We start from the raw sequence: 72,089 nt of genomic DNA on the forward strand, positions 1-72,089 counted from the left end.
CAGGTTTTGATGTGGTGGTAGTTCGGCCATACCGGTATCCCCACCTCCAGATTGATGAAATTGAGCGACAGTGCTAGGCCATGTTGCAGTAGGGCCTTATTCTCAGCAGTTGTTCCCCCTTCTCTTCACTAGTCTTGCTCGTGAAGAAATATGACGGCACATGGATATTTTGTATCGATTATAGGGTGTTAAATGCCCTATACCGATAGTGGAGGAGCTCCTGGATGAATTACATGGTTCCTGGGTCTTCACTAAACTGGATTTACGCTTAGGATACCATCAGCTTCATATGCACTCCTCTGACATTGAGAAGACGGCCTTTCGCACACATCACGGCCATTTTGAGTTTTGGTCATGCCGTTTGGGTTATCAAACGCCCCATTAACTTTTCAGGCGCTGATGAATGAGGTATTTCGCAAATACCTCCTAAAATTTGTACTTTTTTTTTTTTATGATATACTCATATATAGCAAGTCCAAGGAAGAGCATTTAGCACATTTATGGATAGTTTTTGAATTGTTACGAGCCCACCAACTCTATTTGAAGAAATCCAAATGCTCTTTTGCGGAGTCACATGTCGCCTATTTCGGCCATATTATATCACATGGGGGGGTCACTGTTGATCCCTAGAAGATTCAGGTAATTCATGATTGGCCATAACCTATTATAATGTGGGACCCACCATGGTTGTCGAGCTGGTGGGACCCACCATGAGGACGTGGGACACCAATAAGAGTCCTCACCCAAGCTAGCACGAGTTAAGGAGTTAAGAAGCACAAGCTGAACTGAGTTAGAATACCTGAAGATCAAGTGGGACCCACAAATATCCCACGAGCTGGCAACCGTATCAAGATAAGTTGGAAGATCATGAGGGACTCACAAGGATAAGGCCATGAGCTGGCCTCCTCCCTTATATTCACGTGATTGAAGAAAGAGTTCTAGTTCAACTCATATTAGTATTCTAGTAGATTGTTTTGAATAGACTTATCTTAGAGAGTTAGAGTTGGAAAGTAATTAGGAGATTGAAAGGCTAATTATATAAAGACTCTATCTCTTCCTCTACTATAAAGAGAGGTGTTGTAATTCGGAATTAATCAAGTTACACATCTCCTTCTTGAGTTAATCTCTCCCTCTCTCTTTGCTTGGCGCATACTTCTTTTTCTCTTTTCTTTTTTCTTCTATCTACCCAAGAGCTCTTCTTGATTTTTCTTCTTTTTATTTCTTTTTTCTCTTGTTTGAAATATTGGAAAAGGGATCCTAAATTCAACAAGGTATCAAAGCATTCAATTTAGGATCCCTCATCAAAGGAATGCTCTAAAGAAGTGATGATCAACACAACTCAAAGAAGGCTCTTTTGCGAAGGAAGATCACAAGCTGTGAGATAAGTGCTTAAAATTTTTTTTTCTTCATGTTATTGGTTTCTGAATTTAGAAGATGATTTAAATATGATTATGTGAATGCTTTCATCTTATTATATTATGGATATGCATGACTCTCTATCTAGAAGAAGTTATCAAAACAGTTTTGTCTGTTCGGAAATTCTATTAACCGAGACCAATCCATAATCAAATTGTTGGAATTTATTTTCGTGGGAACAAGAGTCCCATGATATAGAAGATTGTTATTGAGTCTCTTATGAGTGGTATTAGGGGAAATAAATTAGAATAATAATTTAGCATCAATGCTAAAATTCCCCATACATCTAGTTGTTTGAAGAGTACTACTTGGTGTTATTATTAGAATTTTTTTGAAGAAGGGCTTATCATGGCTGAAGAGAATATGAATATCAAAAGTGAGATACTAAGAATTACCACTATACGCTTATGTGTGGTGGTCCACATCGGTTTGAAGGTTCCTTATAACAAAAGTCCTACTTGGTCACCTCACCACCCAAGGACCACCAATTGATGAAGATGATATTTTTATAACAAATGGTTGAAAAATGATACTTTGGTGATTAGTTGGCTAATCAATAGCATGGAAGAACATGTCTCCAACAATTTCATTCATCTTGACACTGCTAAACAAATTTTGGAGAAATGTGCTAAACTGTACTCTTGCCCGAATCCTCTACATAGACATATGACATTCTCCAAAGAATGTTAAATACTAAACAAGGAGAAAATATCCATGAGTACTTGACCCGCTTTAGAGGCTTTCTTCAAGAGTGGAAGTTAGCTCAGCCTTCAACCACAAATATTTCTATCCAAGACAAGCAGAAAGAAACCTTAATTATGGCTATTTTCCTTGCAAATGTTAAACTCCATCTTGAGATTGATAAGAGTCAACTTCTGATTGCTTCTATTGTCCCCAAGTTTGATGATGTATGTGCAACACTACTTCGTATTCCTCCACTACTAAAGTATCATCCGCTATGTATTCCATTCATAGAGGATCATCATCTGACTGCGGCCGTGGCCAAGGCTAAGGTTATAGAGGAGGCAGAGGAAGAGGTGGAAGGACTGGCGCTGGCAAAGTAGATGGGAAAAAATGTACTCATTGTAAGAAATTTGGCCACACTATTGATCAATGCGATTACAAGGATTCCAAGGCATGCAGTTACTGTAGACAATATGACCATTATAAAGAAATATACTATAAATCCAATAGATAGTTAGAATTGACAAGGACTAATCAAGCCTTTGTAAGTGATACAAAAGAAGAAGAACCCACAAAATCAGCAGAACAGAAATTTTTTATTGATGAAGAGTATGAGTTATTTCAGAAAATGAAGACAATGCTGGGTTCGTCTCCTAGTTCCTCTGCATCTACTGCTGCCACTACTACTTCAGGTTTTCTATCTACCTCATCTGCATCTTGGATAATTGACTCAGGAGCCACCGACCATCTTACAGGTAACAAAAATTTATTACATTCTCTATGTTGGAGTCTTTCACACAAGTTTGTTACCATAGCTGACGGTTCTCAAACCAAAGTCCAAGGGAAAGGTTCTACTTCTCTCACACCATCAATTCCGCTCACTCATATTCTTTTCGTTCCTACTTTCCCTTTGAATCTATTATATGTTAGTCAGCTGACAAAATATTTTAATTGCTTTGTTACCTTTTCACCCACTTCATGTGTCTTTCAAGATTTTATAACAAAGTAGGTGATTGGTGGAGGCCATGAACAAGGGGGGCTTTACTACTTGAATGTGCCAAAAATAAATATGGCTTCGACTACTAATAATGAGACATGGTTATGGCACAATCGGTTGGGACATCCATCTACACAATCTCTTCATTATATGTTTCCTTCTCTTAAAGTAAGGTCAGAATTTCATTATGAGGTTTGTCAATTGTGTAAACATCAAAAGAGTACATACTCTCCTCATCTAGAAGTCATTACTCCATTTTCTTTAATTCATACTGATGTTTGGGGGCCCTTGAGTGTCTCCAACATTTCTCAAGCAAAATACTTTATTATATTTATTGATGATTTCACTCGCACAACTTTGTTGTTTATTTTTAAGGAGCGTTCTGAGATACCATTTATTTTTAAGTCATTTCATGCTATGGTACTCACAAAATTTGTTCAAAAAATAAAAATTCTCCAGTCTAATAATGCCAAAGAATATGTTTCCAAAGACCTTGACCCTTTTTGTCAAGAAAATGGCATTATCCATCAAACATCATGCTTCTACACTCCCCCAACAAAATGGTATAGCCGAACGAAAAAATCATCATATTCTTGAGGTAGCTTGAGGTTTATTATATGTTATGAAAGTTCCATACTTTTATTAGCCTCATGCAGACCTTACGGCTTGCTTTCTTATAAATCGTCTACCATCTTCCGTTCTTGGTAATAAATCTCCTTACTCTAGATTATTACCAAATGATGATCCGTTTTCACTACCTTGAAAATCTTCGGATGTTAATGTTTTGTTCATAATTCATTTCCTAGACACAACAAACTTGATCCTAAATCTATCAAGTGTATCTTCTTGGGATACTCTTGCACACAAAAGGGTTATGTTTGTTATAGTCCCTCTCTTCAACGTTTATTTGTGTTTAGGGATGTAACATTTTTTGAAGACTCCTCGTTTTATACTAATAGTGCTCCTCCTGGTCTGTCCTCAGTACCAGGTTCCCCTCGACTGGTTGTGCCTCATGATATAGAGATTATTCAACCCCTAGAGTAAATGGTCGACACCACACTTATCAAGTTAACATATCCAACAGAGGTAAGTCCTTCATCACCAGTTATTTTTAACCCTCAATATGATGATACTTGTCCTATTGCTATAAGGAAAGAACCTAGATCATGCACTAGACCTTCTACTTCTCATCCCATTTCAAATTTTGTGTCTCATCATCACCTCTTACCTTCATGTTGTCAGTTTCTTTCTTCTATTTCCTCCATATTTGTTCCACAATCCTATCAGGAGGCTCTACAACATCCAAGGTGGAAAGTAGCAATGGATGAAGAAATGAAGGCACTTAATGACAATCATACATTGTTAATTAGATCCCTTGTTTTCTAATTAACTATGACTAAGGAGAGATAGGAAGATAGTTCCAATGGTGAATGCTTAAGTGTGAATTGATATATGCTTGCATCGATGATCAGTTGTGAAATTCCAATGGTGGATGTTGATTTAGACCAAGGTTTGTTCTTTTGATTGATTTCGATCCTTTAATTTGAATTGTTTCTTAGTTGTTTTTCTAAAAAGTGTTTTCGTTATACTCAACCCCCCCCCCCCCCCCCCCCCCCCCCCCCTTCATCACTGAGCATGAAACTAGACTAATCACTCTTCGTGAGAACGATCCTTACTCGCACTACTACATATATTTTTAGGAGTATATGTTTTATTTTTGGTTGCTTATGACAACACACCAATGGACATGGTGAAGAGTATGATTAGTAACTTCGTTCTCCCATTGTCTTTCTAGAGTGAAGCTCTAAAAATTGTAACCTATGTACTAAATAGGGTTCCAACTAAGGCAATTCATTATAGAAAGGTTGGCAACCTAGTTTAAGGCCACCCAACTGAAGTTAGAATCTATAATCCACATAAGACAAAGTTAGACTCTAAAACTGTTAGTGGAAATTTCATTGGCTATGCAAAAAAGTCTAAGAGATATAAATTTTTATTATCCATCTCGTGCGACAAGAATTGTGGAATCTAAGAATACCAGGTTCCTTGAGAATGATGAGATTAGTGGGAGTAGGCGACCTCGAAACTTAGTTTTTGAAGAGCATAGCAGTTCTCAACGTGCTCATATATACATAGATTGGTTGTGTTTCAAAATAATCATCAGGACTTGATTCATCAAGAACACCCAATATTCGGAGAACCATATTATCATAAGGATATTCCTATAAATCTAGTTACTCAGCATTCTCAACCTGAAAATGTTGAATACCATTAAGAAGATCTTCAAGAGTTAGGAAACCTGTAATTTCTCCAGAGTATGAAGTATACAAATAAGAATTTGACATGGACATTGCTGTTGAAGATAGTCCTATTACATTTTCACAAGTTGTGAGTGGAAATAAATCCACATTATGGAATGATGCTATGAAGGAAAAATATTCAATGGCTAAAAACCAAGTCTGGAATCTTGTTGAATTGCCTAAAAGGGGGAAAGCCATTGGTTGTAAGTGGGTTTGGGTTTTTAAAACCAAAAGAGACTCTTTAGGCAATATTGAAAGATATAAAGTAGACTTGTAGCCAAAAGATTCACTAAACAAGTAGGAATTGATTAATGATACCTTCTCTTCTGTTTCATAGAATGATTCATTTTGGATAATTATGGCATTAGTAGCTCATTTTGATATAGAGATACATCAAATGGATGTGAAAAATGACTTTACTCAATGGAGACCTTGAGGAAGAGGTTTACATGAAACAACCTGAAGAGTTCATTTCTGAGGGGAATGATCACTTGGTTTGTGGGCTTAAGAAATTTATATATAGGTTGAAACAAGCCTCCCATCAGTGGTATTTAAAATTCCATGATGTTATTTCTTCATTTTGTTTTATGGAGAATACCATGGATCAATATATATACCATAAGGTGAGTAGGAGAAAAATAATTTTCTTAATCCTATATGTAGATGATATTCTACTTTCTATGTTGAAGAGAATATATGGAAGGTTCTTACAAGACTCTCACAGTAAGAAGTCTCATGGAGCTAGAATTAATATGGTAGAGTTTTATAGGAGACTCACAGAAGGAGGTCTCACAAAAGAGTCTCAGTTTAAAGGTATTTTAGTTATGTTAGTCTTCTACTTATGTTGAGTTATTTAATTATGCTAGGACTTATATTTAAGTGTTAGAGTTTTGGTGTAATTGGGACAAGGGTATTTTAATTGTAATTGGATTTTACTACTTACCCCTATAATAAATAGGGGTTCATGTACTCATAGTACATAAGTCAATGGAGTTTTTCTCTTTTCCATAAATTCAACATGGTATCAGAGCAGGTTTTTTGAGTTGACTCGAAGAACCCACAGAGATAATGTGATCCTTCTCTGATCTATTATCTCTAGCAGTTTAGGTTCATATCTATCTTTTTTTTTCTCTTTTCAATCCCTATATCCGTTGTTTGCTTTGGTTTTTCACCTCTATAATGAGATTTTCATACTACATAGTATATATTGAAGGAAACATATTCGAGTATACTTTCCAACTCAAAATTAACTTTTGCAATCGAACTTTTCCACAAAGAGAAATTGATATTTTAAAAAGCAAAGGTTAGATTGCAAGAAAGGTTCGAGCAACAACAGAAAGTTTCATCTTTCGAGCCGACTTATGCCATCAAGAAGGAGACATTACAATGGGAATTATATATTAAAAGAAATATTTATAAGTCTATTTTCTTACTTATTCAACCAATTCTCAATATGACTTTTCTAGATGAAGATATTGATCTTGGAAACAGTCAATAGTCGCTGGCCAACCAAGAAAGAGTACTTAGTTCGACCAGATTATAGATTCCGAAATCTATCAGATTCATTTTCTCAAAATAAGTATACTTTATGACCAAAAATTATATTTGGATGAAAGGTATTGATGTCAAGTTTCAGAAGGAAAAAAATTCATGTCAATCTGATCATATTGAAGGAGATATTCGTAGTAGAGTCAGCAAGGGTCTTGATACAGAATAAAGAGAATCAAGAGATCATAAAAGATTCAAGAACGAATATTTTTATGTCGAATTTGATATCAAATTAAAGATATTCAAGACTAGTTTCTTCATCACTGAATTGTTTGTGATTCTGAGCTATATTTTTGGAGATAATGATATTAGAAGTATAAAAACTTCCTTATTCAGGGATGGACTCATAGTTGATTATTTCATGTGTCCTTATTAAGGACTTCCATTATTTGGTACGTGTTATTTGGGCATTGGCCCATATCCATTATTGCTATTGTCTCTCTGATTGATACATTATTATGGAAGAAAGGCTCCTCGGTTGCTGGCTATTGTTAGCATTGGTTATTCTGATGGAGATTTGAATAAAGAACATTGTCGTCCCATCATCTTGTCTTCCTTTGCTTCCCATTATCATGTTATTGTTATTTGGTAGACTTACTCCTACCGTCCTTTATTTGACTCTCATCAACCACTTTAGCCAAACCTTTTTGATGCATTGCTTTGGTTGATCCCTTTTATTTATATGGGTGTTTTAAGTCCAATGAGATTTTTTATTGGTACTCGTGGGCTTTTATCACCGTCTTGTGAATGACAGGCATTACCCACATTAGTGATTATTATCACTATATTTGTATGAAATCCTTTGAGTTTGGTTGTGACTTTTGTTTTATCACCCATTTCTTCCTTTGAGAGTTAGTGCCCGATGTTGGGACACCATCATGGAGGAGCTTATTACTACATCTATTTTATTTGGTTCAAGTCTGCCATTACCTCCCAGCTTGAGGGGTGTTAAGTTGTGGACCCTAATCAACACCCTACGTTGAGTGCGTGGATGAAGCCCGCTCCCGATCCATGATATATTAACTATTGTTTTATTAAGGGCAGTTTGGAAATTTTACTCTTGTAATGTTGTTGTCCTAATTTTCTCATTACAATTGAGGGGAGCCACTATTAGGGTTTTAATCATGACCGAGAAGGAGTTGGATTTGCAGCCCAAGAGAGGTTAGAGACACACCTGTAAGTGTGTGTGATTTCTCTATAAACCATTATAGTGGATTACTGCAATGGCAGAAGACAGGGCGTAGTCCCACCTTGAGGTGAAACTGTATAAATCTTGTTGCTTGTTTTCATGCATGTTTTTCCTTTCTTCCACAATTATTATTATTGCTCTTGTTAGTTTGGAATTAGCGCGTTTAATTTCTAATAAGGGGAGTGTTGAAGAGAAGATATGGAAGGCTCTTACAGGACTCTCACAATAAAAATTCTCACAAAACCAAAATTAATATAATGGAATTTTACTGAAATCTCACAGAAGAGTCTTAGTTTAAAGGTTTTTTAGTTATTAGTCGTCTACTTATGTTGAGTTATTTAATTATGCTAGGACTTATCTTTAAGTGTTAGATTTTGGGTGTAATTAGGACAAGGGTAATTTAATTGTAATTAGACTCTACTACTTTCCTCTATTATAAATAGGGGTTCATGTACTCAGATTACATAAAGTTAATGAAGTTTTTATCTCTTTTCCATAAATTCAACATGCTATAAGTGATTTAGGTTTACTTCATGAGGTTAAGCGAATTCTCTCATTGCAATTTGATATGAAAGATGTGGGTGATGCTTTTTTTGTCATAGGCATAAAGATTGAGAGAGACAGATCTAGAGGGATATTAGGGTTGTCTCAAGAAACTTATATCAATAAAATTTTGGAGAGATTTTGTATGAAGAATTATTCATCTAGTGTTGCACCTATTATCAATGGTGATAAATTAAGTTTGGAAAAGGCCCTATAAATTATTTGGAGAGGGAAAAAATGTAAAACATTCCACATGCTTCAGCAATTAGGAGTTTAATATATGCTCAAGTTTGCACAAGACCTGACATTACAAATGCAACTGGAATGTTGGGCAGATATCAAGATAACCTAGGTTTGGACCATTGGAGAAATGCAAAGAAAGTCATGTGATACCTTCAAGGGACTTAAGATTACAAGCTTACATATAGTCAATCTAATTATCTAGAGGTGATTGGATATTCAGACTCTGATTTTGTTGGTTGCCTTGACTCGAGAAAGTTAACATCAGAATATGTTTTCTTGGAGAAGTGCAAAAAAAATCTTTAATTTCTACTTCTACCACAGAAGATTTTGTAGCATGTTTTGAAGTAACATCCAAGTTATATGGTTGAGAAGTTTTATTTCTAGGCTTGAAATTGTTAACACAATTTCCAAGCCATTGAGGATCTATTGAGATAATTCCCCTGTAGTGTTCTTGGCCAAGAACAATAAAAGCGGAAGTCATAATAAACATATTGACATCAAGTATCTAGCTATTCGAGACCATGTCAAAGCAAACAAAGTAGTTGGGCAACATATCAGCAATGGATTAATGATTGTTGATCCGTTGACAAAAGGTCTTTCATCTATTGCTTATAAGTGATATGTTGAACACAAGCAACTCAGTTCTACCAGGTAATTTTATGTGATTGAGATTCCATTTATGTTTGTATCGCATTTGTCAATTGAAAAACTCCATTAATTTCATATTTTTCTTCTCTTATTTAGTTGTATACATGAAGTTTAGAGAATGACAATGTATATTTAAATTTTGATGATCCCGAGTGAACATTTGGAAATTCATTCATAAAGATATATGCCACATATGGTTCTCATTCAAAAGAAAATACTTGTGAATGTTAGTAGTTCCCTTAGATGTAGGGATAATGGGAAGTTGTAACCACATCCTCTATTGATTGGAAAATAGGAGTTTATGATATAGAGATCTGGTCTAGCAGTGGTAGTTTGTGACCTCTCCATCAAGGAGCTTCTAAATAGACGACGCTCTTCTGCAATTTTTGGAATTTGGTCACCATGGCTAGAGGTATGCTTTTATTCTTCTGTTTACATTATGATTATGAATTTCACGATGTTCTTACATTGCATGGACGGGCTCTTCTCGCCATCACTTTTCTCTTCCTTTGTTCCCTGCCACTATTGTTTCTAATTGTCTTGTCGCTCGATCCTATCGTTGCTCCCTTTTGCCACTACAACATTGTTAGTTTTATATTTTTTCAATATTATTTGTTGCTTTTTGTCCTATTGATTGTTTTTAAATATTTTATGTTGCATTCGAGCATGAAAGTTTATTTTTTTTAAACTTTTTATGCTGTTGTGGTTTGTCTGGATCTAAATTCTGGTCCGGATTTGCTTGGGACCCAAATTCAGGTTCAAGCATAAAGGGAGTTTCTTTGCTGCACTTTTTACCCCTTAAATAAGGGTGTCCTTGGAGGACTAGTAGTGGTCATGCCAAAATGTATTTCAAGGACCTAGGTTTTAGGGATTTGATTTGTAAAGTTTTTGTTTAGAAGATTCCTCTATTTTTTTAGTTTTTAACATTTAATTTCATATAGCAGAGACATTTCCATCTGAATGTCAAAAATGTTAGAAAACAAAAAGTTTGACATGCCTTGGGATCAAAGTCTTTTATGCGCATCCTAGAGGGGATAGTATGTATTTAAATTAAATTAATTTTTTATTTTATTATTAATGTAACAAATTTATATTTGTGTTTTGAAATTTGTAAGGTGAAAATTCTTTAAGATTGGGAAATTTAGGATTACCCATCAGTCACGATATGGGTGGATTTGAAGGGCCCCAAGTGCAATACATAAGTATAATAACTTGAAGCTTTTTATAATTTATATGTTCTATTCAATTTAAAATTTAGTATTATAACATTTTCCTATTATTGTTAATAGGAAGAGATGCAAGACATGGTGTACACAAGAGGTTAGTGAGTCAGTTGATGAGTGTGTCATAGTATAGACCGTACTGGGAGTAAGGTCGGGTACATAAAGGGGGATAGGTTCAACTTAGTTACCTATACCCAAGATACTTCCACCATATCTTTTTTACATGTTTGTTGAGGACAATCTGTGTGAGATTTAGATGACTTTGAGTTAGACTCAAGAGCAGTTGAGAGATGTATATCACGAGAATTAAGTCTCACCCATGCCAATGGAGACCATTTGAACTCTTTACAAGTCAAGTATGAGGACAAGATTAGATCTATTGAATCATCTTTTCAAGATGAGAGTGTCGGTTATTCTTGCATATGCAAACCCAAAGTTGATCTTCTTCAAAATGTAAAGCCACCAAAGAAATTTGGAACAAGTTGGAGGTGATCCATGAAGGAACTATACGGATTAAGGGCTCTAGGATTAGCTTACTCATAGCCCAGTGCAATGAATTCAAGATGAAAATGGTGAGTCCATTTCTTATATAAAGTCTAAGTTCACCCACACAATTAATGAACTAATCATACTTGGGGAGGAAATTACCCTATAAAGGAGAAATGACAAGCTCTTTAAGGCACTTCCCAAAACATGGGATATGAGGAAAACCACTTTTTTTTAGATGAAACCAAACGAAAAAGAAGAAGAGAAACCAAAAGCAAAAAATAATGCTCTCAAAGTCAAATATGGTGAAGGTTATAGTGAAGAAAGATTCGGTGTGGTAACTTTCATCACTAGACATCTTCAAAAGATGTATAGGAAGAAAAAGTTTCGGAGATGCAAATTCTAGGGCAATATTAAAAAATCTTTTGAGAAAATTGATGTTTGTTACGAGTGTGGTAAAGCAGGACATAGAAGAAACAATTGCTCAAATCTGGAAGGAAAACCCACATCCTCAAATAGGGTTCCTAACAATCACGAGAAGAAGGTATTTCTCTCAGCTTGGGATGTAGTTTAGAAAGAATCTATCCGTTCAGAAGAAGAAGAGAGTGATATATGACTCATGATATTCAAGGAGGTAAGTGATTTAGACTATGAGAATGAACTCAAACTTTTGTTTGAGAAGTCTATTCATTGTCTAAATAAATACAAGGAAAAATGAAATATTAAAAAAATTTAAGATTACCTAGCTCAAGAATGAGTTGGTTGCCTTGAAGGAAGCAACTAAAAGGCTCTTAAATAATGCTTCAAGGCAACAAAGTGTGATTGAAAAACTATCTTGTGAGATTAGATTTTGAAAGGAAATGTGTTGAATTAGAACAATTCAAAATTTCATCATATAAGAGCACACCTAGGACGAAACTTGGGAAGGACAAAAAGAAGTGAACACAAAAGGTATACTTCCATTCCTCATATCCGATACCACTATTGCATCAAATTGGGCCGTTATGCCCACATTTGTGAAATCAAAATACCAATGGCATCAAACAAAAATGGGTACCAAATTAACCGAAAGGGTTGTGGTAAACCCTTGGGCAAACAAACTTGGAAGCCCAAAACAACTAGTGGAACAAATGTTTTCCTAAAGGGATGATCTTTTCTTTTTGTAGATTTATCTTCGAGCCAAAGCTCCAAAGAACGTATGGATCTTGGATATTGGATGCTCAAGGCACATGACTAGTTATATGAAGAAATTTTTAGAACTTACATCAAAAGATGGAGGTCAGGTGACATTTGGATCCAATAGTAAAGGTACCATTAATGGAATTGGAAAATAGTTACCCTCAATTCTTTCATATCATGTGTCTATATATAGAAGGTATGATATATGATTTAATTAGCATTAGTCAATTTTGTGATAATGGCAATATGATATCATTTGAAAAGGACAAATACTTAGTAAAATATGTAAATAATGGAACTTTGTTAGAGAGCCACAAAGTAAAAATCTCTTTGTGGTATAATCATTTACTTACCCTCTACAAGTGCAATATGTTTAGGTGCAAACATAGACGAGCCTTGGTTATGGCATAAGAGATTAAGACATATTGGAATAAACTCCTTGAACATATTGGCAAGGAAAAACTTAGTGAGAGGACTACTAAGTCAAAAATTTATAAAGAAAAAACTTTGTGACGCTTGCCAACTTGGAAAACAATACAAAACATCCTTTCAATCCAAAAATATAGTCTCAATCTCTATACTTCTTCAACTAGTCCACATGGATTTAGTTTGACTTACCTATACCTTGAGCATAAATGGAAAGCGTCTCGCCTTAGTGGTTGTAGATGACTATTTTAGGTTCACACAGATAGGTTACCTAACAATAGGTTACCTAACAAACAATGAAGATATGTTTCTAGCCTTTTATTAAATTAGTGGTGCTTTCAGAGCCAATAGCCACCAGATCCTCCTCCCATAGATGGACTTTAGTTATGTATTATTTTTGTATAATTTATAATTTTTAAAATTTTTAAACAATTTTTATATTTTAAAAAAATGATATTTAATAATGCAATTATGTTTTATATATATTTTATTTTAATTTAATTTTTAAATTTTTATGAATCACTAAATAGGGATAAATAAAATATTTAAAAATAATAATTATTTTTTCCAATGAAATTAAAATTGACTAAAAAACGTTTGCCAAAATATTTCTTTTAGTGAAATTAAAATTTATTGCAATACATTTTACCAGAATTTTTTCCTAACGAAATTAAAATTCATAGAAAAAAATTTCTACCAGCAAAATTATAATTCACTGGAAAAAATTTTCTATGCCAAACTTTCTCCTAGCGAAAAAAATTGTTGGTATAGATAATTTCTACCCACAAATTTTAAAATTTTTTAATAGCTTGAAAATTAAATCTTTAAAAAATATTTCATTTCTCACTATCTCTCCCAACAAATTTTTATTTTTTTGAGATAGATCTCTTAAAAATATTAGCCTTGGAAAATTGCCAACAAAAATAGAAATAGTCAATTTTGTTAGAGTGAATGTTTATTATCATCATATCCTCATAGGTGGAAATCTTTAGATCAACACTTTTCTTCTCCTTCCCAGTTGTTGCCTCAAATCGTATTGAGGCCATTAGGTGTTGTTTCATTTGGAACGGAGCAACGCAAGTTTTTATGTCATTTGTCAATTGGAAGAGGTGTTTTAGTTGAAAGTCACTTGGTGGTTAGGTGTAAGGTCCATTTGCCTGACGAATAGATCTCTCCTTTCTAAGCGGCTTTGACACTTTTGGAATGGAAAAATTATTTTTTTGGAAACGACACCCCCACGTCCCAAGATATAATGAAGCACCAGTGAATTGTGAATTCACAGGAGGAGTCTTGATCTCTACTAGTGAATTTGAAAATTTGTTGGGGGATCCCTATTCCGAAAATGAATTAGAATTTGCTAGTAGAGCTTTTTTTCTTGTATAGGCCAATTTCTTGTAGTTTCTTCTAAAGAAATGATACAATCCTCAATAAGATCGAAAGCTTGCCAAAATTCTCTCCTTACGCTTCTTTGTTCTTTGAAAAGAATTTTGCATCAAGTTTTATTTTTGCTTTTTTGAAAGGGTTACAAGGACAAACTTTAGCACCAAGAACTCTCCTTAGGAAAAACCCCTTATGAATTGTGAAATGTCAAGAGCACCTAATATTAGATCTAGTGTTACATCTTGAACACAACGAACCACTTAAACAAGTTTGATTTTATATCTGATGAAAGAATCTTCATGGTCTATTTAATTAAGAGTAAGAGGCCTATAAAGTGTTCAATAAGACAACCTAATCCATGAATGAATCTATTCATGTTAAATTTGATGAAAATAATCCTAGGAAGTGATGTTCTAGGATGTACATTAAGTTCAAAATAAGTTTTATGAGATAAGAGTTAGATGGAAGGCAAGAGGCTACAGAAGAACCCCATGATCGGAGTCCTAAAATAGAAGTCCATCAAGACTTACCTAAAGCTCGAAAATACAAGTCTATCCATCCTCAAAAACAAATTGAAGGAGAAATTAGTTGACAAATGCTCACAAGAGATCAACTGCCTACAAAAATAAATCAGGATTGAAGGAAAATTTGCCGTCATGCTTTGCATTTCTCAAGATTGAAGGAAAGGAGGGAGAGTTGTTATAATAGACGTAAAAGAAGCAAATGATATAACAGACGATGTTCGTTGAGGACTAGATTGTATCCTCCTTTCTAATAGTATTTTATGTGATCTCTAAAAGTTTATATTTCTTTGACTTAAAGTTTAAAAAACTAGAATAGTAAGGATATTTGTCATTATGGTAGTTTTCTCATTGTTGTACCAAAGCACGAATGTTTAAGCTTAGCTTTATCTAAATACTTCGAGTTCGAACTCAAACTTAGCCTCGGGCTAAAATTAGAATCGAGTTCAAGCTAGGTTTAAGCTTTAACCTACATTTAAAATTTTTAAAATTATAAAAATTATAAAAATAAATAAAAAAATATTATAATGAACTTAATTCCATTGTAAACTATCACAGAGAAATCCAAGACTTTACAATTGAGCATACAAATATATAACAACCAACTTAATATGCCTAAAATAAAGAATAAATACCCCCATCAATATTGTTAATTTTATTAACAAATAATAAATAAAAAAATATTATGATGAACTTAATTCAATTGAATTGTAAACTATCACAGAGAAATCCAAGACTTTACAATTGAACATACAAATATATAACAACCAACTTAATATGCCTAAAATAAAGAATAAATACCCCCATCAATATTGTTAATTTTATTAACAAATAATAATATTAAATGTTAAGAAATCCAAAAAGGTTGAACTATCGATCGTCTTTAAAATTTGAAATAAATAAGAATAACTAGCAACCAACTGAAAAAGAAATTGACGAAAATAATTAAAGTAAAAGATATTTTCATAAAAAAAAAACATATGCTAACAAATCAAAACACAAACCAACAACAAAACTTGAAAAATCTCAAATTTAACTTGTTATACTTAGGAACCATATTTTAAATCTGAACTCAAACTAAACTAAATAAAAACTGAAATGAACAGTAACCGATTTGGCCTGGTGCTACCCTTAGATGTCCCGAAGGGGTATCTTGTTTTTATTGGGCATCTACTTTTGCAATTGTTCAATTTAGCAACACATAAAACATATATCCAGATTTTTAAAAATAAGATTAAAAAAAAAAAAAGGTAAAATACCATTGCTGTGCTAAGCATTTAAGCATTGGATACAGGAGCTATTTTGACGCTTCAGAAAAAGTAAGTCCTTTCTCCAAGAAATGGCTACTCGATGGGTGTAGCCAAACTCATTAATTCACAAGAGCTCCGATAGCCGAGCCCTGACTGCTATTTAATCGCTTGTGGACACCCACCTTCACCGCAGTCTCCCTCTTGGCCACGCTATTGTAAATTATGGTGTCTGAGAAATAAAAAGTTCTTCCCACCTATCTGACAGGCTCTCTGTCCAACATTTAATACTGAAATAAATATTGACTGTGTTTTTTAAACTTTGATCAGAGTTGGATCCTTCCTGCTCCTCGACCAAGGAGCGTGACTGTGAATCAGTCGTAGTAGCGTTGCTGAGTGTAACAATCCAAGTTGCAACCGTGAGACACACCCAACAAATCACAGTATCGCTTGTAGAACCCGATCCGGCCATCAACCCTTTCATCATACCCATGCCCGCACTCGCCCGGATTGATAATGTTGGTAAGTAACCCAAAGCCTGGGAGACGATTGTCCCTTAAATCCTCTTCTGAAGGAGACCACTTTCCTATCATCACATCATGACATGAGGGTTTTGGTGGCTGAGGGGTCATCCAGAACCAGATGGATGCCTTGAAGCAAATTACAGGATCTGTCGCTACAAGGTCCGGGTTACTGAGGAGGTCTACTCCTAGAGCTTCCCCTGCTTGCCCGTAGTTGAAGTTGCTGTCATCCAAGAGTGTAGCCGTTCAAAAGTCAGGCATATTGAAGATTATTCTGATCATTTCAATGGAGTCAAATCCAAAAAAAATCATATGTTAATGAGTTGGGATTTACTAGTCCCACAGAGCACCATGTGAGTCCTAAGATGACTTGGAGAGGATGATTGTCCAGGACCAGTCTCCCTGTGCAAATAAGATTCAAACAACCCTCACCATAGCGACTGGAGGACTCGGTGACAGACACCTATGCTGCTGTAAGAATAGCAAATCCCATTTCGGCCTACCATGAACAAACTATGGATTACTTACAATGTCAACTGGACTGGTCCCCGGCCATAGTATGCTTGTCCAGGTACACACGGCCACTTTTCACTTGGTCGACAATAATCTGATGGAGGTTTCCTTTGTCTAATCCAGCAATAACCCCATGAATATCGATCCGATGCATTCTTCCCGCCGCCTGCATGAACAGATTCTATGAAAATCCGCTAACAAATTTTGCAATATTTTCCGTTTCCCAGATAAGCATCCGATTCATGAGTAGAACTGGTTAATGTACCTGTGGTTTCGCGAGAAGTCTGGCCAAAAAAGGCCGCGAGCTCTCTCTTTCGAGTTTCTTCATCTCCCACCGTTCCGAAATCTGGAAACGAATTTGCAGCGGTGATGAAAGCGTCGTAAGTGTAGAATGCTCCCTCGCAAAGGCGGTTGCCTCTGTGTGGCAGCATTTTGTCATACAGTTCACGAGATATAATAGATGTCACTCCGGTAGCAGGAGACGATAGACTAGGGCATTGGCTTTGGTAATTCCCGGAGACGGACCTGTGGTTAAAGACAATCAAATTACTCAAGAGTTTAAACGAAAAGTAAATTAAGAGAGAAACGGAGGTGCTTGGGCATCTCTGCTTGTCTACTGCGCAGGATAGCTCCTTGCTTTACCCTTTTTTGCAGTTTCGATTAGCTAGGATCATCTTGATTACGGAAGTATCAAATAAAATGGCTCGCCCCAGCATAATGCCATGGATTGAAGTAGTAGAAACAAGTACTCAATCGTTAACATTGTGTAGACAGTAGACAATCACAGTTAAAGAAGGAATAATTTAAGGAAATACTTGATATTTCCAATTTCCAAATCATACCTCTCTTCGGGAATATCTTTCCCACCAGAAATCATAACCCGAAATGATCGAGAACGGCTCCGATCCGAACTCGGCTTCTGCGACGGGATCAGACAGGATTCCGACAGAGTACTCCACCGCGAGACACGCTTCCTATAATCCATTTGACAACGCAAAACGGATCTAGAAGACGGACTGTTGTTCCCGCCTGAAAATGAGAGTAATGCAACGTGAACATGGTCGGGGAAAGCTGATCTGGGAGATGGGAGAGCGGCGGAAGCTTGAATCGGACAGGAAGTAGTTCTCAGGGTCATCGCCTTCTCGTGGGTTACGAATAGAAATCAGTTCAGGAGACTGAAGCCGTCCGACCGCCAAGGAGCCAAAGACGATTACCGCGAGGTTGAGTCGTCCGTATTTCACCGTCTTAAAAAGGAATAGTCTATGAGCAATATTTACTGAATAAGGTTATAGTTAAATTAGATAATTTATTTCACTGATATATTTCACTTATAAAAACTTAAGTAATTGGTCATTAACCTATAAATGTTTCTTTATAATAACCATATCAATTTCTTATGCAAGTATTAAATAAAAATTTAACTAATCAATAACCTACTCGTATAGTGATGTTATGTTCCTAATTAATAAAAAAATAGGTTAAATAAATCATTTGTCTTGACTAATTAATTATATATCCATGAAACTATCATTATTTTTAATAATCATATGTTCCATAAATCAGTTTATATTTTTCAATTATATTTTTTATTTTTAAGTTTATAACTTGTTTAGTTTTTTAATTTTTTATTTTTACTTCTATATTTAAAATTTATCAACTATCTAAATTTTACACACAATCGTGATACACCTAAGAAATTTACAAATTCAAAATTAAAAAATAAAAAAATAAATTATTTGGTGGCAAAATTCAAATTTTACTGCTTTTTTGTCAGTAAGCTCGGGGAGTCAACCCCATCTGATTGAAAAACAATAAAAAGGAGTCGACCCCTATATGGTGCAAAAGCAAGAGTGGACCCTAGACATAGGAGATAACCCCATATGTGTATGAAGCAATAAAAAACAAAATCAGTGAAAATTTTTTGCCCCTAATATTTATTGGGTGTGAAAAATATTATGTAGTTGAATAGAGTTATATTATGTTGATCCAAATATTAATATTCGGTTGCAAAATTCAATTTTTCCGCTAAATATCTTTTTCCCGTATCGTGAGGGAGTCAATTGCATGGGAAGGAATCGACCCCATCTAAATGAGAAGCAATTGAAACATAATGTATTTATTTGCAAAATATTTTTTCCTCTAATATTGACTATTGGTGGCAAAAAAAAATATATATATTTTGTTGCTGAATATTATAACTATATTTATCTACATAAAAATATTGGACTACAGAGGTCAAGTTTTTCTATTAACTATCTTTTTTCCAGTGTTGGTGGGATATATTTTTCTAGCGAAAATTACTTTCCACCAAACATATATGTTTCCTAGATAATGGCAAAAAAGTATTTAAAGGTGGAAATCCTTTTTTGTTGAAAGTATTTCTTTCATGTGTTTCTGTCAGAAGGTTTTTTTGTGATATGAAATTTTCACTAAAAATCTTTATTTTATGTAAATTTTTTCATCAATAATAGTTCTTGTTTTTTAGAGAAATTGAATTTTGTTTATAAGTTGGTGTTGCTTCCAACTATTCCTGAGTCCCTTTCTAATTTGATCTTTCCTAGTTTTGTTGTGCACATATATCGACACTTGTTTGTTCTTTCTTGTATAATATTTAATAGCATCAATACAAGTTATTCATATACTCTTCACCGATTTCTCATAGAGGTTTTTTGCTCATAGTCTACTCTCATGTTGTAATATAGTTTATTTAATTCTCTTACTCAAATTCTGCAATATTTGGGTCTCGCTGCCAAGTGTTCTTTATACCTCTTCTGTTTCAATGATTTCTGATAGACTATTCTTATACACTAATACAAACTATTCTTGTTGTATAGTATTTCAAAACATCACTATAGGTTGTCCATAGACTAGTCTCATGTTGTAATGCAGATTTGTAATACAACTCTCTTATTGATAGTCTATTTGAGTGTTTTCTAGTTTTGCTTTGCACCTATTTGAACATTTATATTGTTGTTTTTTCCATGTAATATTTAGAAATTAATTTCAGAAGTTTAACAAACAACACCAAAAATTGGTTTATGTTTATTTGTTGGTTCTAGGTCCTAATAAATTGACTTCAAAAGTTTACCAAATAGCACCATAAATTGATTGTATTTATTTCTTGGTGTTATTCCTAAGTATTCTTTAGCCCCCCTCTTGACCCCCCAAAAAAGCTTAACTAACAAACCACCAACAAAGCAAGAAATTGAAAAAAAAATTAACAAACTTATGAAACACCCATACCAAGGAAAATAGAAGATGAAAAGAGGTAAATACTTTAGAAGGGAAAACAATGGAGAGTCTATGACTACATGATGAGAGAAGATATCACAAGTCACAACAAAGATGATGGAGAGAGTTAGTGAAAAGAGGGTTTCCATGAGAAAAACAAACAAAACACAAAAAAGGGCTACATACCTTTAGAAGAAAAAATGATGGAGAGTCTATGACTACCTTTTGAGAGAAGAGATGACAAGTCGCAACAAAGATGGTGGAGGGGTAGGAAAAAAAGTATTCCCTAAACAAAGAACCTACAAATGATAAAATTCTTCTTATATGTTCTAATTAAGGGACGGTGATGGCAAAAGACATTGGAAGATAACCTAATATTGTTGACCATAGGTTGACTCCCACATTGCTTTTGATGATAACAAAACTTATTTGAACTAATGACTTGAAAATCTAGAGTATTTCAAATACTTCACATACTTCACCTTCAACAACATCTCAAGGTCTAAAACATCAAAGCCAAAATGAAGACCTCAAGCACAATTGAAGGACATCTCTTGAAGAAGCACCTACAAGGAAGAAGACAACAAGAAGACTCAAGTTCAAGCATCATAGACAAACATTTAAACTCAATCAATTTTTGTAAGAAAGTAGTCTAACTCTTATTCATTAAGTATTTGTGAAATCAGAGCTTTATGGCATAAATTGCATATAGACATGTTTAGAATCATCAAACATGTCACTTAGAAACATGTTAAAGCACTTAGAGAGAAATTCTCCTCCTTTATGAAATATACATTTTTAATCTGGCATTGGAACGATCAATCAATAATTGATTGAAATCGATCATCTAGAACTGTGCAAGCCAGAAATATAAAGTATGATCGATCAACTATAGTCGATTGATTGATCATCTAAGACATGGAAATTTTATGCTATAACGCATGATCGATCATCCCTCAGAGATTGATCGATCATAGCTATCCAGGCAAGCAAAAGTTACATGGAATGATAAATCATCGCTCCAGATTGATCAATCATCCCTCTAGATTGATCGACAGTAAGAACCTTGCCAGTAAGGGACTTCAAACATGATCGATCAAATAAAAATACACTAATTGATCGTACTTGTATTGCATAGCCAAAGGAAATCTCAATTGATCGATCAATCTTTGGCAATGATCGATCAACTTAACTTTTCTTGACCAACGGTAACATATTGATCAATCAATCCATCAATCAACAAGTCTCTAACAGAAAAGTAGCCATTATGATCGATCAATCACTTACCCATGATAGATCAATCAGTGGTCTGATTTTTTAAAAAAGAAACAAATAATTGCTAGTTTGAGTTGGGAAAGTTATAAATAGCCCACCAAACCAAGAGTAAAGAAGTGAATGAGCATTTATTAGCATATCTTTAAGCCACAAACCTTTATCTTACAAATTTCTACCAAAAGTGTTTTAGAGAGAAAGAGATAGAGAGTTACACATTTGAAAAACCTTCAATCTCTTTCAATTATCCTTGCATACATCATAGTACAGACTCATTGATCTATTTACAACATGCTACAAAGGAGGAAGCAACTTGAATCTCTCAAGGAGAAACATCTCTCTATTACGGTCCCGGGTCATGGATCGAGTAACACGGCGTGGGATTTGAGAATCTAGCACTTGTATCGAGTTGTTGGACTCAATAAGGAGGGTTAAAGCTCCCTTCTTTGATTGATCTTTCACACGTGGTCAATTCCCCTTTTGATGTATCCACTCTAGTGCTAAAGTTATAGCTAGAATTGAATTAATTCACATGGAGAAAGGATTGGAAGAGATACCTTTTGCTGCTCACGGAAACCAGGGTTTCAACCCAGGTTTGGTTGCTGCTCGTGCTAGGATTGAAGGCCTAGCTTCTGTGTAGCTCTTGGCTCACCTTGGTGGATGTGGATGCTAGATTTCCGTGATGCTTCCAAGCTAGGAAGAGATGCACCAGACCTTCACGTGGAAGAACCAGAAAACCCTTCCTTTTTCTGCTCGTCAAGAGGTTTAGAACCCTTGCTGGCTATTGACGCTGAGAAGGAGGGAAGATCCTCTCTTTGGGCTCGGAAAAGGGGCAGGAAGCTCCTCTTCTAGCTATGGATGATGGAGGATGAAGGTGGATGAAGATGGATGGCAATGGAGGGTGAAGGATACGTTGGATTTTTGGAGTAAACCCTAAACTCGAGATCAAGAGGTGATCTCAGCCTGTTTACACTTGGTTATTCTAAAATCACAAAACTTGCGTCATTCATTCATTCTTTCCCTTTAAATAGATCACAACATGGAGTTTTAGGGTTAGGGTTACAATAATTCACATAATGCCCCTACATATAAAAGTAATTAGAAATAACTCCTACTTAAAACAACATAAGAAATAAATCCTACTCAAAGTAATATAAGAAATAAATCTTACTCAAAGTAATATAAGAAATAAATCCTACTCAAAGTAATATAAGAAATAAATCCTATTGAGTGAGTTGTTGTTGCCTCCTTCGTTGTGTGACTCAATGTGCTATTGAGTCCACAACATCTGCCTCCTCCTAGAGAAAGAGTTTGTCCTCAAGCTCAAAAGCTGGGTAGACTTGTTTCAAGATGTCCACACGTTCCCATGTTTTAGCATCGGGGTCAGTGTCCGTCCACTGAACGAGAATCTCCCAATGGTCATTGGTCAGTCGAGCGCGTAACACCGCAGCAGTGGTAAGAATAACCTCGCCATTATCAACTGGTGGTAGGAATGGAGTGGATGTAGGTTGTGCCCCGAAATGTGGCTTCAAAAGAGAGACGTGAAACACATCATGAAGTTTGGCCGTGTCTAGTAATTTGAGCTGATAGGTGACTGGTCCCATGCGTCGAAGAATAGGGAACGTAAAAAATATCTGGGAGAGAGCTTACCATCCCGCAAGAGACTGCTGAAGGTAGGGCTAGAGCCGTAGCCACACATAATCCCCAACCTCAAAAGAGACCTCACGGTGGCCTTTGTCGTAGACATTCTTCATCCGAACTTGGGCGTGTCGTAGCCGTTCTGTAATATTCTGTAGTAGCAGATCCCGGACCATGATTGCCTGATCAATTGTGTCCACGCGGGAGGACCGAGGGTTGTACGAGAGAAGGTGAGGTGGATCCCGGCCATATATAACCCGGAAAGGAGTGGATTGCAAGGCAGAGTGGAACGAAGTGTTGTAACATGATTCGGCCCACGAAAGCCATTGAACCTATTGCCACGGAAGATCACCCACCAAGCACTGTAGATACATCTCGATGGTGCGGTTCACCACCTCTGTCTACCCGTCTTAGAGTGGATGATAGGCGGAGGAGAACTTCAATTTAGTCCCACTCAAGCGAAAGAGTTCCCTCCAAAAGGTGCTCGTGAAAACTGTATCTCAGTCACTCACAATGGATTCTAGAACGCCATGTAAGCGGACTATCTGCTCCAGGAAAGTCTGAGCAACCCGTGTTGTTGTATAAGGATGATCTAGCGGTATAAAATGTCCGTACTTGGAGAATCTATCAACCACCACAAAAAGTACGGATTTTTCGGAGGACAAGGGTAGACCTTCCACAAAATCCATCGAAATATCGGCCCAAACCTACGTAGGAAGGGCCAGAGGCTGGAGAAGACCAGTTGGACTCAAGTGCTCAGCTTTGTTGCACTGGCAGACCTGACAGTCGCCCACATAAGTTGCAATAGAGGGCTTCATGGCTTGCCAGTAAAAATTAGCTCAAATTATGTGCAATGTCTTTTGTATCCCCTCGTACGTACTGTCATGGTAGGCCGAGAGAATAGCTGGAATCAACTCAGACTCTGGTGGAAGGAAAAGCCGTTGCTTGTAATAAATAAGTGAATCCTAGATGGACCACTTCGAATGCATTGTCCCTTCCGAAATCTTCTGATGCAGTTCCTACAGTGCAGGGTCAGTGGCATGTGCATCTCTCACCAAGTCCAGGATGAGAAATCTCGGCTGGCTGATCGAATAGACCTACTGCTGATCCTCAAAACACTACGACAAGGCGTCTAACGCCTTATTCAATCACCCTACAAGATATTCCATCGAGAAGTCAAACCCCAACAACTTATTGATCCAGTGTTGCTGTGGCAACGTCGTCAAACGCTGTTCTAGTAGGAATTTAAGGCTATAGTGATCCGTGCGTGTGAGAAAAGCCTGACCCCATAGATAAGGCCTCCAATTTTGGACCACCTTGGCCAACCCAATCAATTCGCGCTCATAGGCTGCCAGCTTGTGATGGCGGACTGCCAATTGTCTGCTAAAATAAGCAATAGGATGGCCCAGCTGCAGTAAAATGGCCTCAATGCTCACGCCCGAAGTGTCGCACTCTACCAAAAATAATTCGTCAAAGTTGGGAAGTTGTAATACTGGTGCGGATGCGAGAGTAGATTTTAGTGTTGCAAACGACTGGGTGGCCTCCTCATTCCAAATAAAGGAATTTTTCTTGAGCAGGCTGGTCAATGGTGCTGCCACCGACCCGTAGTTCTAAATAAATTTGCGGTAGTAGCCCGCAAGACCCAAAAACCCCCGTAATGCAGAACAAGACTGTGGCTTCGGCTACTCATGAATAACTCGGATCTTCTCGGGATCCACCGTAACCCCCTCATGTGAGATAATGTGTCCCAGCCGCAAAAAAACACTTGGAATGTTTTAAATAGAGCTGATGTGCTCGTAACAAGTCAAAAACAATCCTCAAGTGTGCCAAGTGCTCCTCAACCGACTTGCTATATATAAGAATATCATAAAAAAACACAAGAACAAATTTTCGAAGATAGAGGCTAAATACCTCGTTCATCAAAGCTTGAAAAGTGGAGGGTGCATTGGATAACCCGAACGGCATGACAACGAATTCAAAGTGGCCATGATGTGTGCAGAACGTCGTCTTCTTGATATCAGATGGGTGCATCCGGACCTGATGGTATCCCAAATGGAGGTCGAGTTTAGTGAATAACCATGACCCATGTAACTCATCCAAGAGCTCATCCACTACCGGAATCGGAAACTTGTCTTTCATTGTTTGCACGTTCAACTCCCAAAAATCCACACAGAATCTCCATGTCCCATCATGTTTCTTCACAAGTAAGACGGGCGAAGAGAACAGGAAGTGACTGGGATGAATAAGACCCTGTTTCAACATCTCCTGGCACTGACACTCTATCTCATCCTTTTGAAGGTGTGGGTAACGGTATGGTCGCACGACCACTACCTCAGATCCTGGTTTCAGACAGATCCTGTGGTCACAGTGCCTCAGGGGAGGCAATCCCGAAGGCTCTAGGAAGAGGTCAGAGAACTCCTCAACTAGACCATCACTAGTACTGTCAGGCTGTTCTTGTGTCTACAAAGTGTGCATGCAGTGGGCCTTGTCCACCTGACAGCACTTTAAGAGCACCCAACTCCCGGCCAAATCAAAGCTCATGGTTAAAGCCGAAAAGTCCCACAGAATGGGCCCCAACATTTGTAACCATTTAATGCCTAATACCATATCAAATCCAGTCAGAGGAATAACAAAAAATTAAGCATTAAACGAAGTAGCGCTAATGGAAAAAGTTACCCCCTTAGTAATCCCATAGCTAGGGGCCTTCTCACCATTGGCCTCTACAACGGTGGTTGTCGGATGAGGGTGTATCTAGAGCTGGAGGTGTTGTGCGGCTATCAAACTCAAAAAATAGTGTGTATTCCCCGAGTCGACTAGTCCCACCAATTCTCGGTCGATGACATGAGCTCGGACTTGCATTATGTTAGGCGATTTCTCCCCAGTAATAGCATGTAAGGATATCTCTGGTGGTTCCTCCTCGATAATATCCTCTGGCTCCTCTGGAACCTCTGAATCCGCCACCTCGAGCCAAAACAATCGTTTATATTGGTTCCCTACCCGATACTGCTCATCGTAGTGATAACATAAATTTTTGGACCGTCATTCTGCCATCTCTGCACTCGTTAATTTTTTGATAAAGTTCGGTAGGGGATTACCAGGGCGGGAATCGGCTACCCGAGTCGTAGTCAGAGTGCATCTGGAGGAGGGTGCTGCTAGAGATGCTCCCTAAGATGAAGTATAGCGGTGCCCTTGCCATGTGGAGGAAGTGTTCCTCTCACCCGACCAACCCGGCTTATGTTGCTGCAATTGTTGTCGTTGTTCGATTGCTCGGGCCATATTCATTGCATGAGCTAAATCCGTAGGCATAAGAAGTTCCACCTCTAGCCGTAAATACTCATTGAGACCCATTGTGAATAGGGAGATCTGTTGGTCAACCAATACGCTCTCACCAGCACGATCCAACTTTTCTTGGAACAATTTTTTATATTGTTCCACATAACCAGTTTGTCGCAATAGGACTAACTCCCCCAGAGGGTTGCTGTTGGTGGGAGGGCCAAATCTAACTATGCATAGATTTTTAAATTCTCCTCAATTCATCCCTGGTCTCTCTTTTTCTACTTGAGTAACCCATAACATGGCTTCATCTTTCATATGAAAAGAGGCTAGTTTCACCTTATCCCATTTAGTAGTCCCTTGGTTTAAAAAAAAAGTTTCACATCTATGTAACCAAATTAAGGGATCAACTGAACCATTGAAAGAGGGAAACTCTAACTTGGTGTACCTTGGAACTGTGCCTCCATGCTGGGGTCCTTGGACAGTAGTGCACCCAGGCCACTGTTCCCCTCTTCTGTGATATGGTTGAGCAATCTCTCTCGCCTTTGGGCTCTGATGTCTCTCTGTCCTCAGCTCAGTTAGCATGCTGATGACTCGACTCATCTCTTCTTCCAAATCACAAACCTTCCCCAACACCGGTTGTGCTGTTTCAAGGCTATCTTCTATCTTTTGTATCCTGATTTGGATTTCTTCATTGCTAAGAGTATCCCCCATGTTACCCTGCTCTGATACCACGTTGTTACGGTCCCAGGTCATGGATCGAGTAACACGACATGGGATTTGAGAATCTAGCTCTTGTACCGAGTTGCTGGACTCAATAAGAAGGGTTAAAGCTCCCTTCTTTGATTGATCTTCCACGCGTGATCAATTCCCCTTTTGATGTATCCACTCTAGTGCTAAAGTTATAGCTAGAATTGAATTAATTCACATGGAGAAAGGACAGGAAGAGATACCATTTGTTGCTCATAGAAACCAGGGTTTCAACCCAGGTTTGGTTGCTACTCGTGCTAGGATTGAAGGCCTAGCTTATGTGTAGCTCTTGGCTCACCTTGGTGGATGTGGATGCTAGATTTCCGTGATGCAACCAAGCTAGGAAGAGATACACCAGACCTTCATGTGGAAGAACCAGAAAACCCTTCCTTTGTCTACTTGTTAAGAGGGTTAGAACCCTTGCTGGCTGTTGACGCTGAGAAGGAGGGAAGACCCTCTCTTTAGGCTCAGAAAAGGGGCAGGAAGCTGCTCTTCCAGCTATGGATGATGGAGGATGAAGGTGGATGAAGATGGATGGCAATGGAGGGTGAAGGATACGTTGGATTTTTGGAGTAAACCCTAAACTCGAGATCAAGAGGTGATCTCAGCCTGTTTACACTAGGTTATTCTAAAATCTCAAAGCTTGCCTCATTCATTCATTCTTTCCCTTTAAATAGATCACGTCATGGAGTTTTAGGGTTAGGGTTACAATAATTCCCATAATACCCCTTCATATAAAAGTAATTAAAAATAACTCCTACTTAAAACAATATAAGAAATAAATCCTACTCAAAGTAATATAAGAAATAAATCCTATTGAGTGAGTTGTTGTTGTCTCCTTCGTTGTGTGACTCGGTGTGCTATTGAGTCCACAACACTCTCCAAGCAAGAATGTAATTTTTCCTTCTTTTTATGAAATTGTTAAAGGTTCATATAGAACCAGTTAATCTAGATAGAAAGGTCTAGCTAGAGCTAGAATCTAGTAACAATCTCTTGGGGAGATTGTCTTATGTAAAAATTATGTATTGAGCTATGCATGGCCAAAGAAAATCGGAATCACTTTGTAATTTTCCAGCTATTAGAGTGTAATAGGGGAATTTTCTCAAGCAAGTGTTATTAGGCGGTGACTACCACTAGGGGAACATCAATAAAAAAAAATCTTTTTGTCCCTATGGTGTATGCATGTTGCTATTTACATTGAATTGCTTTTATGCATGATATTTTAGTTAAATGCACAAATTGGTTTAATTTCTATACGTGCCTATAAATATTAAATATTATTTACACAACTTCACTATTTAATATAGATATATTTTTATAATTATTTATTACTATTAGTCTAAGATTTTCAGTTTTTTTATATAATAAAAATAATTGCAAATAAAAAAAGAAGAGCAAAATTGACAAGGTTATAGGGAACACATATAATTCCAAAATTCAACCAAAAACTTTCCTCACATTTTGGAACAAAATTTTCATGAGTAGAATTCTCAAAAAAATGCAATGCATCAACTAGCCAAGTTCAACAACATTCTACCTAGTTTGTTGACAAATTACAAAAAAACTACCAAATTGTTTGTATTAAAGTTCAATTTTTTTATGAAATTCATATTACTAAAAATTTTCAATTTTTAATGGTAGAAATAAATATTATTTTATTTTCATATGTTGATGAAGATGGACATGTTACAACATCAACAATAGTTGTTATCGACAACTAGAAAATTCAATTGCTAGATAAAACCTCAAATAAAATTGATCAACATTTGGTTAATGAACTTCAACAGTTCATTTGACCAAATAGAATAATAATAGCTAAAAGACATAAGAGTGATTTAATTACCAATAGAAAAAATAGTAGTTAAGAATTTCTTTAAATTTTAATATCTAATATCTCTATTGTCTTATCATAGGATTTATATTCCAGAACTAGGACTTTGGAAACCTTTATTGTGGTGCTACTATTTGGTACAAAGAAAGAATTATAAAATCTACAACCTTTAAAACCGAACATTTTCACTTGGTTGTTATAATGGAAAAACTAGTGTTTAACTATAGTAACAAACACCCATTTTCCTTGCAGTTCTTTGTGAGTATAATGGAGGACAAAGATCAAGAAAGTGTTGGGAAAACAATAGAGTTTATAACTCTATATTCAGTTTTACATCGATGAAGGAACAAATTAAAATGAAATCAATGATAAACAAAATCCATATGTTTTAAAGATACATAGACAAAATTATTTGGATCACCACTATCTCTAGTTCGACAAAAAGCCCAATTTGTTCACTTATTATACATATGATATAGAACATGAGGTGTCTAATAGAGTTTATCTATTTGTGGCTAACGTAGACATTGATAAAAAGATTGTAATATAATAATAAAGGATAAACTAACTAGAACTTTTGGAATGACATAATATCCTTTTCAACAAAATCAGACACTTACATTTAGACTAAGGTTAATTAGAGTAAGAAATGAAGTTGATGGTCAATAGAAGTTGTTGATCTTATAAATATTGAAAATAAATATAAAAATTTGGATGGAAGAGATATAATAGTTGAAAAAATGGGAACAAGTTTATAAAGAATTAGATAAAGTCATCTCAGTTAATGACAATGCAACACCCATTATTACTTCTTTGGAGAGAATACACATAAAACAAATATATTGCATAAAAATAGTCAAGACAGATGTCAGCGACAACATGAAGGAAAAACATTATTTAAGGGAGGAAGATTATTTCAAGAATTTGTGGTTGATGTTTATGCATGTATGAAAGAATGCCATTTTAATTTGATACAACATAATCAAAAGAAAATCAAAGCTAAAATATATAAAATAATGAAGATATAGTTACTGTTGGAGATACTACTCTTGGAATAATAGACAAATGATTAATCTTATCATCCTCATTTACTGGGAGCACAAGATATATAGTTCCAAACTATTAAGATGCCAATGCAATTTGTAGATGAGCTGGATTACATGATTTCTTCATCACGTGCACATCAAATAAGAATTGATCGAAGATTAGTTCCAATGATTGTATCACGAGTTTTGAACATTAAATTGAATGAATTTATGAATGATCTAAGAGAAAAACATGACTTTCGCTAGTGTTAGGTAAAATCTATAAATTAAAAACTATTATTTTATTTTTTTCTATATTTTTGTTATAACAAATACATTCTATTGTCTTTTTTCGTTATTTAGGTTATTGAATATCAAAAAGAAGGAATCAATATGCACATATTTTACTCCCTTTGGACAAAGCCAAACTATTTGATCTAGCTAGCATTGGTGGTCTTATGTCAATAGAAACACTAGATAGAAAAACTAGTCTAGTTGCTTATGAGGTTGCCAACGAATTCTGGTTGCTTATGACTTCTCAACTAGGTTCCTTATTTTTCATGTAGTAGTTATTTTGTTCATACTCATATACCCATGTCAGTTTTCCAACAAGGTTATTACTTCTTATATAGTAGTTAATCTGCTCACATACACATCTCCTTATTGGTTTCCAAATAAGACCCTTATTCGTCAAGTAGTGGTTGTTCTGCACACAACATACCCATATTGGTTTCTGTTATGGTCCTGGGTTAAGTACCTATGTCTTCCGCTCCTAACAGGCCGGTCTTTTGGGTAGTATTGGCTAGGTGCTTAACATTTGGTATCAGAGCAGGCGCTACGTCCTGACTTCGAGTCCCAGCGGCCGCGTGCGCAGGTGGACCGCAAGCCCCTGGCGTGACCCCTGACCCGGTCGCGTTGCTGTGTTAATGCCGTCGTGGTCGTCGGCTCGGGTGGGCGGGGTGTGATGTTATGGTCCTGGGTTAAGTACCTATGTCTTCCGCTCCTAACAGGCCGGTCTTTTGGGTAGTATTGGCTAGGTGCTTAACAGTTTCCCAATAAAGTTTTTATCTATGGTGTAGTAGTTGTTCCACTTACACACACATACCCTTATTGGCTTTCCAATATGGTCCTTATTCCTCATGTCGCGGTTGTTCTACACACACCCACAGATACCCTTATTGGTTTTCCCAATAAGGTATTTATCTCTCATGTAGTATTTGTTCTACTCACACACACATACCCTTATTGGTTTCTCAATAAGGTCTCTATTCCTCCCTACAAATGAGGCATAATATTTTTCCAAAGCTGGAATCAATAAGTCCACAAACATAATACTAGTCAGTCCACATGTTATGGTCCCGGATCTGACACATGGATTCGTAGGGAGGAAGAAGAGAAAGATGAAAATCAAGCCGAAGGGAAGCTTGAAAACCCTAGGTTCATTGAGGAAAATGCACACCCCTGAGCTCGTTGAGGAGAACTCAAAACCTTGTTTATGCTAAATCAATGTTTGCCTTTCTCATTACTCTTACCCCTTAAAAAAGGTTCACCCTTACAAGGTTTAATATAAAATATTATAAAAATACCCCTATAAATAAAATAATCCAAAAATGCCCATATGGCCTATTAATTTTTTAACTGAAATAAAATAAAGTATATTAAGGTAAAAAAATTTAAAATAATAATGTTATTGTATGCATAACATTACACCTCCTCTAGGAGAAAGAGTTTGTCCTCAAGCTCGAAGGTAGGGTCTGCTTGCCCGTGCCGACGTCTCCACCTGTTCCCAAGTATCAACTGCGGTATCTATGTCAGTCATCTAGACAACAAAACTAGAGCATCAAACCAGATAAAAAAAAATTGACACGGCTAGCATCACTTGTTGTAGCATATCCCAATACAGACAAGCAACCGAATAACAAGTTGAACTATCACCTGCGCCTAACTGGTAACTTCTGCCTCGACATTAACAGCCTTTGTGTGATTTGCCTCAACGGTTGCCTCATTGGCAAAATGCAACATGTCCCCGATAACCTCAGTCTTTGGACCCAGTCCATGTTCAACAAACTGCCTAGCATTCTCGACGAAAGTACCATGGCCATAAGCACTGAGTATACGTAGGGGAGGTTAGTCAACTTGACATGGGAGATGAACTTCAGCCACATTAATTAGTTCATCTCCTCAGGTCGTTAGTGGAGCACTAGAATTCAAGTCATCTAGATGACTAAGATGATTTCAAAAATCATCTCCACGGCTTATGCGATGGAATTCTGTTTTTGCACCATATTGCGTGTCATCCAGATAACTCTGGCGCCGTGATTCGAAACCTCGTCAATTTTTTTTTTCAGTCTCTCTCCTACACCCTCGGTCGCCTCCTTCTATCTTCTTCCTTCGAAATTTTTTTCTCCCTTCTCCCTCTCGTTTTTCCCTTCTCCCACTTGCCGCTGATGCCCCTTCGCAGCCGCCGCACCTAATCCTTCCCCCTGCACATCACCTTCTCTGCCTCTCATCGCCGTCGTCGTCGACTCCCATAGCGTCGAGCCCAGCCAGAGCAGCTGCTCTGAACCCTCTCCCATCGTCGTCACCCCCTACCACCGCCTGCTTCCACCATCAGATCAACCGGCCATCGCTCTTGCCGGCACAGCACAGAACCCCCTTGATACCAGTTCGGATACCTAAGTTGAGGGTGAAAATTATTTTCCCACCTCGACACCCCGTCCCGCATAGCGTGCGAACTCGCACGTGCAATATTTTTATAAAAAAAAAACTTGCAAATCCTATTCTCAACCTGTTTTTCCTCTGGACAACGCAATTTCCTCCCCCCTCCCCCCCCCCCCCCCCCCCCCCTGCTTTTCCTCTGGACGATGTAATAATACGTAAAAATATAGTGTGTTAAAGTTAGCATTTGATCAAATTTTCCTGTTTATTTATTTATTTTTTATAATTAATCATGGGCACAATTAATTGGCTCACGTAATTATTGTATTAATGTACAATAAATTGCAATCATTAAATAATATAATATATAATTTAATTAATTAGTATATTAATTTATTTTAATTATACATTAAATTAATTATTCGTGTTGTAATCATGTTTGTTTTACCTAATTTGGAGTATAAGTATTATGTTTTAATTAAGTATACTATTATAAGTTACTCATTTTCTTGTTTTTGATATTTTTTCATTTTGGGGCACTAACACTGGAAACTGTTTTCCAGTGTATATGAACTCATCCACACTAGCACTAAGTTTGAAATTGAATTTCATATAGATGAACGACATCAATTTGAAGCATGAGATGAAGATGAACTTCAAATTTTAAGCTTGTAGACTAACTTCCTCCACACCCCACCCTGTAGGTAAGTGACCTCATCTAGTCCAACGTCATGAGGTTCCATTGTACCAACAAGTTCTAGGGATACTATGCATAACCCATGTGCTGCAGAACTAGCAACTTCATCTATGGATCCCTTACGATCCATTACAATGGATTCATTCACATGCATGAGGCTTAACTTAATAAAATTGTGCCCAAAGCTTCCTTACCTGATGAAGTGCGCACAAACAATAACATACTTCTGTTGTTGAAGTCTTTATTGCAGCCGCAAACCAATATGGTGTAGGCTTGTGTTGGTAGCAGTTTGTGGGTGACCACGGAAGACTCCCTAATATCACAATCTGCCCGCTATGTGCTGTTTTCTACAACCTTGTATTGAAGCTCACCAGAAATAGTGTCCCCACCCCTTGACTCCTTTTTGTTGTCACCTAGAATAGTATCCAAAACTGAAGCACCTATATGCTATCCAGGCGCCCAGAATTTAAATTTTTTCCCTTCAACAGTTATAAAAATCATTCTCCACTGTAGATTCTCCACCATGTCCAAAAAACCAAAACTGCTAAGCATAAAAATCACTGATTTCAGTAGTGGTTGCTGGCTGTCTAGCAGCAAACTTTTCTGCACTGCCACAACAGCACTGTGTCCTTGGCTGTCTAGCAGCACTATGTTCTGCACTGGGACAACAACATTGTGTCCTTGGCTGGATAGCAGCAATGTATTCTGGACTGCCACAACAATATTGTTTGCTCAGCTGGCTGGCAGCACTGGTTTCAGTAGTGTCATTGGTGGCAGCACTGGTTGCTGCATTGCCACAACAAGAGCACAAAAAAAATGTTGAAGAACCCATGCGCGTCTGCACCAGCTATCTATCTTGATAAGTGCAAACGTTCTTTAGCCCCATCGGTTATGTCCTTAGGTGTATCAGTGCCTTGAACTTCTGTAACACCACTCTCCACAGGTTCCAGCACAATTTTTGACCAAGATGAAGCAAAACCTTTCAACTGCAAAGGCTTAATCGAAATGCTAGGAATAACAAATGGAAGCATCAGAATTGCCTCTCCCCAAAATGCATATCGCCCAGTAAGATGACCTCCCACCAATCCTTCATAAACATAACCCAATGCCTCCGTTGACATTAAGTCAGTTGTGCCAAAAAGAAGAAGAACACCTGCTGCAGCAAAATCCTTTCTCTCAGTGCTTCTATCCATCCATATAGGTGACTCTTCGGTGTGAAAAACATCGTTCAACTGGGTTAAGAGAGCCTTTGATGGGTTTAAAGAAATCAATGGAATGGAACTTCCTATCTGCCAATAAACACTGCCATGCTGATTGCCTAAATATGGACCTCTCAGTTTTCTTTTTTCCAACTTGTGTTCATAGATCTGCAGAGCAGTAATCACTGCAGCATGTCCCTGATTCTCATGTGCTATAGATGCACCCTGTGATTCATTTTCATGTGCTACCAATTCCAGGTGCTGGTCATCTACATCACTTCTAACAGGTTTTATATTTTTTTGTTGAGCCCATTTTTGCATTGCCACAGCAGCACAAAACAATTTGTGGAAGAACCCAAGATCTGCAAAACTAGCAACTTCCTCCTGTCTCCTCTCCTTCACAACCCAATTTGCATTCATATTAATCAATCCATTGGATACAAAAACATTAGATTCAAAACCATTCTCTATCGTGCAATTATGTATCAACTTGCCCAAGAAAAAATCAATGGGTGGGGCACCAATAGGAAGGACACGAGACACTGTGATAGGACCCATCACCTGCTATCTTGCCATCTCCTCAAAGACACCCAGTGCTTCCACGATGTTCATGTTTTGGTAGAGTCCAACTATCATGGCATGCCAAACATTCACATTTCGACCGGGCATTTCAGCAAATGTATGGAAGGCACCAGGATTATCCCCGAACTTGGAATCCATATGAATCAAAGAAGGGCCCCCGAAGACATAATGTTTTAAACCCAACTGTAAATCCGAGTAGTGGACTCTTTGGACATCTCACAACACCTCACCAGATATCAAGACCATTGGTCTTGACAAACAGGAACTGTAAGTTACCTTTGAGAAAACATTCGATATGAAGAAATCCTCGGATTCATCCCGCAATCTAGGATCACCAGCCAAATCACCATCAGAAGCACAAAATTCATTCAATTCTGTGTCAACGATTCCAACACCGAACTTCATTCATGGATTATTGTGGAAAACAAAATCGAAGGGCCATGAGATTTCATCTTCCGCAACAATATCATTATCAAGGGCCTATTGAAGCAGCTTCATATCGAAGCCTTCTGAACCTGACCTCTCATCTTCTGCCAGGGCAACGATTTATACTTCGAAATCGAAGTCTTTTGATTTTTTTGCCTTTCAGTGTGCATAACCCGTCAATGGCAAAAAAATGAAGTTGCTGACAAAGTCGAGCCTGATTGTTGTCGAAGGCGAACAACAACCACACGGTGCTTCTCCACTTGGTGAAGCTTGGAGAAGTTAGGTCAACCTTTTTTCGAAACAAAGGAGGGACAACTGAACTGAGTCATCGAGACAGAGTCAGATCGGAATTTTTTCACCTTATGTTCTGGGAGACATTCTGCTGGCCGTGAGAAGAGGTTTTTTGAGGTCGAACCCAAATCAGCCATTAACGACAAGGTTTTGGCAGAATACCCCTCCGATTTCGGATTTCCAACGTTCTTCTCGGAGATTCTCATGGTTCCCGATTTTGGATTTGAGGTCGCACCCAAATCGTTCCCATCGACTTCGGACAGTGAATGGTAGGATGAGGATTTCCCTGCTAAGGAAATTTTTAATTTATCAGGCCTGTGGCCTGTCTTCCTGTCCGAGACAACATCTACTGCCTTTCCTTTCATGAATTTTTCATCCTCAAAGGATTTAGGTCGTATGAACTTATTTTCTGCGGCAGTGAGATGCCTCTCCATTAGTGAAATTTTAATGGAAGTTCTACGCGTTACATCCCCCAAAGTTTTTTTCCCATACTATAAGTCCTGAACGTATTTCTTCTAATAAATCGAGCATGATAATCCATTTTTCTTGGGACGAAGAATCACTCATCATGTTCTCGCTCTGATACCAGTTGTTATGGTCCCTGATCTGACACATGGATTCGTAGGGAGGAAGAACAGAAAGACAAAAATCAAGCCAAAGGGAAGCTTGAAAACCCTAGGTTTGTTGAGGAGAATGCACATCCCTGAGCTCGTTGAGGAGAGCTCAAAACCCTTGTTTATGCTAAATCAATGTTTGCCTTTCTCATTACTCTTACCCCTTAAATAGGGTTCACCCTTGAAAGGTTTAAAATAAAATATTACAAAAATATACCTATAAATAAAATATTCCAAAAAAGCCCATGTGACCTATTAATTCTTTAACTGAAATAAAATATATTAAATTAAAGAAAAAAATAAAAATAAAAATATTATTGCGTGCATAACATCACAACCCTCAATCAACGTCCCAAAAGAGGTCCTAATTCCCCACTTGGGGTCCCAATTGAAGTCTACATCATCTTATAATTATTCTGATAAGGTCCATATAATCATCCTCAGGACAACCAAGTAAGGCCCAGACTCCCTACCACAATTGAGGCACAACTAGTTTTCATCTCTTGGTCACCCAGTTGAGGCCCAGACTTCTTTATGCAGATAGAACAATATTTTTCCTCTCTTGGTCAACCAGTCGAGTCCCAAATTCCCCACTACAGCAGGGGTATAATTATTTTGTAAGCATATGCATAACCCCATATGCCAAGGGTCAAAATTTTTATGGTTAGTTTCCCAGTTAGACTATAATTTAACACTCTTACAACTATGGTCAATTACGGCCATCCATTCGAGTTTATTATGACTCTTAGTCCAAGTCTCAAATATTTAATCCATTACTATTGCTTATAAATTTTCTAATTGACCCATAATTATAATTCAATATGGTTGATCGACCTTTCTAGTTATTCAAGAAGACTTACAAACTGACTCGTTAGGATTCCAATCCTAATTTCCTTGAACATTACATTCCTCCTTGTAACTTTGGCTGAGATTTCTTAACAAGTGAAAGAAACCTCTAAAATAGAGTTGAGGTCCTGTATAACGTTGCAAGGAAACTAAGGGCAAGGCTCAATTGGGATGTAAGTTGACTTCTTAGGCTTCTCTACATAAAACTTTTGCTCATTTTATCCTACAAAGAATTACTTCTGCAATATTGTTCATTCAATCCTACAATCTTGTACTTGGTACTTAATTATTAAGTAAATATCTTCACCCTAAGATTTTTCAACATTCACTTGGCTTTGTTCAATCCATGGATGGTCCACTTTCTGGTTCTCAATAAGATAAGATAGTCCACAACAAGACTTGGTTGACTATTGTTGTGGTTGAAACATCACCTTTTAAGTAATACACTCCCTTGGGAGATTCTAAATCTTAAAGGGAACTCTTCCACCTTACTTCATCTTCATTTTCATCTCATGCATCTACATGATCTTCATCTTCGAAATGGGTGTTTGTGTGAACAAGTTCATGTTCAAAATCTTCAAAATAGGGTGTTAGTGTGGACAAGTTCATCTTCATCTTCATCTTCATCTTCAAAATCGAAATCGAAAAGTATTTTTGGGGAAAGGAGAATAGCCAAAGAGAGAAGGGAGTGGGAGGCTGAGAGGGAGAAGAGAGAGAAGAAAGGGAGGTCGAGAGGGATAAGAGAGAGAGAGAAGCGAGAGAGAAAAATAGAGAGCGAGTTCGATAGAAGAGAGGGAGGCACGGAGACGAGAGAGGGGGTGCGAGAGAGAGGGTGAGTCCGAGAGACGGAGGCCGAAGACGAGAGGGAGCAGAGACAGAGGCCGGAGACGAGAATCCAAGACAAGAGAGGGAGCAGCGACATCGGGGGCGCAGGGAGACAAGAGAGGGGGTGCGGGAGAGAGGGAGGAAAAAATGGAAATGAGGACGTGTGAGAGAAGGGGGTGCGAGGAGAGAGAGGGGGAAAAAAAACCAAGCCGCAAGCGTCCTTCATCTCAAAGAAGATAAAAAATGGTCTTCAATGAGATGAAGGATTTTAAAACATGGAGATGAAGGACCGCTTCATCCCCAGCATCCAGATGAAATGTCATTTGCACTCCGCTAACGACTTCAACTGGTGAAGGGCGTTATGCGGTTGATCTTCATCTCGGACTTCAAGTTGACCAACCCCCCCTTTAGTATGATATCAAACCTCCAAGAGCTTCTACTAAACTCTTTGACTCATTGCCCTGTAAGACAACATTTTCAAATCGTTGAAGCCACTACACTACTACTCATGCTTACCTAAACAAAACACAAATTCATAGAGTTCAACTATTTCTTAGTTTAAATTAGAACTATCAATTTTATAAATCAAATTTGATATACTTCTAATCATATTAAAAACAAATGAAGTATGACCTTTAGAACCTAACTAACCCTAGTCCAAAATCAATCCACTTACTTTAGAGGTTCACTTTCCATATACACCTATCTAAACAACTTCAATCTATTCCATGCCCTCTATTCAATAACTTTCCTCCATATCCAATTAATCATGCATAAATCAATCAAGATTGTGGAATTCCAGAAACTTAAATGATGTATAATCTGCTCAACCCTCAATTCCAGCACCTCTTTCTCCATATCCAATTAATTATATGTAAACCCAGTAGGAGTATGACATTCCAGGAATTAACCATCTTAATCCAACTCAAGCCATCAATTCCAATAATCCACAGCCCATAAGTAATTATACCTAAATTGAACAAAGTTATGAAATCTGTTATGGTCCTGGGTTAAGTACCTATGTCTTCCGCTCCTAACAGGCCGGTCTTTTGGGTAGTATTCGCTAGATGCTTAACACTTGGTATCAGAGCAGGGTAACCCGGTAGAGAGAAGCACCAATGAATACTTTGAATTGCTTGAAAGAAAATTTGATATTGTCCTAGAGAGGTTCTCAAAAATTGATATCGATATGGAGACCTTGAAGGGAAGGATGGATAGCATGGAGAATGGTCTAACTACTGGCAAGAAATTTGCTGCATTGGAGGAGAAGTTCACTCTCAGTTTGGAAACTTTGAAAGGAAGGATGGATAGCATGGAGACTGGTCTGAGCACTGGCAAGAACCCAATTCCGGGAGACCATTCGCAGATCAGAGGGGGAGATGAGTTTACTAGACACACGAGTTTCTCGGGTCAGCAAGGACCCTTCATTCCGGAGGGACACCTCAACCATGGGGGAGGGACTGTACCCCTCATTCCAGATCAGAGAGGAGGGGACCATTCGTATAACAGAGGGGGAGATGAATTTCTGAGGCGCACGAGTTTTTTAGGACAGCAAGGACCCCTCATTCCGGGGGGACACTTCTACCAGGGGGGAGGCACTGTTCCGAGGTATACTAAAATGGAATTCCCTACTTATAATGGGTCAGAAGACCCTTTGATATGGTTGTATCGATGTGAAAAATTTTTTAGCCATCAGCGAGTCCCAACCTATGACCGATCAACGTAGCTCTCTTTCACTTACTAGGGGAAGCACAACTTTGGTACCAGCTAGTTGAGGTTGATAGCGAGGTGGTAGATTGGGATGAATTTAAGCGACTGTGTTCTCTCCGTTTTGGTCCTCCGGCTTACAGTAACCCTTTGGGAGATTTGGTTTTACTACGCCAAACTGGGGCCGTGGAGCAATATCAAAAATTATTCCAGGAAAAATTAGCACGAGCCAGCAGTATGGTACAAGTGGATCAGCAAGTTGCGCTATTTACAGCAGGACTGACAGAGGCCTTAAAGCTTGAGGTGGAGCTCTATGCACCTGTTGACTTATCCAGCGCTATGAATATAGCTCGTGCTTTAGAATTGCGACAACAGGCACAACACAGGCGACCTCCAGGGTCAGGGGAGCGCATTCCTCCGAGAAACAACCCGGGTATTACTTTGACAGGGGATCTGAGATCTAGTCATCCTACAACTCCTTATATAAAAAAATTGACAAGTGCTGAGATGGCAGAACGACGGGCTAAGAATCTATGTTACAACTGTGATGAACCATATCGGGTTGGGCATCAGTGCAAAAGATTGTTTTTGATCGATAAGGTTGAAGAATGAGGATATCGAGGTGACAGAGGATATGATTGAGGAAGAACCATCGGACATCTCCCTGCATGCCATTACTAGGCAGCAATCGGCCACAACTACGCAAAATGGGAGTGGCTCGACAACTTTCACCAGGTCTACCCAGCTTCCGAGCTTGAGGTCAAGCTCGATCTCCAAGGGGGGGCAGATGTTATGGACTCAATAAGACTGAGTCATCTACTTTACTTTTATTATTTATGTTGCTTTTAATTTCGAATTTTATTGATTTGTAATAAGACTTAAAGGTAGGGGTAGAATTGGGTTTAATAACCCTAACCTATGTTGATGTTAATTACCCTATTTAAGGGGTAAGGATGGAGAAATAAAGCAAGTTCGGAATTAGCATAAACTAGGGTAATTTAGGTTCCTTCTAGGCTCTCTATTCTAGGGTTCTTGGTGTGAACTCTCTTGGGGGTTTGCTGCATCCATTGGGGAGTCTTTGAGGAGATCTTGGAAGGAAAAGGAGGAGGAATCAGCCTTCTCTTCCATGCTGCAATAGTCATCCATCTCTTCCACGAACCAATAGTGAGGGAAGGAGGATTTGGTTGAGTCTTAGCATCAAGAAAGGGATTTTCGAGTTGCTGAATTGAAGGAGGTCTTCAAGAGGTATTTTTATCTATCTTTTCCGAGTTTACAAGAGCTAGAGACTGCCCTCTTTACATTCAGCATTGGTAGTTGCATGAATTCAGAAACCCTACTCATTGATGTGAGGTATAAAGTGGGGTTTCATAATTGGATCCTTAAAACAGTCTCTTGCTTGAATTGGTGCATTCATAATTAAGAAAAGGAAACTCCTTTTCAAGGGGAATGAATTCAGTAAAGGGAAAGGGGTTGTTCTTGAGTAATTACAGCAAGTAAAACCCACTTCACATGAATCATAAAAGAGGGGTTTCATATCTGAGTGCTTAAACAGTCCTTTAACTTGCTGGTTGCATCTATAATTGAGAAAAGGAAACTCCTTTTCAATTATAACGTGTGAGGGAAGAAAAAGATAGTTTCTTTTCACAAAAACGTGTTAAGAAACTCTCTAACAGTGCTGGATTCATATTCAACTCGCCGAGTTACTAGATCCATGGCTAGGGACCATAACAACTACTCAATTAAATAACTTAAATCCAATCCAAACCTTCAATTTTAGTAATCCATACCCACTACTCAATTAATCATGCTAAAATTGAACAAGGACCTGCAGTTCCAGCAATTAAAACAACTCCCATCTAACCCAAATCTTCAATTTCAATGCTCCAAACTCCACTCAACTAACTATGCTTAAATTGAACTAAAACATGAAATTCCAGCAATTAAAACAACCCCCATCTATCTCAAATCTTCAATTTCAATGCTCCATACTCCATACTCAACTAATTATGCTTAATTTGAACAAAAACTTAAAATTCCAGCATTAAAACAACACCCATCTATCCTTGATCTTCAATTTCAATGTTCCATATTCCATTCTTGACTAATTATGCTTGAATTGAATAAAAACATAAAATCTCAATAATTAAAACAAGACCCATCTATCCTAGATCTTTAATTTCAATGCTTTTTACTCCATACTCAACTAATTATGCCAAAATCGAATAGAGATATGAAATTAAAAAAATCAAACAAACTCAGACCTTTAATTCCAATAATCAATACTCAACACTCGACTATTCATACATAAATCAAATAGTATAAAATTTCATAAACTTAAACAACCTTAATCTAAATCAAAACTCTTGATTTTCAAAAATTCAAACTCAATACATGGCCAATCATGCATGAATAGAAGTAAACATAAAATTCCAAAACCAATCATCCTAATCTAAACAAAACCATCCATTTTGGAGACTAGAACCCAATACACGATCAATCACGTATAAAGTGAACTTTTTTTAACCCAAGAAGCTTAAATTCTAACTCAAACACCTCAGTTCGAACAAATATGTTGAATTTCTTAAAAAAAAAAAACTTTGCTAACTTGTTCTGATCTGAGTACGTGAGCCCTTATTTATAATAGAGGAAAGTAGTAGAGTCCAATTACAATTAAACTACATTTATCCCAATTACACCCAAAGTCTAACACTTAAAGATAAGTCCTAGTATTATTAAACAACTGACCATTAACAGAAGAGTAGCATAACTAAAATACCTTTTAAAACTCTTATGTAAGACCTCCTTTCATAATAATTCTGGCTTTGTAAGACTTCTTATTGTGAGAGTCATGTAAGACTCTTTCATATCTGCTCTTCAACACTCCCCCTCAAACTGGAGTTTATAACTTTAGCTTGCAATGAAAATGATTCTTGGTCTTCAATATTTTGGTCACATAAAAATTACCACAACATGTGGAATAAAATACTTTTTTTTTGTACCTCTTTTTGTAATTTCCCCCCCAAGTTGGAAGGTATAGGTGTAATCGTAGCTTGAAACAAAAACATAACTATATTTATTATCTCCTTCATGAAGGTATCCCAAGGATAAAAACTCAGTCGAACACAGACTCTCAAAAAATAAGATGGGTGATGTATGTATAAAAATTTTTGAAACTAACCTCATAGGATTTCAAACAAAAGTAGTGATAACAATCACTAAAAGGATAACGCCTGTCACTCAAAGTACAACGAGAAATACCCACTTAAGGTTAAAACACCCATATGTATATAAAAAGAAAAATCAATTGAAGCAATGCACAAGAGATTGGCCCAAAGGGGTATGCGAGAGTAAAAAAAGGATGATAGGAAAAAGGTAACTGATAAAAAGGGGTATGTGGGGAATGTAACGAAGGAAAAATAACCACATCGATAATAAGAAGGAGACTATAATGATAGAAAAATAATTTAACAAATTTTGACTAGGTATAACCTCAAGATAATTTTATGAGGGTGAGCAAAAAAATTCGAAGTTGATAATGCAAAGGATATACAACCAAGTAACAAAAACACAAACTAGAAAACAATATTGACTATGGAAACTATGATAATTATATAACTTAACTTACAAGTTTTTGTTTCCAAATTGATTAGTCTATATGAGGCAAGTTTCTAATCAAATACTCAACAAATTCCTATCTAGAATACTTTCCAAATTCTGTAGAATCAAACCAGAAACTTTCCAATGACAAACTTTCCTAAATTAGTAGCACTTTCCTAAGTTAGATTTTCTAAAGATAAGAGATTCTTGGGATCAAAGAAGCTTAAAATAAGAAGATAGTGTTGAAGTCGGACCAAAACTCTCTGATTAGAAGACACATTTGGCTAAAAAATTGGATTTTAGAAGAAAACGGGACTCTATTCACGTCAATGACTAGAGAGATAATAGGAGAGAAATAGGAAAAAAAAGAGAGATTTTTGGTAGAACTGGCCTTTGGAACTTTTGAGATCAATATCTCCCAAACTATAGTTCAGAATCACAAAAAAATTGTTTCTAAAGAAAATAGACTCGAATATATTTAATTTGATACCCACTTTTGCACAAAAATATACATTCTTGAATCTTTCATGACCTCTTGATTATCTTTATTCTCTAGTTTGATGCATACAGTATCCAATGTGAATATCTCTTTAAATATAGATCAAATTGACATAAAATTTATCTTAATGAAAATAGACTTTTATACATTTCATACAAGTATAATTTATCTTCATAAAATATAATTCTTTTAAGATAAATAATCTGATAGATTTGGACTATATAATCTAGCCAAATTGAGTAATCTTCCTTTTTTGCCAGCTTGACCATTGACTCTTCTAAGAATGATATCTCCCTCTAGAAAATTCAGATTGAGAATTGGTTGAATATTTAATAAAATAGACTTATGGATATATATATATATATATATATATATATATATAAAGTTTTGTTCTTGATGGCACGAAATAACTCGAAAGTTGAAGCTTTCTGCTACTGCTCAAACCTCTCTTGTAGTCTAACCTTTGATGTTTCAAATAGCAATTTCTCTTTGTAGAAAACTTCAATTTCCAAAATTAATTTTGTGTTGGCAATTATACTTGAATATCTTTCCAGAAATATAAAATTTTAATATAAAAATCTCACTATAGAGGTACAAACACCTAGAAAACAATGGGTATCAGGACTGGAAAGAGAAAAAAAAGATAGAATAAGAACCTAAACTACTAGAGATGATAGAACAGAAAATGATTATATTATCTTTGTGGGTTGACCAAGTCAACTCACAAAACCTGCTCTTATACTAAGTTGAATTTCTGAAAAAGAGAAAAACTTCACTTTGTAATATGAGTACAGGAGCCCCTATTTATAATAGAGGAAAGTAGTAGAGCCAATTTCAATTAAACTACCTTTGTCCCGATTATACCCAAAGTCTAACACTTAAAGATAAATCCTATAATTAAACAACTAAACAGAAACAGAAGACTAACACAACTAAAATACCTTTTAACTAAAACTCTTATGCGAGACCTCCTTCCATAATAATTTTGGTTCTATAAAACTTCTTATTGTGAAAGTTATATAAGATCTATCCATATCTTCTCTTCAACAAAAAAATATCAATTCTTGTTTTAAAACAAACTAAGAGATGAAGAAAATGAAAAGGAAGCATAAAATCAACGAGAAAATGAAAACAATGACTTCGGATTAGAACTTACTCTTCCTCTTGCCTCCATTTTTCCTTCCTTTTCTCTCCCTCTCTCTCTCTCCTTCTTCCTCCTTACGGTCTCCTCTTCCCTTCTCCTTTGCATGCACTCTCCTCTTCCTCCCCTTCTTCTTCCTCTCTCTCTCTCTCTCTCTCTCTCTCTCTCTCTCTCTCTCTCTCTCTCTTTGTTAAACACTCTTGAGTGTTCTCCCTCTTTCTCCTCTTTAAGTTTTTAAATTACTAAAATACCCTAGTCAATTTTTCTTGTATCTTGTAAGTTATAACATGAATACTATGTTATGCACTGTCATAACCCTATATTATGAGATAATTGTGGACTGGAAATAAGGGCACAAAGAATATAAATAATAAATATAATATTTTTTATATACAAATTATGGATTTACTATCATTGAATATAAAATCTACAAATAATCCATTTTAAGTGCATTACATTAATTTCCTCTTACATGGCATGCATCCACTAAGAATCTTTCTTTCTAAGTGACTAGTTTTAAAACTTTCAAAATATGAGAAAGGAAAGTAGGAAGTAAAAATTGTGTGATGTTACATCAATGAAAGGATATTAAGGATACCGAGTGAAGCTGGAGTAGATGGAGAGTGAGATAGAGGAGTAAGTGGATCGATGGAAATGGGTGAGGAAGACACAAATGGACGGGATGGAATATGCAATAGAGAGGAGAAAGAGGAGCTAAAGATGGAAGGTGATTGGTGGTGAGAATGGCATAGCTGATGAGGATGGTGTAGACTCAACATATGTATTGATTAGGCTTGAAATCATATTAATGGCATCAAATTAAGATCCTCATCACCTTGTTAGGCGCCTAGGCTTAGGTATCATATTTTCAATTGATCTTTTATTGTGTTTATATTGTATGCAAGTATCATTTACAATTGTATTTGAACAAGCCTTGAGTAGTCAAATCCGAAAATCTATCCTCACTTTATTCACAGAGCTCTGGTGGTGGCTAGAATTGGTGTGTTGGATACCTAAGCTTATCTTTTGATTGCCTAAGTTGTTGTAATAAGTCCTTTGGGTAGCCTAATTGAAGTTGTGTAGTCACTTTGTTGGAGAATTTGTTGCAATTGGCCCTCGTGGCTATTTTGGGAGTAGATTAACAAACTACTTTTGGGATGTGAACCTCTATAAAAATCATTGTTGTTACAAGGTGGGACCCACCATGACTACATGAGCTGGCATGATGAGTCACCATGTGAGGTGGTATGGTGAGCCATCACACAAACTGGAATCCTTATCACTTGAGTTGGAAGATTTGACAATCTTCCTTGATTAATGTAATTGATTTATCTTCCCTTGATTGATGTAGATTTGGATAATCATGATTGATGTAATTAGGGATATTAGGGATCCTAACTTATCTCTTAAGTTTCCCTAAATATATAATGGAAATAGTATAAATAGGGGTCTTGGTTGAAGGGTTCAATAAAACTCTCCACTTCTCAACTCGTGGAAGAATCTCTCTCTGGCTTAAACTTTTTTTCTCTCTTTTCTCTTCTTTCCTGTCTACCCGAGTTCTCTTTCTCTCTGTGTGCGTTTTTTCTTCTTCCTTTATCATCTTGCTCGAGGTTTCAATTATGGGGTACTAAATTCAACATGGTATCAGAACATCAAATTTAGAATCCCCATGTCGAAAGAATGCTCTAAGAAGTTACGATCAAAGATACTCATAGTTTGTGAAGCAAGATTGAAGCGTGTGAGCCTATTATAAGTGGTTTTTTATACATTGGATTTCATAAACCTAATTACTTAGCTTCTATGCTAAGTTTCTCCATTAACCAAGTTGTTTGAAGAACTCTACTCAGTTTGTGATTTTTTGGAGAAATTTTTGAGAGCCATGAGTTGGCTGATTGTTCTTGGAAAATCAAGAATAGAATATTGTGTTTTACATAAAAGGATTCAAACACAAAATAAGTAAGGAAGTGGTCCTTGAAAAAGTCTAGTTGACACCAATCCATTTGAAGAAAGATTGTTGTTTTTGAAGATCTCACAATATCTTCTTGATTAGGCTTATTTTTTTTATTTTAAATCAATCATATCTTGCCTAATTTATGAGGAACTGAATCTAGACTGGTTTATCAAATTTTTGGAGTCAAATATATTTTTGGAATGATCTTGGAAAGATCTAATTTGGAATAGCTACCTTGCCTTACTTGATCTCATGCTTATTGATTGATTTTTGTTATTCTCTACAAGGAAGACTAGAGAATTGTTGAATATATGGAAAAGAAAAATACTTCATTGACTTAATGTAATCAGAGTACATGAACCTCTATTTATAATAGAGGAAGGTAGTAGAGTCGAATTACAATTAAACTACCTTTGTCCCAATTACATCCAAACTCTAATACTTAAAGATAAGTCCTAGCATAATTAAATAACCCAATATAAATAGAAGACTAACATGACTAAAACACGTTTAAACTAAAACTCTTCTGTGAGACTTGCGTCCATAATAATTTTGGCTCTGTAAAACTTCTTATTGTGTAAGACTTGTCCTAACATAATTAAATAACCCAATATAAATAGCAAACTAACATGACTAAAACACCTACTTCCATAATAATTTTGGCTCTGTAAGACTTCTTATTGTGTAAGACTCATTATGCCACCTCACTTGATCATGTTTGGTCCCACTAGCTCGTGTGATCATGGTGGCTCCATATCTTATGGGTTTGGGCCCATTTTCCAACACACTTGGATATGTGGGTCTTCCTTGGTCGTGTGGACTTGGACCCATCTTCCAACACTCTCCCTCAAGTTGGGGGTGAGAAAACATCATGAACTCCCAACTTGATGCAAATGGTGTATAGGATCTTTTCATATAAAATGACAGTCCTCCATATCTTCCAACACTCCCCCTCAAGCTAGTGGTCTCTTTCATGAGGCCTAGCTAGCATAAGATAAGTGAGAGTAAAATCACTCCAAGTCGTATGATATCACTCCATATTCTAGTCATAACTGATGCTAGATGTAGGGCACTCTCCTATCATTCGCAGGTAGTGGCACTCCTATCTTTCACAGGTAGTGGGTCTATCCCTAGTGCTCATAAGTGTAGTAAAACTCCTTTGTCACCATGTCCCTCCATAGGAAAATGACTCTCAAGTGGTACGAGTAATAAATGCCAATTAAGGGGTGTAACATATATGTAGTAATAAGCTCCTCCATCACGGTGTCCCAACCTGGGCACCGACTCTCATAGGTAGAAATGGGTGATAAAGGTCTGTCATTCACAAGACGGCGACGTGATACATGATAAATACCTGTCATTCACAAGACGGCGACGTGATACATGATAAATACCTGTCATTCACAAGATGGCGACGTGATACGTGATAAAAGCTTGTCATTCACAAGATGATGATAAAAGACATAATAAGTGAATAATGCCTATCATTCACAAGACGAGGATAAAAGACCCACATGTACATTAAAAAGTCTCAATGGACTTAAAACACCCATATACGTGATGGACTTAAACTCCCAACTGAAGCGACACTCAAAAGGTTGGCCCAAAGGTATGTGAGAGTCAAATAAAGGATGATAGGAGAAAGGTTACCAAATAACCCAAGGGTAATGGGTAAAGAGGAAGATAAGATGATGAGGCCACCACTTCTTCAATAATAATGTCTCATCTGAAATGGGCCTGGGCCCATATAACACGAACCAAAATATTTAAAATCCTTGCAAAAAGGACCCACAAAATAATCTGATGCAATATGTTGACCAAGGAATGTGTTGCGAATACCTCAAAATAATAATCCAATCGAAAAAAAGTATTGAGTCCCGCTGAGTCAAATAGTAGATCAAAATAGCCAAGTCGAGGCAGAAATATATGTAAAACTTGGGACATGGACCCATATACCGAGGCTGAAAAATAAGTGGGCCAAATTGAGCTGGTCCAAGTTGACCTGGACATGAACAGAACCAGTAAGTAGCCTTGGGTTGCTAGGTTAACTCGGCCTGATCTGGGTTTGGCGAAACTGGCTTGGCCCAGATTTAATCAACACTTCCAAACCTAGGAAGAAATATTAATTCGGTAACAATGCTTCTTCCCCATGGCGTAAAAAAAACCAGAGATAGTTACGAGCAACAGCAGAGATAGTGAAGAACAGGAAAAATCCAGGAGAATCAATCACGATCTGCTAATCCAGCTCCAACCGAGCAAATAGAGTAATTTACGGAGTAGAGCAATATGACTTCCAAAATAAACTCATCTGAATAAAAATCAATCCAGTAGAGGTAGATAAAAAAAAATTTGGAAGCTCACAGGATCGGTATCTTGGTATGGAAATGCCAGCGGTAGTAGAAAAACAAAGACGACAACTCAATGTTGGTGATTGCTGAGCAAAGCGGAGAACCGTACGAAGTCCGTTGTCTCCAAAAACAATTTAAATCAACAATAGTAGGTCATCTTTCCCCATCAGTCGAACAGATTGGAACAACGATACGCTTCCAAACAGAGAGGGCTTTCCGAAAATAATTCAATCCAGAAGTCACCTTCCAGAAAAATAAAAAATCCAGTAGAGAGCTTTCCAAAATAAGAACGAGTACCAGAATAATAGAGTGAGAATAAAATCCAGAAATACGATCTTCCAACTTGAAGGCAATTTACTGGACGAGGTTGAAGGCTACTGGAAATACGATCTTCCTTCCAAAAATAATGTTGGAGATAGTGATGCCAACAAGCAGAGCAATCGGCATAGTACAGATTCAAAGACAGAGAGGGATCGTCAAGGTCGACGATCATGAACCAGAAACTCCCATAAATAGAATAGTAGTATAGAGGTGAAAAATGTAAAGCAAATAACGGGTATAGGGACTTAAAAAAGATAAATACGAACCTAAACTGCTAGAGATAATAGATCAGAAAAAATGATCACATTATCTCTGTGGTTTGATCGAGTCAACTCATAGAACCTGCTCTGATACCATGTTGAATTTATGGAAAAGAGAAATACTTCATTGACATAATGTAATCAAAGTACATGAACCTCTATTTATAATAGAGGAAGGTAGTAGAGTCCAATTACAATTAAACTACTTTTGTCCCAACTACACCCAAACTCTAACACTTAAAGATAAGTTCTTGCATAATTAAATAACCCAATATAAATAGAAGACTAACATGACTAAAACACCTTTAAACTGAAACTCTTCTATGAGACCTATTTCCATAATAATTTTGGTTCTGTATGACTTCTTATTGTGTAAGACTCATAATGCCACCTCCCGTGATCATGGTGGGTCCATATCTTGTGGGCTTGAGCCTTTCTTCCAACAAGAATTAATTATAGAAACTTTTGGCCAGCAAGTTGACTGGACTAAAAGGGTTCCCTCCTTGCCTAAAGACTTGATAAGCTTGGGTTTTCCTCCCATCTACCTGAGCTAGCCTTGGCTGCACTTGAATCTCCAAGCCACTGATACTTCAAATTTGAGTACATTATTATCTTTGAATTGCCTCTTATTGTTGAAGAATACATGGGTAGCAAGAATGATATTCTCAAGATTACTACTATACCATTGCGAGGGATATCAAATTTCTTTAGCTGGTCCACATCGATTCGACGGTTCCTTATAACGAGGGACCTATTTGGTCACCTCACCAAACTTGTGCCACCCATTGATGAAGAAGATGTTGCTTATGCTAAGTGGTTAAAAATGACACTTAGGTAATTAGTTGGCTCATCAATAGCAGTGAAGAACCTGTCTCCAACGATGTTATTCATCTCGCACCGCCAAACAAATTTGGGAGACATGTGCTAAGTTGTACTCAAACTCTGATAACTTACACAGGCCATATGATATTCTCCAAATAATGTTCACTAAACAAAGAGAAAATATCCATGAATATGTGGCTCGGTTTAGAGGCCTTCTTCAAGAATGGAAGCTAGCTTAGCCTACCTCCATCGATGTCTCTATCCAAGACAAGCAAAAGGAAGCCTTAGCCACTGCCATTTGCCTAGCAAACATTAAGCCATATCTCGAAGTTGCAAGAAGTCAACTCCTTAGCACCTCTGCTATTCCCATCTTTGATCATGTATGTGCCACATAAACCGACTGTGGCCGAGGCCATGGAAGAAATTATAGAGGAGTACGAGGAAAAGGTGGAAGGAATGGTTTTGTCAGAACAGACAACAAGGAATGCACCTATTGTGGGAAATATTTTCACACTATAGATCAGTGTTTTAAAATCCATGGCACATCGGACTGGGTTAAGGCTAATCAAGCTTCAATAAGTGATACAAAGGAGGATCAGTCTACCCCACCAACAGAAAATAAAAGCCTTACCGATGATGAGTATGACTTATTCCAGAAAATGAAAACTCTGATGATCTCTCCACCAAGTTCATCGTCAACTATTACTGCCACTACCACTTTAGGTATGCTCTCTACCACTTCCTCCTCTTCATCCTAGATAATTGACTCAGGGGCCTTCGAGCATCTCACAGGTAAAAAAAATCTACTCCACTTAATTTCTCCTTGTCTCTCAAATAAATTTGTTACCATAGCTGACGACTCTCACACTAAAGTTCTCGGGAAAGGATCCACCTCTGTTACACTACCACTTCCACTCACAGGTATTCTTTTTGTTCTTACCTTTCCCTTGAAACCTTCTATCTGTTAGTCAGCTAACACAACATTTTAATTGCTCAATTACATTCTCACCCACTTCCTGTGTGTTTTAGGATCTTACAACGAAGCAAGTGATTGGTGGAGACCGTGAACAAGGGGGACTCTATTACCTGGATGTGCCTCAAATAAATATCGTCTCAAACAAGGAAACTGAGACAAGTCTATGGCACAATCGGTTGGGACATCTATCCGCACAATCTCTTCATTTTATTTTTCCTACCTTTAAGGATATGTCAAATTTAAATTGTGAAGTGTGTCAACTGAGCAAACACTAGAGGACGACATACTCACCTTGTCTAGAACTTAAAAGTGTTGTTCCTTTTTCGTTGATCCACACAGATGTATAGGGACCCTTGAGTGTCTCAAACATTTCCCGAGTCAAGCACTTTACTATATTTATTGATGATTTTACTCGTACCACATGGCTATTTATTTTTAAAGAGCGATATGCTACCATCCATTTTTATATCCTTTCATGCTATGGTTGTCACTCAATTTGGTCAGAAAATCAAAGCACTTAGGTCTAATAATGCGAAATATATAGTTCCAAAGATCTTGACTATTTTTGTCAAGAGAATGGCATTATCCATCAAACAACTTGTGCCTACACCCCCCAATAGAATGGTGTAGCAGAATGGAAGAACCATCACCTTCTTGAGGTAGCTTGAATTTTATAGTATACCATGAAAGTCTCATACTTTTGTTGGCCACATGCTATCCTTACTATATGTTTTCTTATAAATAGGCTATCCTCTTCTGTTCTCTGTCATAAATCCCCATATTCCTTACTGTTTCCACATGGTGATCCTTTTTTGTTTCCCTTTAAAGTCTTCGATTGTACATACTTTGTTCATATTACTTCCCCACAACATAGTAAACTTAATCCAAAATTTGTCAAGTGTATCTTCTTAGGATACTCCCGCACACAGAAGGGTTATATTTGCTACAATCCCACTCTCCAAAGGTTACTTGTGTCCAGGGATGTAAAATTTTTTTAAGACTCTTCATACTACTCTGACAATACTCCTCTAGGTCTCTCTTTTGTACCAGTCTCTCTTCTATACCAGCCTCTCCTCGACCGGTTGTGCCCCATGCTACAGAAACTGTTCAATTCCCTACAACGCTGGCTGACACCACACCTGTGGAGTTTACGAATTCCATCGAGGTAAGTCCATCTTCTCCTGATCCTTTTGAACCACAATATGATACTCGACCCATTGCCTGAAGAAAATAATCTAGAACCTACACTAGGCCCTCTACTTCTCATCCCATGTCCAATTTGTGTCTCACCGTCATTTATCCTCTTCATGTTGTCAAAAATTTTGAGTCTATCTCCTCCAACTCAATCCCACAGTCCTATCAGGAGGATCTAAAACATCCACGGTGGAAACAGTGGAAGGCAGCAATGGACGAAAAAATGCAGGCACTCTATGAGAATCAGACATGGGCTCTAATTCCTCTTCCATAAAAAAAAAATATGTCGGCTGTAAGTGGGTCTTTATAGTTAAATACAATCTAAATGGGTCAATTGCTTGCCTTAAGGCTCACCTCATTGCCAAAGGCTATACACAATGTTATGAGATCTATTATGAGGAAACATTCTCCCCGGTGGCCAAAATGAACTCAGTACGTATTTTATTAGTTCTTGCTGCTAATTCTTCCTGGCCGGTCTATCAGCTTGATGTGAAAAATATTTTTCTCAATGGGGATTAAAGGAAGAAATTTATATGCAACAACCAGTTGGATTTGTTGTTGAGGGGGAGTCGGTATGTCGATTGAAGAAATCCCTTTATGGTTTGAAACAGTCTCCTCATGCATGGTTTGATAAATTTAGCCAAACACTCATACGAATAGGATTTCACAGATGTTTCGTAGATCACTTTGTGTTTCTTAAAAACACACCTAAAGGCAAAGTGATTTTGGTCGTATATGTTGATGATATTGTCTTAATCGGTAGTGATCCCGATGGCATTCAGGAAATCAAAGAAAAGATATGTGAAGAATTCAAGACAAAATATCTTGGAATACCTAAATACTTTCTGGGTATTGAAGTAGTACAGTCCAAACATGGGATTATACTATCTCAAAGGAAGTATATCATTGATCTACTGGAGGAGACAAGAATGATGGGATGTAGACCAGTAGAAACCCCTATGGATTCCAATACAAAATTATCTGTAGGCACTGGAGAAGATGTGGTGTTATGCACGCAATAACATTATTAAGTTATTTAGAGTCTAATTAATTTTTTTAATTTTCTTTAATTTATTTTAGATGAATAATTAATAGGCCACATGTGCATTTTTTTAATATTTTATCTTGAACCTTGTAAGGGTGAACCCTATTTAAGGGGTAAGAGTAATGAGAAAAGGGTAAGTATTGATTTACCGTAAACAAGGGTTTTGAGTTCTCATCAACAATCTCAGGGGTGTACGTTCTCCTCACAGAACCTAGGGTTTTTAAGCTTCACTTTGACTTGATTTTTGTCTTTCTCTTCTTCCTCATCCGAGCCAGGTTTCGATCCTGGGACCTGTGATTTATGATGAAATTCCTGGCAAAAAGGGGGGGTATTGCAATTCTATACTAAAGAGTTTGATGATTCTGGGAATGGTAGAAAAAAAAATATGGGTGATGTTTTATTTTTCTATTGATGAGAACAGCAACAGTGAGTTTGTTCATTATCAATTTGGCAGCGTTGTGCTTAATTTTTTGGGTCCCATGTATGTTGCTCAACCATTGTTCGTGGCAATTTTTCAATCAAGTATGAGTTCTAAAAATGAGATGGTAGCCAACGTGGGAACAATTGGAAAGACTGTTGGGTTGAATAGTCTGACGAAATTTTGAATTGTTGTTGTTGTTACAGTGCAAAAATGGGCTCAACAGCAGAAAATAAAACCTGTTAGAAGTGATGCAGATCAACACTTGTAATATGTAGAAAATACAAAAGAATCGCAGGGTGCATCTATAGTTCATGAGAATCTTATAAATGCTGCAGTGAATATTGTTGTTAAGATCTATGAAAACAAGTTGGAAATAAGAAAACTGATAGGTCCATATTTAGGCCAGCTCAACGTACTATCTCATTTATTTGGTAACAAAGGAAAATGTGGGTTATGCACAAATTTTTATTCCTCTTCTTGCTATGCATTAGGTTCTACAGCAGATGCCCTTCTTCATTTTGGAACAACTGACTTAATGTCAATAGTGGCAAACTTGGGTCCTCCAGTTGAACAAGGGATTGTTAGTGGCATTGCATTTCCTTCACTTATGGATGTGGAGAGGAGATAGGAGGAAGTTGTTGGTTTTGCAACACATGGGTTCTTCAACAAAATGATGGCTGCAGGTGCCATTCTTAAAGCTCTTGAGGCTGCCAAATGGGTTCATTTCTACATAACTAGGCACACGTCCAAAACATTACCTTCAAAGTATCACCATTTACCTTCTAGACCACTTGACTCTGCTCGAGTTGGCTTTGTAATAGGTGAATGTTCTAGTGTAAGGGTGTTGGAGGATCTTGAATGCACAAGAACGTGGTGTCAGTTTTTATGCTGAAATTAGTGGTTATGAAATGTCAGGTGACGCTCATCACATTACTTAGCTACATACTAATGGGAGGGGGGCAATTTTAGCTATGGCTATTGCGCTACAACAGTCCCCCCTTCATTCGAATAAAGTGGGTTATGATGTGGTTGAATCCAATGCAATAACAGGGGCTTTGGCATTGTTTTCAACAAAGGGTAGTACTAGCCATCACTTTGAGACAGCTGGGGCAATTGAAGCAATATTTGTTGTCGTGGCACTACCCTTTGGAATTGCTCACCCACCGATAAAAATTCACAATGCAGATCTTGTTTTCCATGATGTTTTCTATTTGGGAGAGGTTTGTGGATTCTTCCACCAAATGATGTCTGATGTGCCAGTGCAGAAAACAGTGTGGCTAGACAGCCAAGGCCACAGTGCTATTGTGGTAGTGCAACAATATTGCTGCCAGACAGCTAGAAACCAATGCTTAAAACTGTGGCCATGCAGAATGAAACAACACATGGGTTATGCAAAATATCCGCCTATTCTTGGGGGTAATGTAGCCTGCAAGATCTGTGCTAGCATGATCAAAGGGATTCAGCCTAGTGTTGGGTGCAGGTATGCAATGGTGCCAATTGATATGGGAAGGACCTCTCAACAGAATTACAACGACGTTGCTGCTACCAACTCTAGAGACGACCGGTCCTTCCTAGAGGCAATTATTTGTATACTATGAATGCAACATGCTGGCCAATGTGGTGAACTTGGACGGGCTCCACCGACTGAAAAATATGATTGCAGGGTGGTTGTTCTCATTATAGCAGAATATGCACCTACAGGCCACCTAAAGAGGCTCATGGGTTCTTCCACAATATGTTGTCTGCAGCCATAGTTTTGGGGTTGGGTCATCATGGATCCTTAGACAGCGCTGCTGGTTTTCCAGCCCATGTTGGCATGCGGGTTTGCTGGATGCAAACATTATATGATGTGATTTCTGTCTGTCGACATAATGTTGTGATTTCTGTGGAGAAAAATGTTGCAGAACAAACAACATTACCAATTCTTGGTGTATCCAGGAATTTATCTGCGGTTGGTGTGGACCCTTTTGTAATGGGCATAGGTCCACCTGTTGCAATTCCTGTTGTGGTAAAGGCGTTGTATGAGGAAGTTGTTCCTGCTTTCTATTTGGGGCAGAAGTCTTTCTATTTGGGGGAGGTTGGTAAGGGAGCTAAACGAAAGCTAGTGGTCAACATGATAATGAACAGTATGATGAATGCTTTGTCTACAAATGGAGCACACGTTTATCTACATCCCTGGGTAATCTTTTCACCAACTTCTCAGCCCAATTCTAGCAACATTGTTGTTGCCAAGTCAGACCTCCAACATTTTTTGGTTGGGGACATGCTGCATTTTGGCCATGAGGCAATCGTTGGGGCTGATCACACAAGGGTTGTTAATGTTGAAGTAGAAGTTGCCAGTTTGAAGTAGGTTATAGTTCGAATTGTTGTTTGGTTGCTTATCCGTATTGGGGTGTGCTACAGCAAGTGATGTTGGCAGTGTCAACAATATATATATATATATATATATATATATATATGCTTCTCGGTTGGAATGCTCCAGTTTTGTCGTCCAGAGGGCTGCCACAGATATAGCGGATGCTACTTGGGAACAAGTGGAGATGTCGGCAAGCAGACCCTACCTTCAGCTTGAGGACAAACTCTTTCTCCAAGGTGGGAGGGGTAATGTTATGCACGCAATAACATTATTAAGTTATTTAGAGTCTAACTAATTGTTTTTCTTTAATTTACTTTAATTTATTTTAGTTAAAAAATTAATAGGATACAGGGGTATTTTTGTAATATTTTATCTTGAACCTTGTAAGGGTGAACCCTATTTAAGAGGTAAGAGTAATGAGAAAAAGGCAAGTATTGATTTAGTGTAAACAAGGGTTTTGAGTTCTCCTAAACGAGCTCAGGGGTGTGCGTTCTCCCCAAAGAACCTAGGGTTTTCAAGCTTCCCTTTGGCTTGATTTTCGTCTTTCTCTTCTTCCTCCCTACGACACCCTATGTAGATTCGGGACCGTAACATGTGAATATAAAAAAATATCAAAGACTTGTGCGAAAACTCATTTATCTCTATGTAACAAGGCCGGATATATCATATGCAATAAGTGTGGTGAGTCAATACATGCACAAACCACAACTTACTCATTGGCAAACACTAGAAAGAATATTGCGATATTTGAAAGGAGCTCCAAGAAGAGGGCTTCTGTATAAGAACCACGGTCACTTCAACATAGAAGGGTTCTCAAATGCAGACTAGGCCGGATCCCCGGATGATAGAAAATCTACTTTAGGATATTGTATAATGGTTAGAGGGAAGTTGGTTACATAGAGAAGCAAGAAACAAAATGTAGTTTCAAGGTCCAGTTCAGAAGCAAAATACAGGACCATGGCACACAAAGTTAGTGAACTTCTATGGATTAGATTCCTTCTCACTGAACTGGGATTTTATAAAGAAGCCCCTATATATCTACATTGCAATAATCAAACAACAATACATATCACCTCAAATCCAATCTTCTATCAGAGAACAAAGCACATTGAGGTAGACTGCCATTTCATATGAGAGAAATTCCAAACCGACATATTATCTCTTAAACATATCTCCTCACAAGGGCAAATTGTAGACATTCTCACCAAACCAGCCACTCATAAGATCTAGTCCACCATCTGCAGCAAGTTGGGCATTTACAATGTTTTCGTACTCCCATCTTGAGGGGGAGTGTTACAAGGTGGGACCCACCATTACCACATGAGCTAACATGATGAGTCACCACGTAAGGTAGAATGATGAGTCATCACACGAGCTAAAATCCTTATCACATGATTTGGAAGATTTGGCAATCTTCCTTAATTAATGTAATTGATTTATCTTCTCTTGATTAATGTAGATTTAGATAATCATGATTGATGTAATTAGGGATCCTAACTTATTTCTTAAGTTTCCCTAAATATGTAATGGAAATAGTATAAATAGGGATCTTGGTTGAAGGGTTCAATCAAGCTCTCCACTTCTCAACTCGTGGAATAATCTATTTCAAGCCTAAACTCTTTTTCTCACTTTTCTTTTCTTTCCTCTCTACCGAGCTCTCTCTCTCTCTCTCTCTCTCTCTCTCTCTCTCTTTGCCCTTTTTCTTTTCCCTCTCTCATCTTGCTCGAGGTTTTAATCATAGGGTCCTAAATTTAACAATTGTGTTGATTTTTTTATTATTGTGATTGAGTGCAACATAATTGCATCAATTGAAAGCCAATTAAGAGTAGAATATGAAAATTAGTCATTAAACTGGTCAATCCCCCTCCACTGAGTTGTCTTCGTGGGACCTAACAACTATATTAGGAACAAACCTTCTTCATGCTTCTAGATTTGCTTCTCTTCGGTAGGTTGAGTTCATTTTGCTGCTCTTTTCCTTCTCCATCACCATTTTCTGCCATTTGTTGATGGGATGGAAAACAATTTTTCTACATCTCGTTCTTATTTTTTGTTAAAATTTTACAAATGTTCATAGTTCTATTATCTAATTGTAGAAATAGTAAGACGTATATGGAACAAACAAGGTCGCTGAAGATCTGAGAAATGAATTTGATATCCTCAAATAAGTTGTGCACAAACAGTGATTTGGGTGAGTAGGAAGTGATGTACCAAACTGTCCTTTCTACCCACTAAATCCAGTCCCAACCATTTGCAACTTTGGTTGCACATAATGACCATTTGAGAACCCCAGACATTTTTCTTCTCAAATAAATATAACCTTTCTGCTATAAATATAACTTTGGGCGCAGTGCGCATCCACCTTGATTCAACGGCCGTTGACGAGCCTCCTTCGTCACTGCAATTAAAATTTTCTCAACTCTCGGTTCCTCTAAATTTCTTCTCAGATTTTTTTCATCCCCCCTTTTTTTATTTCGACTTCCATTTTCTTCTCTCTGATGAACCCATTTCTATGACAATGTCCGGTCTCTGCCGCCCCTTGAGAGAGGCCTGCCTCGGAGTCTGCGGGAGATGTTATCAAGTCTTTCCTTGTCTTGCGGATCCAGGTACCATTTTCCTCTTATTTATCTGTTCTTGTGGCCGTTTTGTGGAGCTTAACGAGTTCTCTTGAACTGGGTTTTTACTTTTTGATGTTTGGCAGGGAAGAGATCTTCGTTGTGTTCGAAAGTTGCTTTGGTACTCCTGCATATGGTCTTTTTGGGTGCATTCTTCCTCTTCGATAGTGTTTTGAAAGAGAAAACCAGAAAGGAGCCATGGTACTTAAGTTGTCTGTTTTGTTCTTGACTGGTATTTATTTTGATTTTCAGTTATTGTTTTGCGCTAGACTGGTATTTATTTTGATTTTCAGTTATTGTTTTGCGCTAGACTGGTATTTATTTTGATTTTCAGTTATTGGCTGGTCTTGAGTTTGAGTTGGAGATTTGTATTATGTTTTTCTTTTCTGTACCTTTCCGCCTGATGCTTCTTTTTTCTTTTTTTTCTTTTTTTCTTTTTGGTGGGGGGAGGGGGAGTGAAGGGGTTGGATTCTCAGCTTCTGACTTTGAGTGAGAGAGATATTCTGCTGGTTCCTCCATTGGGTGTCTTATAATTCTTCTGTCTTTACTTTTGCAATTTCAGGTGTACTGCAGTTTATCTTGTTTTGTTTGCTGCTACCTTAATTCAGTACTTCGTGACATCCGTTTCTTCTCCTGGGTAATTCTTTCCCTTAATCTGCTGTCAATTTTTGATCGACGTCACTGAGCCCCCCGTTTCAGCATTCTGGTTCCTTATAAAGGCTCTTTATTTGTTATGTTAGGAATGATTTGCATTTGTCTGTTAAAATGTTAGGTATGTTATTGACGCGATGAGAACTTGGAATAAATCTCATGCTGCTGCCTGGGAGACGTCAAAGACATCAAAGTAAGTACCTTCCTCTTGTTGAATGAGGCTTAAACTTGGAACACTTTTTGTGGTTTAACAATTCATTTTACATTTGTTCTTAGTCTACTTTTTTCTGATGATCAAGCAAAGACAACCTGCTTCTAGCCAAAGTCAGAGTCTTCGTCCTTCCATGGACAGTAACCTGATGGGAAGAAGTATGCGTGCAGTTAATCGTAATGCTTGGGTGAAATTTGTGATGGATGCATGCCCTCCAGGATCATCCACCAGGTAGTGAAGCCTTTTTCAAGGAAATCTTTAATTTTAGTGCTTTCTGAATATTTGTCATCAGTAATGTGCTTGTACCTATGTCATTTGAGATTCTAGTTCTTTAACTGATCCATATCAGTAACATCTTCCTTTACTTTTGGCAGAATTTGGACTTGCACTTATTGTAATCTTGTACAGGTAGAGCTACACATTTCATTATCTTTTTTTTTTTCTTATGCTGGACAAGATTTATTAATTCCCCTCTTACGTAACAGTGTATATAGGTTTTCCTTTTGGGAAGTGAATGGTGCACGTAGCTTGCAGTTCTCTTAGAATTGGAAAGAAATTAATCAACTTGTATAGTTTATGTTATCCTTGAATTATCCAGTGTATTTATTAGTGGTCTGGCTTTTTTTGGGTCCAATACTGGTTGCCTACAGACCCAAGAGTTCCAAAGTCACTGTGAGATTTGAACCTGAGGCCTTAGTAGGAAATCCAATAATATGGCTACTGACCCAAAGACTCAACCCAACAAACCTGTATTGCAAGCTGACCAAGTTCAGTTATGCATGATAATGAAAGATTGCTTTTAGATTATCTCCCTTCAGAATGATTCCTAGAAGACTTTTATAGCTCTCAGAAATGTTATGATATGTATAGCTTGTCAAAGCTTGATGTTGGTCAAAATGGTATAAAATTTCCAAAAGATGTGTACATCTTTAAAAGTTTTGGTGCAATGCAGAAAGCATTTCAATGTGAATATTATAGCTATTTTTTACTACAGGGATTCATCTTGCCAATCTCAAAGACACTAAAAAGCATTATAGGGGTTACGGATGGGGCTCTTAAAAGCTAACAAAAGAAATGAGGTTGGAGGCATTATACTTGACTGGTTCTTTTCTGGAATCACTTTACTATACCTAAGAAAGCTGGGTATAATCCAAAATTTAGGTTATATGGATAAAGTTTGGGTCGAACTTATAAAATTGCTGCTCCTTATAAGGTCTACTGCTTTGATAGTCATATTGAACCTGTAGAAGCACTGTTAGTTGTATACAGGTGACATAGTTTAGATAGCTTCTTTGTCATCCAACTGCTGGAGCTGCTGAACTGTGATACTCTGATCAGTTAACTAATTAAAAATCATTGATATTTTTATTTATTGTTCAACAAAGATAAGTTGCACTATTCAAATAAATAAATAAGGAAAACATAAATTGCCTTGTAGTACATGGAGTATTCTTCTGTTAAAGTGGATTATTGACCATAAGCTGCAAATATTCATGATTGATTGGTGCATATGGATCATCATAAAATCTCAAGTAGATGTTCTGTAGCTGGCAAGGAGTAGCTTAAATTAAGTAGTTCAAAATTTTGGTTCTGGGTATTCATACCAATGTAAATTACACTGTCAGAAACTAGTTTTCAAAATGCAATGGATAGGGGATGATTACATCTTTAAATACTCATAATCCCTAAAATTATAGACTGCCCCAAAATTTACATGGAGAAACTGAAATTGCATTAATGGCCTTTTGCAGTTATTCTATTATGAAAGGGTTTTCTTTAATTTTAACACTTAGTATTTTTCGTGAAGATTCAGCATTTCTCTTATTTTGCATGTGGTTGGCAAGTTTGTTTACTTATCCTATCTAATGTCTAAGTGCTCATGTCATGTTGATTTTGCAGCCTCCTCGCTCAAAGCATTGTCATGATTGTGATAAATGTGTTCTTCAATTTGACCATCATTGTGTTTGGCTAGGTACTTGCATTGGAAAAGGCAACCACTGCCGGTTTTGGTGAGTTTTACTCAACATTTAGAATGTCCTAGTTTCATGTTTTGGTGTTAAACAGCTGACTTCAACAGTTTACTGGATAATCTTCCTTACACATAAGCGGAGAATCATGTTTAATGATTTTTTTTTAGGTGGTATATCCTTGAAGAAACAATATTGTGCATTTGGACTCTCATCTTGTACATTAGTTTGCTAAAGGTCACTCCCAGTAAGCCATGGTAAGATATTTCTTTCTTGTTAAAACTTGATACTTGTCATTTTCAAAGAAAACTTGTTACTTCCTTTAAGTCGCATGTTTGCACAGTTGCTGACATCACTGGAGGTGTTGTTACTATTTTTCCTTCAGGTGGAAAGAATCAATTGTGATATTGCTTCTCTTAGTTTTGAGCATTGGCTTTATTTTTCTGATCTTGCTTCTTGTCTTCCATAGGTATGGATTTCCCACCTTGATATTATTTTTGTTTAATGGTGAGAATTTCATTTATTTTGTTATATTTTGATTGGTAGAATTGGGTTAACAACAAAACACACAGAAACCCATTCCAAATTGACTATGGACTTGAATACAACATGAGAACATCAAATGGAGAGATCGGGGGACCATGGCCAACAAGACGTTGGAGGTGAACCTCACTCTTAGCCAGCTTGTCAGCAATACAATTTACTGAGCAAGGAAAATGAGATCAATAATCACGAATACATTGCACAATGTCTGGAATTTCTTCGAAGAAGAAATTACTACTATAACCTTGAAAGGAGTTGTACCGGGAACTATCATGTTTAACATTACTTTGCCTTCTCTATATTATGGATTAGTTATTGCAAAAAATTTCCACTTCCTTTTGAGTTTTGAGCTTGCAGTAGTCTTTGTTCCCCGAACTCACATAGTTCACCATCTTTCAAGTTTATATAATCATAGTTGTGCCTGTGACACTGATGAACCATCACTTTCATCCTATTTAGGACTACAAATGAGGGAATCTGCTGGTCACCATAGTAGTTTGGTTCTGGCCTTTAAGTTGTGATTGCATATTCAACAAAATGTACAAATCAATCAATACAAGAGTACAACTGGCCCATCATGTTTTTGAGTTTAAAGATCTGTAGTATCCCATTTACTGGTATTATTGGACATCGGATGCTACTGATGTTACTGCTATTACTAATATTAGTGATATCCTAAGCTGAAAGTAGTTTGTCATGTCCATGTAGGTATGATCTTATTTGGTACAGTGTGTTCAGTGGTGCTGAAGCAGTTGCATTGAGTAAGAAATCTAATACTAAGAGTAGGGAACTATAAATATACAGTGGTTGATAAGATGGTCTAACACCAAATGCTGGATATGATAAGGCTGTATCAAGTACTCTTATTTCTGCTAGATACTACAGTCCTGTACAAGCTTTGGAGTGCTTGTATTTGTATTCCTCAAAATTATGTAGCTACTTACAAATCCATGTAGGGTACACAAACTAGACTGATAATAACAACCAAACAAGGCCAACCAATTTAATTCTCAAGGCTAGTATCTAAACATTATCATCATGATTCTTGGAGTCTAATTGCAATTGTGTTAGCTTTGGCTATCTACATCCTATTCAATGCTAAAACATAAACTTTCCATGTTATTTCCTGTAAATATAGAAATTGCATTTAGGACAATCGCTGTCAAATAGGCTTATACTTTTGTTATGGATGAATATGTTTGGGGCAATGCTATGTTTTGCTCCTTGACAAAGCTAAAGGGAGTTTTGCTTAAGCACAACATATCAAGAATGCTTCCTAATTTCTTAATTAGTCAAAGGAAATTTTTTCCACGTCAAAATCTTTGAAAGAAAACAGAAAAAGGATATGGGGAACACTTTTATAGAGGAAAAGTCTTCCAAAGCATTACCTGCTTCTGCTATTAGTGCAAGTAAAACTTTATCTGGGAATATTCTAGGAATGTTCCGAAGATCATTTCCTACCTGCTTCCAGTTAGTATGAATTGGAAGCTGTTATGAGAGGGGTATTAAGTGCTTGCAGCAATGCCTACTCTGTGTTGAGTAGGGAGGCAAGGACCTCAAATTTTATCTGTTGGTGGGTAAAAAGTACACCAATCTGTAATCATATACGTGCTCTATGTCTTAGGCTATTTGATCAAGAGTCGAAGTTGTTGTATAAGGGTGAATAGTCCCTCATCGATTTGGGTTTGAGAAGATCCTATGCTTAATAGTTGAGAGCGGTCTCTTAATTTTGTTTAGTCATTGTGGGTGGAACCGGCTTAACTTCCATGGTATCAGAGCCAACCTAAGTCTGTGTTTGCGTTTTATGTGTCCTCTATATTTGTTCTCGATGACCCATGTGAGTATGTTCTCTATTTCTTGAGCTAGGTTTCTAGTTTAGGCCTGCATATAAGGGGGAGTGTTGGTGGGTAAATAAGTCCACCAGTTGAGTCTCAAGCGAGTATGTTCTCTAATACATGTAGTTTATATCTGAGGCTTACTGTCTGAGAGTGAGAGTTTGTGTGTGGCAAATAATCTCACTTTGCTTATTAGTTGGCAAGAGGCCTCTTAATTTGGACTAGATATTTTGGGAGGAAACTGTCTTAACTTTGACAATTCAATATTTCTATATGGGTGTTTTACCATATTAGTTGAGTCTCAAGGGAGTTTATTGCATGAAACGACCATCCCAAGTTAAGAGCTTTATTCACCCTTTTGTTCTGCAGCTATCTGGCACTGACAAATCAGACAATGTATGAACTTGTCAGGAGGCGACGTATTCATTATTTTAGGTATAAGCCATCTCATTTAGTATCTAAATTTTGCTCCTCTTTTCTTTAGAATATACTGTTTTTCCTAAGTTGTTTTGGGTTTAAGATTTTATGAAAGTGGAAGGAGCACAGATTCCCAAAAGAAGAATTGGAAGGAGGATGGAAATGCTCAATCTACTCTAGATATTGTCTAACAATGCCATCGCAAGTGTTCCTGATCATCTGAAACTGAATCTTATATTGCAGAGGAATTCCTGAAAGGGTTTACCCGTTCAGTAAAGGCATGTGCAGCAATCTCTACAATTTCTGCTGTGCGCGCAGCAGCATTTTTGCAATTGAACCATTTCCAACAGAGGAGGAACTTGAAGCCAAAGCAACACCATACACTTGCATGGACACGATATCCTGTCGTTGTTGCTGACTAGATGTCTAGTCTCACTGAGATATCTCTTTTTATTAATAGAAATTGTAGAGATGTTCTTCCATTGATAATCACTTGAAAAATCTTTAGATGCATCCATTTTCATCATATGTATCATCAGAGCCTTGTCCCCGTGATGTGGGAGTTGGCTGCTACACTGTTACCTTGCCTCTATTCTAACTTATCATGTGTTAGTTCTTTTTTCATCTTTCGTTAATGTTTTGTTATAGTTATATTGTAGATTTGTTTACACTTTTTGCTCTTTTTTTCTTCTTCTTCTTTTTGCTTTATTTGTTTGTTTTTTGTGGATAGGTTCCCCCATGACAGATTCTGCAATTTGTACTGTCCCCATACATTCGTTCACTGTTTTATACTCTTGGTCATCTCTTTTCTTGTGTCTAGATTTGTATTTGCTCCTCACGTGGAGGTGATAGACGTTTGGGTTTCAGGTTCTTTACTGTAAGTTTTTGCGTTCATCTTAATAAATAAATCTGGTTTATTTCAGGTTCTTCACTACAGTTTCGTTTCGTACATGTAGAAGGTTTATGTGGTGTCTATGCTAAATATTGGTTTCATTAGTTTTCGATGGAGCTCAAAGAATAAATAAGTTCCGTGAATTGCAACAAAAACAGCTGCAGAACCCGTTGTGTGTTTTTACTCACTCTCTGGTTTGAAACCCTTAGAAAATAAAATAAAATAAAATAAGAATTTAATTATTATTATTTTAAAAAATAGTTAGTGAAAATAGATAAAGTTCAAATTTTTTTTATTAACTATTTTTAGGAATAATAATGATCAAAATTTTATTTTATTTTATTTTATTTTCTATAGGATTCGAAACAGACCTTAATTGCCTATATCTCATTCTTTCTGCTCCAACAAGGGAGAAGCTTTACCATTGTAGTGGAAAGTCAGCGGAGAGGCACCAACCCTTTGTTCCCTCTTCTCCACTGGACGTGAATACACCAATTTATGATGATGCTGCTCTCCCCTCTTATTTTTGTTTTGGTTGAGGACCTCTCCCCACCGAGGACAATATGGGGAGAGGCAACTAACTCATCTCCCGCCCTTCTATGGGGCCCTAAAGAGGAGGTGACAAATTGGCCCTTAAAAATGTTTTTTAATTAATAAATTATTTATTTATTTATTTAACATAAAAATCTATAATATCTGAGTATATATTAAAATGATGAAGGAATATACTGTGAAAATTGGCAACCAAGTGGCTGAGCGAGACTTGTGCAAAGTTTGTTAGTTTGTTACAAGTTAGTGGAATTTTGTCATTTTTGTTTTTTATTGGATGAGCTGGACCTTCTGGATTGTTCCAGCCTTCCTATTTAAGTTGCTTTTGTATGAACAGTTCGGGATTGAATCAATGAATTAGTTTTCTTCTTTTCTCAGGCCTTGTAGCCTTTCCTGTCATTTTTAGTTTTAATGCCTGTTTATTAGCCTTACAATTACTTTCTAATATAGTATCAGAGCTTTATTGTTCCGCTTTTTCTCCCTTCTAAGCATGGCTAAAGGCAAACAGACTCGGTCCTCTTTTCAATCTTCCATGGAAGATAATAATAGTCCTTTTTTTCTTCACAATGGTGATCATCCAGGACTCTCTTTGGTTTCTCTTTCACTTACTGGATTTGGTTCCAACTATCACTCTTGGCATCGATCAATGGTTACAGCTCTAAATGCTAAGAACAAACTTGGATTTATCGATGGAACCATCCCACGTCCTACTGCAACTGATCTCCTTGCTGGTCCTTGGTCTCGTTGCAATAGCATGCTCATATCTCGGCTCTCCAACTCTGTCTGCAAGGAAATTGCAGAGAGCATCCTCTACCATGAAACAACAATCGAAATCTGGAAGGATCTATATGAACGATATCACTAGGGTAGTGGTCCTCGAATTTTTGAAATCAAGCAGAAAATTTTTCCTCATACTCAGGGATCGACTGATATCAATACCTACTATACTCAACTGAAATGTTTGTGGGATGAACTTCGAGAATTCAAGGCGATACTAGTTTGCCATTGTGGTGGAATGCATGTTTATATGGAGGATCAACAACGAGAATCAGTGATGCAATTTCTGATGGGTTTGAACGAATCTTTTGCTCTGATTTGAGCTCAAATCCTGCTGATGGAACCAACTCCTCCGCTGAACAAAGTTTTTTCCCTGGTTGTTCAAAAAGAACGACAACGATCTCTTACCTCCTCCAATTCCCCGACATTCACAACTTCCGTTTCTTCCAGATTTCAAGCGACATCCTGAGCTTCTTCTCCAACTAATCCCTCTCGATCACGAAAGGATCAACCTCTTTGTACCCTTTGCAACATCTCGGGCCACACAATTGATCGTTGCTACAAAATACATGGGTATCCACCTGGATTCAGAAATAACTCCAGGCCAAATGGTTCTCACCCAAATCAGATGTTCCCTAATCGTCCTCACACTAATCAATTGGCTCTCACAGATGGTTCTTCAACTTCTTCCAAAATTTTTACATCTCCACCATCTCTCACTCATGACCAATATAATCAGTTATTGGCTCTATTAAGTTCGCACTGCTCAAGTGGCTCCTCTGCATCACTCGGTGACAACAACCCGCCTCAGCAATCCATTTCCAACTTCACTGGTATTCTTTCTTTCTCTTCTTCATCATCCACTCTTCATCCTAGCATTTGAATTTTAGATTCAGGGGCAACCCACCATGTCTGAACTAATTCCTCCATGTTTCACTCCATTCATTCATTTTCTTCTAACTTTGTCACTTTACGCACTGGTACAAAAATTCCAATCACCGGAATAGGCACTGTTCAACTATCGCCTCACCTTGTGCTTGAACATGTTCTCTACATTCCAACATTCTAATTTAATCTTATCTCCATTAGTGCCTTAACTCAAACCAATAATCTTTCCTTTCATTTTACTGCTCGTTTTTGCTTTATCCAGGACCATTCATAGGGGAAGATGATTGGGATGGGTAGACGTCAAGGCAACCTTTACCTCCTAGATAGCTCAGTTTTTCGTTCTGTTTCATCTGTAATTGTTGTTGATAAGAGCATTTCTTCCTATGTAAATAAACTGTGGCATTACAGATTAGGCCACCCCTCCAATGTCAAACTCAATGTACTGAAATTTTATTTACGGTTACAAAGTAATAGCAATACCAATCTTTCTTGTTTAATCTGCCCTTTAGCAAAACAGAAACGTTTGCCATTTGACTGCCATAACAACTTATCTCCTTCTCCCTTTGATCTTATACACTATGATATTTGAGGACCAATTCATACCCCCACACATGATGCCCTTCGTTATTTTTTGATAATTGTTGATGATTGCACACGAAATACATGGGTTCATCATTTACGTGCTAAATCTGATGTCAAGACCATTTTCCCACAATTTTTCTCCATGGTTAAAACCCAATTTGGTCTCACAATTAAATCAGTTCGCAGTGATAATGCCCCTGAATTAAATCTGTCTCATCTCTTTACCCAACTTGGTGTGCTTCATTTTTACTCATGCGTTGAAACTCCTCAACAAAATTCTGTTGTTGAGCGTAAACACCAACATATTCTAAATGTAGCTCGGGCCTTATATTTCCAATCTAACATACCTATAGGCTATTGGGAGGATTGTGTGCTTAGTTCGGTTTATCTTATAAATTGAATTCCATCACCATTACTGAACAACAAAACTCCTTTTGAGCTACTTCATCATCACTCACCATCATACTCCCATTTCAAATCTTTTGGTTGTCTTTGTTATAGCTCAACTCTTCCTAGCACCCGTCACAAATTTTCTCCTCGAGCCTTACCTTGTGTCTTTCTAGGATATCCTTTTGGTTACAAAGGTTACAAAATTCTAGACTTAGAGACAAACCGAATCTATCTCCCGAAATGTTACCTTCCAAGAATCTGTGTTCCCTTTCAAGTTAACTCAGAACAATCATTTTGTTGCTTCAGTTTTTTTTTCTGAAAAAGTGTTGCCTACTGTACCAGTTTCTACCCCTTCCCCTTCTTTTGATACTTTGACTTCACCTCCTAACAGCCATGACTCTTCCTCACATGATACTTCACTTCATTGTTATGGACTCTATAGCATCACGAGTTACCAACAGGCGTAGGAATTAATTAATGTGTTTTTCAATTTCCATGTAATTATTTTTGGGTTGGTTTTGTCTTTGGTTTGGGTTGGTTTAGCATTTATTGGTTTGAACCGTTGACCCAAGGGTCTAGAGTGTTTTGGGCATTCTCAACCCTATTTAGGGGGACGGCTAGGGTAATGAGAAGATAGCAATTGAGTCTACTTTAGCTAGAGTAAATTAGATAAACAGGTCGAGAGCTCCTTCAAGCTCTCTCCCGTTTTCCCCAATTCTCTTTTCCGAAATTCAATCTTCATCATTCCATCATTATATCTCAACATCAAGCAAGGTAATGGAAGGAAGAGAAGAGAGGAGGGTGACAAGATCCATGGCTCATGAGGATCCTAACAACGTGGTATCAAACAGGTCCACCCTCGGTGATTCTTCTTTTCCAGAGGACATACGTCAAGTACTTTCAGAACTTCAACAACGATCCACTCTTCAAGGTACTGAAATTTCTCACATCCATAATACATTACATACGCTGGAATCATCTCTCCAAACAATCATCCGACAACTTGCTGCAATTCAAGCACCAACACCACCACCAACCTCCAATTTTCAAACACAACCAGTACATCAACCACAATTCACGCCATCACCAAATCCACCATTGCGCCAACCACCTGTTCCCATGGCTACTCATGCACAAGGACCAACCATGGTTCCAAGATACTTTAAACTTAACTTTCCTACATATGATGACTCTAAAGATCCTTTACTGTGGTTCACGAAATGTGAACAATTCTTCTATCATCAACAAACGGTGGAAATGGACAAGGTTACTTTGGCCGCCTACCACTTGCTCGATGAAGCGCTCATGTGGTTCCATCACTACCGAAATGTCCATTCCACTCAGGATTGGCAGCACTTTAAACATGCTTGCCAGTTGAGGTTTGGACCTCCAGCTAGCAGCAACCCAGTGGGGGAATTGATCAACTATAAATAGACAGGCACCTTAGAAGTGTACCAAAAAATGTTCCAAGAAAGGTTGGCCCGAGCCAGTGAATTTGTTCCTCCTCACCTACATGTTCAAATTTTTAATGCTGGATTGATAGAGGCGGTTAGATTGGAAGTGGAATTACTTGGTCCGACAGATTTGGACTCAGCAATGAATTATGCCAGAGCTGTGGAACACAAACAGAGAGTTCTAAAAGAATCTTTATACCGAAAACCATTTTGGAATAACAGAATACAGGGTATTGCTTCTGGTCTACGTTTTGAGTCCTCTGCCCCTAACCGAGCAGATTAGTCTACCAATGTGCCTCCACACACTATGCCACGTAAATTTTTGACTAAACAGGAAATGGAAGCTAGAAAGGCCAAGGGCCTATGTTTTAATTGTGACGAACAATTCCTTCCAGGACATACCTGTAAACGCTTATTCAGTATTGAACTGTTGGAAGAAGATTCAGAAGAGCTTCCTGAAAATGAATTTGTTGAAGAGGTACAACAAGAACCAGAACTCTCCCTCCATGCCATGCATGACCTGCGTAGTTCTAATACCATGCAAGTAAAGGCCAGGTTACACCATCTCAAGCTACTTGCTTTAGTTGATTTGGGTAGCACACATAATTTTATCAGTGAACCAGCAGCGCAACAATTGGGATTGGAAATTCAACAACAAAGGGGTCTCTTGGTTTCAGTGGCCAATGGGGCTAAAATTGCAAGTGTGGGGTTATGTGCCAACACCCCTTTCACCATTGAGGGACATTCCTTTCAGGCAGACTTACTAGTCATCCCCTTGGCTGGATTTTATTTGGTGCTCGGGGTCAAATGGCTTCAGTTATGAGGACCTATATTATGGGACTTTCGGGCTCGGACTATGACATTTACAGCACCACATGGCCAGATTACATTACAAGGTATTGTGGCACAGGTCCCTAACGCACTTCACACTTTACAGCTTCAACACAATGGTGATGGTCAGTTAGCTCCTTTACTTACAACATATGCAGATTTATTTAATGACCCTACGGGTCTACCACCAGTGCATCACTACGATCACCGCATTCGTTTAAAATTGGGAACTGATCCAGTAGTGGTGCGGCCTTATCATTACCCGCATATACAGAAAGATGAAATAGAACGACAGTGCATGCATATGCTCGCTCAAGGAGTGATCCAACCCAGTCGATCTCCTTTTTCCTCACTAGTGTTACTAGTACGTAAAAAAGATAAATCATGGAGGTTTTGTGTCGACTATAGGCAACTCAACTTGCAAACAATTAAAGACAAGTTCCCCATTCCAGTCGTGGACGAGTTGCTGGATGAGTTACATGGTGCTACAATTTTTACCAAGTTAGATTTGAAATCGGGCTATCATCAAATAAGAGTTCACCCAGCTAATGTGGAGAAGACTGTGTTCTACACACATCACGGTCATTTTGAGTTCCTCATCATGCCCTTCGATCTCTCCAATGCACCCTC

At 37.4% G+C, this 72,089-nt stretch overlaps 3 protein-coding genes across 3 annotated transcripts; 1 reads left to right on the plus strand and 2 right to left on the minus strand.

Moving 5' to 3' along the window:
• Positions 1 to 16,019: 16,019 nt before the first annotated feature.
• On the minus strand, positions 16,020 to 18,255 carry LOC137943894 (endochitinase-like). Its single transcript, XM_068789320.1, has 4 exons — positions 17,907 to 18,255; positions 17,330 to 17,589; positions 17,080 to 17,230; positions 16,020 to 16,774 (listed from the first exon to the last, which is right to left on the minus strand). Exons 1-4 carry the CDS (start codon positions 18,197 to 18,199, stop codon positions 16,405 to 16,407), a joined length of 1,074 nt encoding a protein of 357 aa, XP_068645421.1. The 5' UTR covers positions 18,200 to 18,255; the 3' UTR covers positions 16,020 to 16,404.
• Positions 18,256 to 31,817: 13,562 nt separating this feature from the next.
• Positions 31,818 to 35,744, minus strand: LOC137944699 (uncharacterized). The gene is made up of 2 exons (XM_068790419.1): positions 33,634 to 35,744; positions 31,818 to 31,881 (listed from the first exon to the last, which is right to left on the minus strand). Exon 1 carries the CDS (start codon positions 35,194 to 35,196, stop codon positions 34,291 to 34,293), a length of 906 nt encoding a protein of 301 aa, XP_068646520.1. The 5' UTR covers positions 35,197 to 35,744; the 3' UTR covers positions 31,818 to 31,881; positions 33,634 to 34,290.
• Positions 35,745 to 59,239: 23,495 nt separating this feature from the next.
• On the plus strand, positions 59,240 to 65,929 carry LOC137944385 (protein S-acyltransferase 10-like). The gene is made up of 11 exons (XM_068790054.1): positions 59,240 to 59,463; positions 59,559 to 59,673; positions 60,035 to 60,109; positions 60,245 to 60,316; positions 60,428 to 60,565; positions 60,709 to 60,742; positions 62,234 to 62,343; positions 62,472 to 62,558; positions 62,687 to 62,770; positions 65,049 to 65,114; positions 65,340 to 65,929. Exons 1-11 carry the CDS (start codon positions 59,370 to 59,372, stop codon positions 65,512 to 65,514), a joined length of 1,050 nt encoding a protein of 349 aa, XP_068646155.1. The 5' UTR covers positions 59,240 to 59,369; the 3' UTR covers positions 65,515 to 65,929.
• Positions 65,930 to 72,089: the final 6,160 nt, after the last annotated feature.

The sequence above is a fragment of the Aristolochia californica genome, unplaced genomic scaffold (assembly GCF_029961685.1).
Source record: "Aristolochia californica isolate CCGP_79_NKW_82.1479 unplaced genomic scaffold, dmAriCali1.0.hap1 SCAF_11, whole genome shotgun sequence".
Taxonomy (NCBI): Eukaryota; Viridiplantae; Streptophyta; class Magnoliopsida; order Piperales; family Aristolochiaceae; genus Aristolochia; species Aristolochia californica.

Coding starts and splice junctions, on each gene's coding strand:
- LOC137943894 (XM_068789320.1), bottom strand. CDS start 18,199: ATGACCCTGAGAACTACTTCCTGTCCGATTCAAGCTTCCGCCGCTCTC. Junction 17,590..17,906: donor AAAGATATTCCCGAAGAGAG/GTATGATTTGGA, acceptor CTTTAACCACAG/GTCCGTCTCCGGGAATTACC. Junction 17,231..17,329: donor GACTTCTCGCGAAACCACAG/GTACATTAACCA, acceptor CTGTTCATGCAG/GCGGCGGGAAGAATGCATCG.
- LOC137944699 (XM_068790419.1), bottom strand. CDS start 35,196: ATGGGTCCTATCACAGTGTCTCGTGTCCTTCCTATTGGTGCCCCACCC.
- LOC137944385 (XM_068790054.1), top strand. CDS start 59,370: ATGACAATGTCCGGTCTCTGCCGCCCCTTGAGAGAGGCCTGCCTCGGA. Junction 60,110..60,244: donor ACATCCGTTTCTTCTCCTGG/GTAATTCTTTCC, acceptor TTAAAATGTTAG/GTATGTTATTGACGCGATGA. Junction 62,344..62,471: donor GGCAACCACTGCCGGTTTTG/GTGAGTTTTACT, acceptor ATTTTTTTTTAG/GTGGTATATCCTTGAAGAAA.